Source organism: Oncorhynchus kisutch, linkage group LG15 (genome assembly GCF_002021735.2).
Source record: "Oncorhynchus kisutch isolate 150728-3 linkage group LG15, Okis_V2, whole genome shotgun sequence".
Lineage (NCBI taxonomy): Eukaryota > Metazoa > Chordata > Actinopteri > Salmoniformes > Salmonidae > Oncorhynchus > Oncorhynchus kisutch.
Window position 1 is genome coordinate 95786571 of NC_034188.2, and position 72089 is coordinate 95858659.

General features: G+C 43.6%; 2 protein-coding genes across 4 annotated transcripts; one reads left to right on the top strand and one right to left on the bottom strand.

Annotated features, from left to right (window-relative positions):
• Positions 1 to 3205: 3205 nt before the first annotated feature.
• LOC109880845 (BRD4-interacting chromatin-remodeling complex-associated protein) lies at positions 3206 to 54047 on the bottom strand. 3 transcript variants are annotated; one of them, XM_031791315.1, is made up of 15 exons: positions 53923 to 54047; positions 41586 to 41631; positions 39699 to 39744; positions 37968 to 38033; positions 34557 to 36455; positions 31229 to 31372; positions 22746 to 23297; positions 22539 to 22641; positions 22380 to 22474; positions 22123 to 22212; positions 21955 to 22007; positions 21576 to 21802; positions 19121 to 19215; positions 16835 to 16937; positions 3206 to 6977 (listed from the first exon to the last, which is right to left on the bottom strand). In XM_031791315.1, the coding sequence occupies exons 2-15, from the start codon at positions 41624 to 41626 to the stop codon at positions 4342 to 4344; spliced, it is 6150 nt and encodes a 2049-aa protein (XP_031647175.1). In that variant the 5' UTR covers positions 41627 to 41631; positions 53923 to 54047; the 3' UTR covers positions 3206 to 4341. The 3 variants fall into 3 exon arrangements, with proteins under 3 accessions (XP_031647175.1, XP_031647177.1, XP_031647176.1); XM_031791317.1 differs by having other exon boundaries at positions 3208 to 6977; positions 21654 to 21802; positions 53923 to 54045; XM_031791316.1 differs by lacking the exon at positions 37968 to 38033 and having other exon boundaries at positions 3208 to 6977; positions 53923 to 54046.
• A 6849-nt stretch (positions 54048 to 60896) lies between these two features.
• Positions 60897 to 66761, top strand: LOC109880847 (serine/threonine-protein phosphatase 5-like). The gene is made up of 2 exons (XM_020473031.2): positions 60897 to 61393; positions 66445 to 66761. Exons 1-2 carry the CDS (start codon positions 61288 to 61290, stop codon positions 66759 to 66761), a joined length of 423 nt encoding a protein of 140 aa, XP_020328620.2. The 5' UTR covers positions 60897 to 61287.
• Positions 66762 to 72089: the final 5328 nt, after the last annotated feature.

The following is a 72089-nucleotide window of genomic DNA, read 5'->3' on the forward strand; positions in this document are numbered from 1 at the left end:
TTGTCCTCTGACAAATCAACTGTAAATTTCGGTGTTCCTCAAGGTTCCGTTTTAGGACCACTATTGTTTTCACTATATATTTTACCTCTTGGGGATGTTATTCGAAAACATAATGTAAACTTTCACTGCTATGCGGATGACACACAGCTGTACATTTCAATGAAACATGGTGAAGCCCCAAAATTGCCCTCGCTAGAAGCATGTGTTTCATACATAAGGAAGTGGATGGCTGCAAACTTTCTACTATTAAACTCGGACAAAACAGAGATGCTTGTTCTAGGTCCCAAGAAACAAAGAGATCTTCTGTTGAATCTGACAATTAATCTTAATGGTTGTACAGTTGTCTCAAATAAAACTGTGAAGGACCTCGGCGTTACTGTGGACCCTGATCTCTCTTTTGAAGAACATATCAAGACCATTTCGAGGACATCTTTTTTCCATCTACGTAACATTGCAAAAATCAGAAACTTTCTGTCCAAAAATGATGCAGAAAAATTAATCCATGCTTTTGTCACTTCTAGGTTAGACTACTGCAATGCTCTATTTTCCGGCTACCCGGATAAAGCACTAAATAAACTTCAGTTAGTGCTAAATACGGCTGCTAGAATCCTGACTAGAACCAAAAAATGTGATCATATTACTCCAGTGCTAGCCTCTCTACACTGGCTTCCTGTCAAAGCAAGGGCTGATTTCAAGGTTTTACTGCTAACCTACAAAGCATTACATGGGCTTGCTCCTACCTATCTCTCTGATTTGGTCCTGCCGTACATACCTACACGTACGCTACGGTCACAAGACGCAGGCCTCCTAATTGTCCCTAGAATTTCTAAGCAAACAGCTGGAGGCAGGGCTTTCTCCTATAGAGCTCCATTTTTATGGAACGGTCTGCCTACCCATGTCAGAGACGCAAACTCGGTCTCAACCTTTAAGTCTTTACTGAAGACTCATCTCTTCAGTGGGTCATATGATTGAGTGTAGTCTGGCCCAGGAGTGGGAAGGTGAACGGAAAGGCTCTGGAGCAACGAACCGCCCTTGCTGTCTCTGCCTGGCCGGTTCCCCTCTTTCCACTGGGATTCTCTGCCTCTAACCCTATTACAGGGGCTGAGTCACTGGCTTGCTGGGGCTCTCTCATGCCGTTCCTGGAGGGGGTGCGTCACCTGAGTGGGTTGATTCACTGTTGTGGTCATCCTGTCTGGGTTGGCGCCCCCCCCCTTGGGTTGTGCCGTGGCGGAGATCTTTGTGGGCTATACTCAGCCTTGTCTCAGGATGGTAAGTTGGTGGTTGAAGATATCCCTCTAGTGGTGTGGGGGCTGTGCTTTGGCAAAGTGGGTGGGGTTATATCCTTCCTGTTTGGCCCTGTCCGGGGGTGTCCTCGGATGGGGCCACAGTGTCTCCTGACCCCTCCTGTCTCAGCCTCCAGTATTTATGCTGCAGTAGTTTATGTGTCGGGGGGCTGGGGTCAGTTTGTTATATCTGGAGTACTTCTCCTGTCCTATTCGGTGTCCTGTGTGAATCTAAGTGTGCGTTCTCTAATTCTCTCCTCTCTTTCTCTCTCTCGGAGGACCTGAGCCCTAGGACCATGCCCCAGGACTACCTGACATGATGACTCCTTGCTGTCCCCAGTCCACCTGGCCATGCTGCTGTTCCAGTTTCAACTCACCTGAGCCCTAGGACCATGCCCCAGGACTACCTGACATGATGACTCCTTTCTGTCCCCAGTCCACCTGGCCATGCTGCTGCTCCAGTTTCAACTTCCACCTGACTGTGCTGCTGCTCCAGTTTCAACTGTTCTGCCTTATTATTATTCGACCATGCTGGTCATTTATGAACATTTGAACATCTTGGCCATGTTCTGTTATAATCTCCACCCGGCACAGCCAGAAGAGGACTGGCCACCCCACATAGCCTGGTTCCTCTCTAGGTTTCTTCCTAGGTATTGGCCTTTCTAGGGAATTTTTCCTAGCCACCGTGCTTCTACACCTGCATTGCTTGCTGTTTGGGGTTTTAGGCTGGGTTTCTGTATAGCACTTTGAGATATCAGCTGATGTACGAAGGGCTATATAAATACATTTGATTTGATTTGACCAGAACGCACCTGGCGTAAGCTACCTGAGGCTTTTCTGAGCATGGTTATATGGCAGACATTTAAATGGCTACGGGTAGCGGAAAGCCAATACACATATTGAGTCAATACTGCCATTTATTGGTAAACATAATACTTACCATAAATATACCAGGTTAGACCACAGCCTGTTGTTTCACATGGGAACAAATGAGCCATAGTGGGCAGAACATGCACGAGCTTGTGGAATCCTATTGGTGCGTTCTAGCATCATTTGCATATTTCCATTGGGCAGAGTTAGTCAATTCTGTTCGTAACATATTATAGTTTTGGGAACAGAAAACTATTGTGAATTTTTAAAAATCGCTGATGAATTAGCAGAATATTGGCCAAAATCCATCTGGTCCCATCTTCTCCCACTGTCAGCCACTGGGCCTCCTCTCACGAGAGTGGAAACTCCAACCCGATGCTTCACATTTATACTGTACAGCCGATGAAATATGTCTCACTGTTCCATCGGTTGGTTACCTACCTTCTTTAAGGTTTATTGGCAGACTACACCCATAAGGTGGTTACTGCCGCCACCTACTGTATGGAGAAGTAAAATATCCCCCAAAAACAAATTCACCACTTCTTCTGGTTAGCTACCTGGGGACGTAAACATCATGATGTACGAGTCCCACCTTCCATTTAGCTAGCAAATCAATGGCATTGTAACAAAAAGCAGTGCTATGATTGGTCAATAAGGCTGCCAATGTCAGAGTTTCTAAATACTGTACCTTCTTTAATGTCATTGTAGATTTGTGAGCAGACAGAGGTCATACATCAAGTGCACCATGAGCAGAAAGATGCATGCTCCACACTTCATTTCTTGCTCTCAATTCCACTTTCTGGGCACACCTCTCTCTGAGCTCAGTCATCTCCTCAACATGATCCTCTGCGCTGTTGAGATTGTTATGCACCCCTTTGGCCTTCAAATTGTGAGGGAAATGATGCCATAGACTGCACACGATGTGCAGGGAGATGGAACAGTAAACAGACATTTCAATGTCATAGCCATATAGATACCGGCTGAAACACGGTTTGAACCAATCAGCAGCCAGGATTAGACCCACCTAAAAGGATTATAAGCACCAACTTTCATAAAAGATTTAATTTACAGTTTTATTTTTTAAAGTGTCATTATACACAATAAATACAATACAAAATTAATCTAATACTATACTTCAAATGCTCTTTTTTTGTACATTATTGTTCGTTTGTCCATGTTTCTGCGTTTGAATTGTCCAACAGGCTTTGAAGATAGGGATGGGGGGGGACAGTGACAGAGGGGCAAAGGAGAGAATAAGAGATTTGATAAATGTGGCCATGTTAACTGAAATGCATCCTAGCCTACTGAACGTCAGCCATGGTCAGGACAATCAGAGGACATGTTTTAACATGATTTCATAATTACATGTTTCATTGTCATTACAGTAATTGGGTTCTTAAAGAGAGCACCAGGCTCAACAGTCAACCAGAAAGTCAGCCAACCACCTCAACATTTAACCATACTACAACATGTATTTGAAAGAAACACAACCTAACCATCTAGCTAAGAAGAATTGAACAGCTGGAACCAGAAAGTGTATTTGTGGTGATGATAGAAGTCAGAATATGGAAAAAGAGACATGGATCTGTAGTGATGAAGAGATCGCTAAAACAAGCCTCTCCTCCTCCGTGTGTGGTTTACCTACTGAAGAGAGGCTTTAGAGAGTTCTATGCAGTCTTGCCTTGATTATATTCAGTAGAGCAAACATTTAGTCACAGAAAAACAAATCTCTTATTATTGGACAAGTTCCTGTAGTTTTCTCCTGTTTTATACCTACTGAACATGACCCAGGTCTTATTTGTTATACAGACAGGCAGGCAGCAGCTATAACATGATGACAGGCAGGCAGCAGCTATAACATGATGACAGGCAGGCAGCAGCTATAACATGATGACTAAGGAATGGAATACAGTGGGAATGAAAAAGGAAAACCTTCAATAATACAAAACAACTGGAGACAAATGAATCAAACTGATGATTGAGCATAGTTGAGAGAGCAGAGGGTACTGCCACAGAGTAAAGCATACCTTTTTACAGAGATTCATCACCATCCATCCATCCAGTGACTGTGAGCATTGTGTCATGTTGTAAAGTAAACAACATTCAGATGGACAAACAAGGTCAACTGAGCTTGTCAGAGCAGTGAGTTATTCCTCTCTCCTCTCTTCAGTCCCAACTGTTGTGTGTGTTATCTGCTGTGAGTCTGTGGCACCAGTCCTCTGCCTCCAACCTGAGAGTGATGGGCCAGAGAGGATGAAGATGAAGAGGAGACTGAGGGTCTGTATGTGTGTGAGGAGGGCTGGGGGGCCGTGGGTCGCTGGCTGTGGTGGTGGTGTGGCCTGATGGAGCCCCCTTTGGCTCTGCGCGGTGTGGGCCCCTGGTCCTGGCCCTGCAAGTTGAGGATGGTGTCGATGGCACACTGCAGGTGCTCGTTAAGAGACTCATCGTGTGGCGGGGAACCGGAGGAGAAGGAGGCGTTGTCCATGACAGGAGAGTCTGACTTACAGCGCTTAGCAGGAAGTGATGAGTCTCTGTAACAAGAAGTGTCTGGCGGCGAGGAAGGGGGCCCAGGGGCATGCTGGTCCATTCTGAACGTATCACCCCCACCGCCGCCACCTGACCTCTGGTGGTTTTTACTGCTCACCCTCTTATACCTCCCCATGTCCGCCCCTCTGTCCCAATGATCCCCTTCTCTCCCCCTCTCCTCCTCTCTGTCTGAGAGATGCTGCTGGGTATTTGTGATGCCCTGCACTAGGCCAGGAGAGGAGGGGGAGGATTTCCCCAGCCTCAGGGCATCCCGGCTGAGCTCTGTGTGGGAGCCCCCCTCCCTGGGGCTGCCTCCTCTCTTCTCCAGCTTCATGCTGGTGATCACTGTCCCCTCTGAGGAGGGAGAGGGTGAGGAGGGTGGGGGGGGAGAATTGGGGGGCGAGGGGGAGGGACGGGGGTACGGGACACTGTCTCCTCCTCCTCCCGGTACGCCCGGTCGGACGCGGGGGCTGATGTTCTCCCGGTAAGTCTTCCGTAGAGGCAGGCGGCAGGTGGTCTGAGGGGAAGTGGCCGTGGAGGCGGGGTTACGCTTGACTCCACCCACATTGTGATGTTCTAACGCTCCGTTCATCTGAGCCGTGGAGGAAGATGCGGGCGCTGTGACTCTCTGTGGGCTGGGGGTCGCCTGTGTGGTTGCTATGGAGACCATTGCTGAGGAGGCTGTGTTACAGCTAGGGGGAGGAGTCCTAATGACAGTTATAGAAGGCGGCGTGGCTCGTGCTGCTGTTTGGGCTTTAGGGAGTGCCGGCGCCGGGTGGGGCAGGGTGGTAGGGAGTGCCGGCGCCGGTTGGGGTCGTGTGGTAGGGAGTGCCGGCGCCGGTTGGGGTCGTGTGGTAGGTAGTGCCGGCACCGGTTGGGGTCGTGTGGTAGGGAGTGCCGGCGCCGGTTGGGGTCGTGTGGTAGGGAGTGCCGGCGTTGGTTGGGGTCGTGTGGTAGGGAGTGCCGGCGCCGGTTGGGGTCGTGGGGTAGGGAGTGCCGGTGCCGGTTGGGGCAGGGTGGTAGGGAGTGCCGGCGCCGGTTGGGGTCGTGTGGTAGGGAGTGCCGGCGCCGGGTGGGGCAGGGTGGTAGGGAGTGCCGGCGCCGGGTGGGGCAGGGTGGTAGGGAGTGCCGGCGCCGGTTGGGGTCGTGGGGTAGGGAGTGCCGGCGCCGGTTGGGCTCGTGTGGTAGGGAGTGCCGGCGCCGGGTGGGGCAGGGTGGTAGGGAGTGGCAGCGCCGGGTGGGGCAGGGTGGTAGGGAGTGGCGGCGCCGGGTGGGGCAGGGTGGTAGGGAGTGGCTGTGGCTTAGGGTTGGGTGTGGATGGTGTGTGGACCGGGTCGAGGGCGGTGTTATGCACCACCTTACTAAACCCCGCCTCCTGCTTGATCTTGAGCTTCAAGCCGATGCGTGGGCGGCCGGCGTACGTCTTCATGGGGGGTTTACTGGTCCTCCGGGGGAGAGTATCATCATCCTCAACTGGACGAGAGGAGGAGAAAGGGTGGTGGGGTGAGTGACGGGAGGGAGGTGGAGGAGCGCGGCTGAAGGAGGAGCTGTGACTCTGGGTGTCGGCTGTCTGTCTAACCCCTGACCCCGGCCTGGCCACAGGAGCTGGGGAGCTGGACCAGGAGACAGACGCCCCCGCTCCTCCCTGCTTTATCACCAGCTTGGTGGAGGGGAAGTGGTCCGGGATCGGTGTTGGGGCTGGAGCAGGGGCAACAACACTCCTTACGGGGCTGGGCTCAAACCACTGGGGCTGAGGTTCAGGATGGGGCTGGGACAGGGGCTGAGGATGGGGCTGGGGTTCAGGATGGGGCTGGGTCAGGGGTTCAGGCTGGGGTTCAGGATGGGGCTGGGACAGGGATTCAGGATGGGGCTGGGACAGGGGCTGAGGATGGGGCTGGGACAGGGGCTGAGGATGGGGCTGGGGTTCAGGATGGGGCTGGGAGAGGGGTTCAGGATGGGGCTGGGACAGGGGTTCAGGATGGGGCTGGGACAGGGGTTCAGGATGGGGCTGGGACAGGGGTTCAGGATGGGGCTGGGACAGGGGTTCAGGATGGGGCTGGGACAGGGGCTGAGGATGGGGCTGGGGTTCAGGATGGGGCTGGGACAGGGGCTGAGGATGAGGCTCGGACTGGAGCTGGGGCTCGGAATGGAGCTGAGGATGGGGCTGAGGATGGGACAGGGGCTGAGGATGGGGCTGAGGCTTATGGTGGAGCTGGGACTGTAGCTGAGGCTTGGACTGGGCCATGTTGGCAGCTCCACTCTCAATCTCCATCATCCTTGAGTTGGCCACATACTCGTCTGGAGAGAGAGAGAGATATGGAAGTTATCAGATGAATCAGAGATGACAGACCAGACCAAAGGTAAAGCTATTACACATACGACAGTTCTGTCAAAACTATTCTGGCTATGTGCTTCTCGGCTGTAGACAGGAGGGCCAGTTTGATAATTCAAAAGTTTGTACTATTTTCTACATTGTAGAATAAAAATGAAGACATCAAAACTATGAAATAACACATATGGAATCATGTAGTAACCAAAGTGTTAAAAAAAGTGTAAATAAATGTTATATTGTAGATTCTTCAACAGCCACCCTTTGTCTTGATGACAGCTTGGCACACTCTTGTATGGGTATAGGTATCTACACTTCAGACCCGCTGGGAATGTGATGAGAGAAATAAAAGCTGAAATAAATCACTTTACTATTATTTCACATTCTTCAAATAAAGTGGTGATCCTAACTGACCTAAGCAGGGAATTTTTACTAGGATTAAATATCATAAACTGAGTTTAAAGTAATTTGGCTAAGCTGTAAACTTCAGACTTCCGACTTTATATGTATATATACACAGACATAATATACATCTAATATACATACCCATATCTAATATAAACTCAGCTAAAAAAGGAAACGTCCTCTCACTGTCAACTGTGTTTATTTTCAGCAACTTAACGTGTAAATATTTCTGTGAACACAAGATTCAACAACTGAGACAAAAAATGAACAAGTTCCACAGACATGTGACTAACAGAAATGGAATAATGTGTCCTGAACAAAGGGGGGGACCAAAAGTAACAGTCAGTATCTGGTGTGGCCACCAGCTGCATTAATACTGCAGTGCATCTCCTCCTCATGGACTGCACCAGATTTGACAGTTCTTGCTGTGAGATATTACCACACTCTTCCACCAAGGCACCTGCAAGTTCCCGGACATTTCTGGAGGGAATGGCTCCAGCCCTCACCCTGAGATCCGGGCTCTTTGATGGCCATGGCAGAACACTGACATTCCTGTCTTGCAGGAAATCATGCACAGAACGAGCATTATGGCTGATGGCATTGTCATGCTGGAGGGTCATGTCAGGATGAGCCTGCAGGAAGGGTACCACATGAGGGAGGAGAATGTCTTCCCTGTAACGCACAGCTATGAGACTACCTGCATTGACAACAAGCTCAGTCCGATGATGCTGTGACACACCGCTCCAGACCACCCTCCACCTCGATCCCGCTCCAGAGTACAGGCCTCGGTGTAACGCTCATTCCTTTGACGATAAAAGCAAATCCGACAATCACCTCTGGTGAGACAAAACCGTGACTCGTCAGTGAAGAGCACTTTTTCCCAGTCCTGTCTAGACCAGCGAACATAGGGTTGTGCCCATAGACAATGTTGTTGCCGGTGATGTCTGGTGAGGACCTGCCTTACAACAGACCTACAGGCCCTCAGTCCAGCCTCTTTCAGCCTATTGCGGACAGTCTGAGCACTGATGGAGGGATTGTGCGTTCCTGGTGTAACTCAGGCAGTTGTTGTTGCCATCCTGTACCTGTCCCGCAGGTGTGATGTTCGGATGCACCGATCCTGTGAAGGTGTTGTTACACGTGGTCTGCCACTGCGAGGACGATCAGCTGTCCGTCCTGTCTCCCTGTAGCACTGTCTTAGGTGTCTCACAGTACGGACATTGCCATTTATTGCCCTGGCCACATCTGCAGTCCTCATGCCTCCTTGCAACATGCCAAAGGCACGTTCACGCAGATGAGCAGGGACCCTGGGCATCTTTTTTTTTTTTTTCAGTCAGTAGAAAGGCCTCTTTAGTGTCCAAAGTTTTCATAACTGTGACCTTAATTGCCTACCGTCTGTAAGCTGTTAGTGTCTTAATGACCGTTCCACAGGTGCATGTTCATTAATTGTCTATGGTTCATTGAACAAGCATGGGAAACAGTGTTTAAACCTTTTACAATGAAGATCTGTGAAGTTTAGATTTTTAGGAATTATCTTTGAAAGACAGGGTCCTGAAAAAGGGACGTTTCTTTTTTTGCTGAGTGCGGCAGGGTAGAGCGTTGGACTAGTAACCGAAAGGTTGCAAGTTCAAATCCCTGAGCTGACAAGGTACAAATCTGTCGTTCTGCCCCTGAACAGGCAGTTAACCCACTGTTCCTAGGCCGTCATTGAAAATAAGAATTTGTTCTTAACTGACTTGCCTAGTTAAATAAAGGTAAAAAAAATAAAATAATAATATTAGATATGCTTATGTATATTAGATATAGATAGGTATATTAGATATGTATATTAGATATAGGTATGTATATTAGATATATGTATATTAGATATATGTACATTAGAAATAGGTATGTATATTAGATATAGGTATGCATATTAGATAGGTATGTAAATTAGATAAATATGTATATATATTAGATATATGTACATTAGAAATAGGTATGTATACTAGATATAGGTATGCATATTAGATATATGTAAATGAGATAAATATGTATATTAGATATAGGTATATTAGATATATGTACATTAGAAATAGGTATGTATATTAGATATAGGTATGCATATTAGATATATGTAAATGAGATAAATATGTATATTAGATATAGGTATATTAGATATATGTACATTAGAAATAGGTATGTATATTAGATATAGGTATGCATATTAGATATATGTAAATGAGATAAATATGTATATTAGATATAGGTATATTAGATATATGTACATTAGAAATAGGTATGTATATTAGATATAGGTATGCATATTAGATATATGTAAATGAGATAAATATGTATATTAGATATATGTATATTAGATATATGTACATTAGAAATAGGTATGTATACTAGATATAGGTATGCATATTAGATATATGTAAATGAGATAAATATGTATATTAGATATAGGTATATTAGATATATGTACATTAGAAATAGGTATGTATATTAGATATAGGTATGCATATTAGATATATGTAAATGAGATAAATATGTATATTAGATATAGGTATGTATATTAGATATATGTATATTAGATATATGTACATTAGAAATAGGTATGTATATTAGATATAGGTAGGCATATTAGACAAATATGTATATTAGATACAGGTATGTATATTAGATAAATATGTATATTAGATATAGGTATGTACAGTTGAAGTCGGAAGTTTACATACACCTTAGGCAAATACATTTAAACTCAGTTTCACAATTCCTGACATTTAATCCTAGTACAAATTCCCTGTTTTAGGTCAGTTAGGATCACCACGTTATTTGAAGAATGTGAAATGTCAGAATATTAGTAGAGATAATTATTTATTTCAGTTTTTTTTCTTTCATCACATTCCCAGAAGGTCAGAAGTTTACATACACTCAATAAGTATTTAGTAGCATTGCCTTTAAATAGTTTAACTTGGGTCAAACGTTTTGGGTAGCCTTACACAAGCTTCCCACAATAGGATGGGTGAATTTTGGCCCATTCCTCCTGACAGAGCTGGTGTAACTGAGTCAGGTTTGTAAGCCTCCTTGCTCACACACGCTTTTTCAGTTCTACCCACAAATTTGCTATGGGATTGAGGTCAGGGCCTTTGTGATGGCCACTCCCATACCTCGACTTTGTTGTCCTTAAGCCATTTTTCCACAACTTTGGAAGTATGCTTGGGGTCAATGTCCACTTGGAAGACCCATTTGCGACCAGTTGAGATGTTGCTTCAATATATCCACATATATTTCCTGCCACATGATGCCATCTATTTTGTGAATTGCATCAGACCCTCCTGCAGCAAATCACCCCCACAACATGATGCTGCCACCTTGTTCTTCACAGTTGGGATGGTGTTCTTGGGCTTGCAAGCCTGCCCCTTTTTCCTCCAAACATAACGATGGTCATTATGGCCAAAAAGTTATATTTTGTTTCATCAGACCAGAGGACATTTCTCCAAAAAGTACAATCTTTATCCTCACGTGCAGTTGCAAACCGTAGTAGGGCTTTTTTTTATGGCGGTTTTGGAGCATTGGCTTCTTCCTTGCTGAGCGGCCTTTCAGGTTATGTCGATATAGGACTTGCTTAACTGTAGATATTGATACTTTTGTACCGGTTTCCTCCAGCATCTTCACAAGGTAATTTGCTGTTGTTCTGGGATTGATTTGCACTTTTCGTACCAAAGTACGTTCATCTCTAGGAGACAGAACGCATCTCCTTCCTGAGAGGTACGATGGCTGCGTGGTCCCATGGTGTTTATACTTGCGTACTATTGTTTGTACAGATGAAGGTGGTACCTTCAGGCTTTAGGAAATTGCTAAGATGGATGAAACAGATTTGTGGAGGTCTACAATTTTTTTGGGAGGTCTTGGCTGATTTCTTTTGATTTTCCCATGATGTCAAGCAAAGTTGGAAGGTAGGCCTTGAAATACATCCACAGGTCCACCTCAAATTGACTCAAATGATGTCAATTAGCCTATCAGAAGCTTCTAAAGCCATGAAATCATTTTCTGGAATTTTCCAAGCTGTTTAAAAGCACAGGCAACTTAGTGTATGTAAACTTCTGACCCACTGGAATTGTAATAGTGAATTATAAGTGAAATAATCTGTCTGTAAACAAATGTTGGAAAAATTACTTGTGTCATGCACAAAGTAGGTGTCCTAACCGACTTCCCTTAACTATAGTTTGTTAACAAGAAATGCGTGGAATGGTTGAAAAGCAAGTTAATGACTCCAACCTAAGTGTATGTAAAATTCAGAATGTAGGCATGCATATAAATTTTTTATATATATATATATATATATATAAAATAAATATAGATATATTAAATAAATATAGATATTAGAAATAGGTATGTATATTTAATATATATATTAGATATAGGAATGTATATCATTAGATATATATATTAGACATAGGTATGTAAATTAAATATATAGGCATGTATATTAGATACAGGCAAGTATATTAAATGTATATATTAGAAATAGGTATGTATATTTAATATATATTATATATATATATTAATTAAGATATGGGCATGTATATCATATTAGAGATGTGTGTGTGTGTGTGTGTGTGTGTATATATATATTAGATATAGGCATGTATATTAGAGATGAATATTAGATATAGGCACGTATATTAGATATGAATATTAGACATAGGCATGTATATTAGATATAGGCACGTATATTAGATATAGGCACGTATATTAGATATGTATATTAGATATAGGCATGTATATTAGAGATGAATATTAGATATAGGCATGTATATTAGATATAGGCACGTATATTAGATATAGGCATGTATATTAGATATAGGCATGTATATTAGATATGTATATTAGATATAGGCATGTATATTAGATATGTATATTAGATATAGGCATGTATATTAGATATGTATATTAGATATATTCATGTATATTAGACATAGGCACGTATATTAGATATAGGCACGTATATTAGATATAGGCATGCATATTAGATATAGGCATGTATATTAGATATAGGCATGTATATTAGATATAGGCACGTATATTAGATATAGGCATGTATATTAGATATGTAAATTAGATATAGGCATGTATATTAGATATAGGCATGTATATTAGATATAGGCATGTATATTAGATATAGGCATGTATATTAGATATGTATATTAGATATAGGCATGTATATTAGATATAGGCATGTATATTAGATATAGGCATGTATATTAGATATAGGCATGTATATTAGATATGTATATTAGATATGTATATTAGATATAGGCATGTATATTAGATATAGGCATGTATATTAGATATGTATATTAGATATAGGCATGTATATTAGATATAGGCATGTATATTAGATATAGGCATGTATATTAGATATAGGCATGTATATTAGATATGTATATTAGATATAGGCATGTATATTAGATATGTATATTAGATATAGGCATGTATATTAGATATAGGCATGTATATTAGATATAGGCATGTATATTAGATATGTATATTAGATATAGGCACGTATATTAGATATAGGCACGTATATTAGATATGTATATTAGATATGTATATTAGATATAGGCATGTATATTAGAGATGAATATTAGATATAGGCATGTATATTAGATATAGGCATGTATATTAGATATAGGCACGTATATTAGATATAGGCACGTATATTAGATATAGGCATGTATATTAGATATAGGCATGTATATTAGATATGTATATTAGATATAGGCACGTATATTAGATATAGGCACGTATATTAGATATGTATATTAGATATGTATATTAGATATAGGCATGTATATTAGATATAGGCATGTATATTAGATATGTATATTAGATATAGGCACGTATATTAGATATAGGCATGTATATTAGATATGTATATTAGATATAGGCATGTATATTAGAGATGAATATTAGATATAGGCACGTATATTAGATATAGGCACGTATATTAGATATAGGCATGTATATTAGATATAGGCATGTATATTAGATATGTATATTAGATATAGGCACGTATATTAGATATAGGCATGTATATTAGATATAGGCATGTATATTAGATATAGGCATGTATATTAGATATGTATATTAGATATAGGCACGTATATTAGATATAGGCATGTATATTAGATATAGGCATGTATATTAGATATAGGCATGTATATTAGATATAGGCACCTATATTAGATATAGGCATGTATATTAGATATAGGCATGTATATTAGATATAGGCACGTAAATTAGATATAGGCACGTATATTAGATATGTATATTAGATATAGGCACGTATATTAGATATAGGCATGTATATTAGAGATGAATATTAGATATAGGCATGTATATTAGATATAGGCATGTATATTAGATATAGGCACGTATATTAGATATAGGCACGTATATTAGATATAGGCACGTATATTAGATATAGGCATGTATATTAGATATGTATATTAGATATAGGCACGTATATTAGATATAGGCACGTATATTAGATATGTATATTAGATATAGGCATGTATATTAGATATGTATATTAGATATAGGCATGTAAATTAGATATAGGCATGTATATTAGATATAGGCATGTATATTAGATATGTATATTAGATATAGGCACGTATATTAGATATGTATATTAGATATAGGCACGTATATTAGATATGTATATTAGATATAGGCATGTAAATTAGATATAGGCATGTATATTAGATATCTATATTAGATATAGGCATGTATATTAGATATGTATATTAGATATAGGCATGTAAATTAGATATAGGCATGTATATTAGATATAGGCATGTAAATTAGATATAGGCATGTATATTAGATATGTATATTAGATATAGGCATGTAAATTAGATATGTATATTAGATATAGGCATGTATATTAGATATGTATATTAGATATAGGCATGTATATTAGATATAGGCATGTAAATTAGATATAGGCATGTATATTAGATATAGGCATGTATATTAGATATGTATATTAGATATGTATATTAGATATGTATATTAGATATGTATATTAGATATAGGCATGTATATTAGATATGTATATTAGATATAGGCACGTATATTAGATATGTATATTAGATATAGGCATGTAAATTAGATATGTATATTAGATATAGGCATGTAAATTAGATATGTATATTAGATATAGGCATGTATATTAGATATAGGCATGTATATTAGATATAGGCATGTATATTAGATATAGGCATGTAAATTAGATATAGGCATGTATATTAGATATGTATATTAGATATGTATATTAGATATAGGCATGTATATTAGATATAGGCACGTATATTAGATATAGGCACGTATATTAGATATAGGCACGTATATTAGATATAGGCATGTAAATTAGATATAGGCATGTATATTAGATATGTATATTAGATATGTATATTAGATATAGGCATGTAAATTAGATATAGGCATGTATATTAGATATGTATATTAGATATGTATATTAGATATAGGCATGTAAATTAGATATAGGCACGTATATTAGATATAGGCACGTATATTAGATATAGGCACGTATATTAGATATAGGCACGTATATTAGATATAGGCATGTATATTAGATATAGGCACGTATATTAGATATAGGCACGTATATTAGATATAGGCACGTATATTAGATATAGGCACGTATATTAGATATAGGCACGTATATTAGATATAGGCACGTATATTAGATATAGGCACGTATATTAGATATAGGCACGTATATTAGATATAGGCATGTATATTAGATATGTATATTAGATATAGGCATGTATATTAGATATAGGCATGTATATTAGATATAGGCATGTATATTAGATATAGGCATGTATATTAGATATAGGCATGTATATTAGATATGTATATTAGATATAGGCACGTATATTAGATATGTATATTAGATATAGGCACGTATATTAGATATAGGCATGTATATTAGATATGTATATTAGATATAGGCATGTATATTAGATATAGGCACGTATATTAGATATAGGCATGTATATTAGATATAGGCATGTATATTAGATATGTATATTAGATATAGGCACGTATATTAGATATAGGCACGTATATTAGATATGTATATTAGATATAGGCACGTATATTAGATATAGGCACGTATATTAGATATGTATATTAGATATAGGCACGTATATTAGATATAGGCATGTATATTAGATATGTATATTAGATATAGGCACGTATATTAGATATAGGCATGTATATTAGATATAGGCACGTATATTAGATATGTATATTAGATATAGGCATGTATATTAGATATGTATATTAGATATAGGCATGTATATTAGATATAGGCACGTATATTAGATATAGGCATGTATATTAGATATGTATATTAGATATAGGCATGTATATTAGATATAGGCACGTATATTAGATATAGGCACGTATATTAGATATAGGCATGTATATTAGATATAGGCATGTATATTAGATATAGGCATGTATATTAGATATGTATATTAGATATAGGCACGTATATTAGATATGTATATTAGATATAGGCATGTATATTAGATATAGGCATGTATATTAGATACGTATATTAGATATAGGCATGTATATTAGAGATGAATATTAGATATAGGCATGTAAATTAGATATGTATATTAGATATGTATATTAGATATGTATATTAGATATAGGCATGTATATTAGATATAGGCATGTAAATTAGATATGTAAATTAGATATGTATATTAGATATAGGGATGTATATTAGATATGTATATTAGATATAGGCATGTATATTAGATATCTATATTAGATATAGGCATGTATATTAGATATGTATATTAGATAGTCATCCATATTAGATATAGGCATGTATATTAGATATCTATATTAGATATAGGCATGTATATTAGATATGTATATTAGATATAGGCATGCGTATTAGATATAGGCATAGAACCCGATTGAACATCTTTCGAGACACCTGAACATAGCTGTGCAGAGACGCTCAACGTCTAACCTGACAGAGATTGACAGGATCTGCAGAGAAGAATGAGACAAACTCCCAAATGCCAAGCTTGTAGCATCATACTAAAGAAGAATTGAGGCTGTAATCGCGGCCAGATGTGCTTCAACAAAGTACTGAGGTAAAGGGTCTGAATACTTAGGTAAAGGTGATATTTACATTAGCAAAAATGTCTAAAAAACAGTTTTTGCTTTGTCATTATGGGGTAGTGTGTGTAGATTGATGGGGGAGAAAGGTATTATTCCATTTTAGAATAAGGCTGTAACGTAACAAAATGTGGAAAAAGTCAAGGGGTCTGAAAACTTTCCGAATGCCCTGTATTTATATTAGATAAAGATTTATTACCAGGCCTGTCTCTGGCGAGGATGCGGTCCTGTCCCAGAGAGATCTTCTCTTCCTGAATAAACATCCTGTCCATCATTACCATCTCAGCTGACGGGCCAAGGCGCTGTGAAACCAAACAGCATCACAGCCAGCTAATCAATCAACCATAACACAAAAGTTAGCGAGACAATCCTAGTGAGGGAGAAAGAGTAGACACTGAACAGACGGAACAGGTAAATCCCCTGGAGAAGGAACCCTAGTGAGGGAGGGCTGTAAGCAGGAGACAGAACAGGTAAATCACCCAGAGAAGGAACCCTAGTGAGGGAGGGCTGTAGCAGGAGACAGAACAGGTAAATCACCTGGAGAAGGAACCCTAGTGAGGGAGGGCTGTAGCAGGAGACAGAACAGGTAAATCACCTGGAGAAGGAACCCTAGTGAGGGAGGGCTGTAGCAGGATACAGAACAGGTAAATCACCTGGAGAAGGAACCCTAGTGAGGGAGGGCTGTAGCAGGAGACAGAACAGGTAAATCACCTGGAGAAGGAACCCTAGTGAGGGAGGGCTGTAGCAGGAGACAGAACAGGTAAATCACCCGGAGAAGGAACCCTAGTGAGGGAGGGCTGTAAGCAGGAGAACAGGTAAATCCCCTGGAGAAGGAACCCTAGTGAGGGAGGGCTGTAGCAGGAGACAGAACAGGTAAATCACCTGGAGAAGGAACCCTGGTGAGGGAGGGCTGTAGCAGGAGACAGAACAGGTAAATCACCTGGAGAAGTAAACCTAGTGAGGGAGGGCTGTAATAGCAGGAGATAGAACAGGTAAACCACCTGGAGAGGGAACCCTAGTGAGGGAGGGCTGTAAGCAGGAGACAGAACAGGTAAATCCCCTGGAGAAGGAACCCTGGTGAGGGAGGGCTGTAGCAGGAGACAGAACAGGTAAATCACCTGGAGAAGGAACCCTAGTGAGGGAGGGCTGTAGCAGGAGACAGAACCGGTAAATCACCTGGAGAAGGAACCCTAGTGAGGGAGGGCTGTAGCAGGAGACAGAACAGGTAAATCCCCTGGAGAAGGAACCCTAGTGAAGGAGGGCTGTAATAGCAGGAGACAGAACAGGTAAATCACCTGGAGAAGGAACCCTAGTGAGGGAGGGCTGTAGCAGGAGACAGAACAGGTAAATCACCTGGAGAAGGAACCCTAGTGAGGGAGGGCTGTAAGCAGGATACAGAACAGGTAAATCACCTGGAGAAGGAACCCTAGTGAGGGAGGGCTGTAGCAGGAGACAGAACAGGTAAATCACCCGGAGAAGGAACCCTAGTGAGGGAGGGCTGTAAGCAGGAGAACAGGTAAATCCCCTGGAGAAGGAACCCTAGTGAGGGAGGGCTGTAGCAGGAGACAGAACAGGTAAATCACCTGGAGAAGGAACCCTAGTGAGGGAGGGCTGTAGCAGGAGACAGAACAGGTAAATCACCTGGAGAAGTAAACCTAGTGAGGGAGGGCTGTAATAGCAGGAGATAGAACAGGTAAACCACCTGGAGAGGGAACCCTAGTGAGGGAGGGCTGTAAGCAGGAGACAGAACAGGTAAATCCCCTGGAGAAGGAACCCTGGTGAGGGAGGGCTGTAGCAGGAGACAGAACAGGTAAATCACCTGGAGAAGGAACCCTAGTGAGGGAGGGCTGTAGCAGGAGACAGAACCGGTAAATCACCTGGAGAAGGAACCCTAGTGAGGGAGGGCTGTAGCAGGAGACAGAACAGGTAAATCCCCTGGAGAAGGAACCCTAGTGAAGGAGGGCTGTAATAGCAGGAGACAGAACAGGTAAATCACCTGGAGAAGGAACCCTAGTGAGGGAGGGCTGTAGCAGGAGACAGAACAGGTAAATCAACTGGAGAAGGAACCCTAGTGAGGGAGGGCTGTAAGCAGGATACAGAACAGGTAAATCACCTGGAGAAGGAACCCTAGTGAGGGAGGGCTGTAGCAGGAGACAGAACAGGTAAATCACCTGGAGAAGGAACCCTAGTGAGGGAGGGCTGTAAGCAGGATACAGAACAGGTAAATCACCTGGAGAAGGAACCCTAGTGAGGGAGGGCTGTAGCAGGAGACAGAACAGGTAAATCACCTGGAGAAGGAAACCTAGTGAGGGAGGGCTGTAATAGCAGGAGATAGAACAGGTAAACCACCTGGAGAGGGAACCCTAGTGAGGGAGGGCTGTAGCAGGAGGCAGAACAGGTAAATCACCTGGAGAAGGAACCCTAGTGAGGGAGGGCTGTAGCAGGAGGCAGATAACTTAAATAACAAGGTAATATAATATCTTACCGTTGATTCCTCAAAAAGGAGGTGTCTGTATTTATCCAGCATAGCCTGCGTTCTCTTCAGGAGCTGGCTGGAAACCCTCTCAAACTCATCATCCACTGAAGGGGAGATAATATGGAACAGGGAGGTGGAGATCAGACAGTGGGAACCAATGGTACATAATTAGGGCTTGGAGTTTCATACGTTTAGGGCTGGGAAATGCCAGGGACATGGCGATAGGATGGAATCATTCTTAGGTGCCGATACGACATGTATTGCAATTCTCACGATTCTACATGTATTGCGATTCTCTTCTTAGTCTGCGCGTCTGCTCCGCACAGACCGGACAAGTTTAAGCAGAGCGCGAAATGGATTATGGTCATTGTAGTTAATTACCACGTTTTCTGCGCTAAACTATGCTGAATATTGGGCTGTTGGAAACTACAATTCCCTGCTACATCGTACAGTTCAGGCTACATCTGATTTATCTCTACAGAAACAGCACATCAAACTCACAGAAAGAAACAAAATGGAATTCAAATATTTCACTGATGTCGGTCAATTAGTTGTTTAAAAACCCCCAAAATAACAGACATTTCCCGTTAACTTGTTTGGGATAGGGGGCAGCATTTTCACTTTTGGATGAATAGCGTGCCTAAAGTGAACTGCCTCCTACTCAGTCCCAGATGCTAATATATGCATATTATTATTAGTATTGGATAGAAAACACTGAAGTTTCTAAACTGTTTGAATGATGTCTGTGAGAATAACATAACTCATATGGCAGGCAAAAACCTGAGAAGAAATCCAGAAAGGAAGTGGGAAATCTGAGGTTTGTAGTTTTTGAACTCACCCCTATCGAATACACAGTGGGATATGGGTTATTTTGCACTTCCTAAGGCTTCCACTAGATGTCAATTGTCTTTAGAATGTTGTTTCAGGCTGCTCATGTGAAGGGGGACCGGATGGGAGTTGTTGGACTAAGAGGTCTGCCTACAGCCTCGTTCTCAGTCACGCACTTTCTCTTGAGAGGTAGCTCTCGTTCCCTTACTTTTCTACAGACAATGGAATTCTCCAGTTGGAACATTATTGAACTTTTATGATAAAAACATCCTAAAGATTGATTTGACAAGTTTCTTCGACCAGTAATAACTTTTTGAACGTTTCGTCCGAATGGACCAGATCTCGCTTTTGGATTTGTTTACCAAACGCCCTAACAAAAGAAGCTATTGGACATAAATGGACATAAATGATGGACATTATCCAACACAACAAGCATTTATTGTGGAACTGCGATTCCTGGGAGTGCATTCTGATGAAGATCAGAGGTAAGTGAATATTTATAATGCTATTTATGAATAATGTTGACTATCCAACAATGCGGATATTTCTCTGGCTGGTTTGGGCTCTGAGCGCCGTTCTCATATTATTGCATGGTTTGCTTTTTCCGTAAAGTTTTTAAAAAATCTGACACAGCGTTTGCATTAAGGAGAAGTGTAAAGTTCCATGCATAACACTTGAATTTTCATCAACATTTATTATGAGTATTTCTGTGAATTGATGTGGCTCTCTGCAATATCACTGCATGTTTTGGAACTTCTGAACGTAACACGCCAATGTAAAATAGGATTTTTGGATATAAATATGCACTTTACCGAACAAAACATACATGTATTGTGTAACGTGAAGTCCTATGAGTGTCATCTGATGAAGATCATCAAAGGTTAGTGATTAATTTGATCTCTATTTGTGCTTTTTGTGACTGCTCTCTTTGGCTGGAAAAATGGCTGGGTTTTTCTGTGAGTTGGTGGTGACCTAACATAATCGTTTGTGGAGCTTTTGCTGTAAAGCATTTTTTTTTTTTTAACCAGACACTGTGGCTGGATTAACAAGAATTGTATCTTTAAAATGGTGCCTAATACTTGTATGTTTGAGAAATTAGATTTATGAGATTTCTGTCGGTTTGTATTTGGCGCCCTGCAATTTCATTGGCTGTTGGCGAGGGGTTCCGCTAGCGGAACGGGGTTCCGCCAGTCCTAGACAGGTTGATCGCTCAGCACTATTCACTATTTTAAAAGAAAATGGAGAGCTATAGGATGAAAACACAGGAGTTTTGGCACAGGTACAGCAAACTAGCGCTAGCTGACGCTACCTACCTTGTATTACAAATCGATACTTGGAGTCAAAGTATATGGCCAATATACCACGGCTAATGACTTCTTGGGCACGACGCAACGCGGCCCATAGCCGTGGTATATTGGCCATGTACCACAAATGCTGAAGAGCCTTATTGCTATTGTAAACTGGTTACCAACATAATTACAACAGTAAAAATAAGTTGTCATACCCGTGGTATACGGTCAATATATATCACTGCTGTCAGCCAATCAGCATTCAGGGTTCAAACCACCCAGTTTATAATACTGTATCAATCCCCACCAAATCAAAAATACACATGTTAACAGCAGTGTGTGTGTACCTCTGAGGTAGTCGTGTGGTGCGGTGGCGGTGCCCTGGTAGAGGTGGTAAGGCACCAGGCGGGTCAGGGTGTGTGTACCTCTGTCGTAGTCGTGTGGTGGGGTGGCAGTGCCCTGGTAGAGGTGGTAAGGCACCAGGCCGGTCAGGGTGTCTTCAAAGCACTGGAAGGAAGATCTGTAGTCTGGGTGGAGGACTGAGCCCTGCTGCTTCCTCAGCTGCTCCAACATCCTGCACACACCACACAGGGTCGAGGAAGATTGGCAATTCAGTCTTGTGACCTTACTTTTAACAAGCGGTAGGACAACACTCATGCTCACAAACAAACACCACATAAAAAAGAGATCAGAAATACATTCCAGGAGAATGATACAGGAGCATACCTGGCTTCCTTGCTGGGTTTAGCCATACTGAAAGGCAACTTCATAGCAGCAGTCTGTCAGGTGAACAAGACACAGCATCCATCACAGCATCAGAACCAGATTGATTAGACAGGTGATTAAATAGAGTCAGAAATGGAAGCCAGCAGGATTGGTTGAGGGTCTCCTGACCTGTGTTTGTAGAGAGGCCAGACAAGGGCTGAAAGTCTGCTGTGTAGAGGTCATCTGACTCAGACCTGACACGGACTCCACCCCCCCCACCTGGCAGAGGAAAGAGGGATAGTAAAAGAATACTATTGAACCTTTATTTATCCAGTCAGTTAAGAACAAATTCATATTTATTTCTATTTGATGGCCAATAAAGCTTTTTGAATTTAAAGGAGTCAAACGGTTGAGATGAGGGTTGAGCATCAGTAGGTGTTACCTACCTTCACAGCCTGGTGTAGTGACTGTTGACCAGGCTGGTTAGCTGGAGCCACGCCCCCCTGGGTCACCTGAGCTCCTGACAACAGGTCATTGAATGCTGAAAAGAGATGGGAGTCAGATCAGGAACACATTTCATAGTAGTGATGTTGTTTCTTTCTGACCTGTGGCAGGAGCAGGCACGTCTTGTTGTTGACCACCATGCTGTTGGGGTTGGGGCTGGCTTTGCTGCTGCCTTTTGGCCTGTAGTAGAATGTTCTGTTGCACCTGAGCATGAATAAAGAGAGAAAGTTGATTATTTGAATACTTTGATAAACACTCAGGTAGCAGCAAGTCAAAACATCTGAGCAGTGAAGTGTGTTCCTTCACACCTGGTGTTTCTGTTGTGGAGAGGGCTGAGCACCAACCAGCTGCAGGCGGTGCTGCCGCTCTGCTGTTAAGACCTGGGTCTTCAAAACCCCACCCCCGGGGTCCCCCACCTGGCTAGCAGTGAACTGGAGGCCTGCCAGAGGGGCCTGGAGGATCTGGGGGGGTTTGGGGGAGCGAGAGGGAGGGGGGACATCCGGTTCGTAGAGAGCAGGCTGGGATGGGGGCCGGGGCTGGAGATGTATCTGTTGTTGTTGTGGGGCAGGCTGGGAGGGGGGCCGGGGCTGGAGGTGTATCTGTTGTTGTTGTTGTAGTGCAGGCTGGGAGTGGCCTGGTATCTGGTTCTGGATAATGAACATTGGGGGAAGAGAGGAGGGGGTGCAGGATCGGGCGGGGGTCTGGGGTTGAGAAGGGGGCCAGGACTGGGGGGAATGCATGTGGAGGGGGGAGGGCTGGGGGCTGTCCGACAGAGGAAGGGCAGTGTGAGAGGCCAGGGGCTGGGAGGGGGACAGGCTCTGGAGCTTCAGTTGCTGCTGCTGGCCACCCGCCTGGGGCATCTGGGGTTAGAGGTCGAAACAAACAGGAAACACGTCAGAAACTAACACAGAGGAAACAAACATGATATTTAGGTTCCAAACAACACAAGTTATGCTAGAACATGTGGAACTGCATTTTAAACAGGTCAGGTAGCTATAGGACATCAAGCAAAAAAAAGGTATTAATAGTAATATTTAAAGTAGTAGTAGTAGTAGTAGTAGTAGTAGTAGAAGATGGTAATATTTAAAGTAGTAGTAGTAGTAGATAGTAATATTTAAAGTAGTAATATTTAAAGTAGTAAAAATAGTAATATTTAAAATAGTAGAGGTAGTTGTACTATTTGTAGTAGTAGTAGTGGTAGTAAATAGTCATAATTGCAGCAGTAGTAGTAGTAGTAAATAGTAATATTTAAAGTAGTAGAAGTAATAGTAATATTTAAAGTAGTAGTAGTGGTAAATAGTCATATTTAAAGTAGTAGTAATAGTCAATAGTAATATTTAAAGAAGTAGTAGTAATAGTAATATTTAAAGTAGTAGTAAATAGTCATATTTAAAGTAGTAGAAGTAATAGTAATATTTAAAGTAGTAGTAAATAGTAATATTTAAAGTAGTAGAAGTAATAGTAATATTTAAAGTAGTAGTAGTGGTAAATAGTCATATTTAAAGTAGTAGTAATAGTCAATAGTAATATTTAAAGAAGTAGTAGTAATAGTAATATTTAAAGTAGTAGTAAATAGTAATATTTAAAGTAGTAGCAGTAATAGTAATATTTAAAGTAGTAGTAAATAGTAATATTTAAAGTAGTAGAAGTAATAGTAATATTTAAAGTAGTAGTAGTGGTAAATAGTCATATTTACAGTAGTAGTAATAGTCAATAGTAATATTTAAAGTAGTAGTAGTGATACATAGTCATATTTAAAGTAGTGGTAAATAGTAATAGTTATAGTAGAAAATGGTAAATAGTAATATTTAAAGTAGTAGTAGTAAATAGTCATATTTAAAGAAGTAGTAAATAGTCATATTTAAAGAAGTAGTAGTAGTAGTAGTAGTAGTAGTAGTAAATAGTAATATTTAAAGTAGTAGTAGTAGTAAGTAGTAATATTTAAAGTAGTAGTGGTGGTAAATAGTAGTAGTAGTAAATAGTCATATTTAAAGTAGTAAATAGTAATATTTAAAGTAGTAGTGATAAATAGTAATATTTAAAGTAGTAGTAGTAGTAGTAAATGGTAATATTTAAAGTAGTAGTAGTAGTAGTAAATTGTAATATTTAAAGTAGTAGTAGTAAATTGTAATATTTAAAGTAGTAGTAGTAGTAGTAAATTGTAATCTTTAAAGTAGTAGTAGTAAATAGTAATATTTAAAGTAGTAGTGGTAAATAGTAATATTTAAAGTAGTAGTAGTAAATAGTCATATTTAAAGTAGTAGTAGTAAATAGTAATATTTAAATAAGTAGTAGTAATAGTAATTGAAGTAGTAGTAGTAGTAGTAGTAGTAGTAGTATATAGTAATATTTAAAGTAGTAGTAAATAGTAATATTTAAAGTAGTAGTAAATAGTAATATTTAAAGTAGTAGTAAATAGTAATATTTAAATAAGTAGTAGTAATAGTAATATTTAAAGTAGTAGTAGTAAATGGTCATATTTAAAGTAGTAGGAGTAATAGTAATATTTAAAGTAGTAGGAGTAATAGTAATATTTAAAGTAGTAGGAGTAATAGTAATATTTAAAGTAGTAGTAGTAAATGGTCATATTTAAAGTAGTAGTAGTAGTAAATAGTAATACTTAAAGTAGTAGTAAATAGTCCTATTTAAAGTAGTAGTAGTAGTAAATAGTAATATTTAAAGTAGTAGTTAATAGTCATATTTAAAGTAGTTGTGATAAAGTAATATTTAAAGTAGTAGTAAATAGTCATATTTAAAGCAGTAGTAAATAGTAATATTTAAAATGGTAGTAGTAGTAAATAGTCAAATTTAAAGTAGTAGTAGTAAATAGTAATATTTAAAGTAGTAATAGATAGTAATATTTAAAGTAGTAGTAAATAGTAATATTTACAGTAGTAGTAGTCAATGGTAATATTTACAGTAGTAGTAGTAAATTGTAATATTTAAAGTAGTAGTAAATAGTAATATTTAAAGTAGTAGTAAATAGTAATATTTAAAGTATTGGTAGTAGTAGTAGTAAATAGTAATATTTAAAGTAGTAGAAGTAGTAAATAAAGTAGTAGTAGTAAATAAAGTAGTAGTAGTAGTAAATAGTCATATTTAAAGTAGTAGTAGTAGATAGTAATATTTAAAGTAGTAGTAGTAGATAGTAATATTTAAAGTAGTAGTAGTAGATAGTAATATTTAAAGTAGTAGTAGTAGTAAATAGTAATTTTTAAGGTAATAGTAAATAGTAATATTTAAGGTAATAGTAAATAGTAATATTTAAAGTAGTAGTAGTCAATAGTAATATTTAAAGTAGTAGTCAATAGTAATATTTAAAGTAGTAGTAGTAGTAGTAGTCAATAGTAATATTTAAAGTAGTAGTAGTACATAGTAATATTTAAAGTATTAGTAGTAGTAGTAGTAGTAGTAGTAAATGGTCATATTTAAAGTAGTAGAGGTAGTATATAAAGTAGTAGTAGTAGTAAATAGTCATATTTAAAGTAGTAGTAGTCAATAGTAATATTTAAAGTAGTAGTCAATAGTAATATTTAAAGTAGTAGTAGTAGTAGTCAATAGTAATATTTAAAGTAGTAGTAGTACATAGTAATATTTAAAGTAGTAGTAGTAGTAGTAGTAGTAGTAAATGGTCATATTTAAAGTAGTAGAGGTAGTATATAAAGTAGTAGTAGTAGTAGTAAATAGTCATATTTAAAGTAGTAGTAGTAGTAAATAGTAACATTTAAAGTAGTAGGAATAGTAAATAGTAATATTTAAAGTAGGAGTAATAGTAATATTTAAAGTAGTAGTAGTGATAAATAGTAATATTTAAAGTAGTAGTAGTAAATAGTAATATTTAAAATAGTAGTAAATAGTAATATTTAAAGTAGTAATAGTAATATTTATAGTAGTAGTAAATGGTAATATTTAAAGTAGTAGTAGTAAATAGTCATATTTAAAGTAGTAGTAAATAGTCATATTTAAAAAAGTAGTAGTAAATACTAATGTTTAAAGTAGTAATAAATAGTCATATTTATAGTAGTAGTAGTTGTAAATGGTCATTTTTAAAGTAGTAATAGTAATATTTGCAGTAGTAGTAGTAATATTTAAAGTAGTACTAGTGGTAAATAGTAATATTTAAAGTAGTAGTAGTAAATAGTAATATTTAAAGTAGTAGTAAATAGTAATAAATAGGAATATTTATAGTAGTAGTAGTAAATAGTAATATTTAAAGTAGTAGTAGTAATTAGTCATATTTAAACCAGAGAGGACAGTGTGTCACCAACAGCGTTGGTGGTGAAAATGCATAAAATATTTGAATAGGGTAGGTAGTGTGTACTAGCCAACTACTTAGTGTGTACTAGCCAACTACCTAGTGTGAACTAGCTTGCGTGTACTAGCTAGCTGCACAAGTACCAGTGGTTGACATTACGTCCTGGACCAGTATGTGCGTAGCACCCTGACGCACTGTACCAGAGCTACTGGGCCGACTGGTATGTGCATAGCACCCTGACGCACTGTGCCAGGGCTACTGGGCCGACTGGTATGTGCGTAGCACCCTGACGCACTGGACCAGAGCTACTGGGCCGACTGGTATGTGCGTAGCACCATGACGCACTGGACCAGAGCTACTGGGACGACTGGTATGTGCGTAGCACCATGACGCACTGGACCAGAGCTACTGGGCCGACTGGTATGTGCGTAGCACCATGACGCACTGGACCAGAGCTACTGGGACGACTGGTATGTGCGTAGCACCCTGACGCACTGGACCAGAGCTACTGGGACGACTGGTACAGTGCCTTGCGAAAGTATTCGGCCCCCTTGAACTTTGCGACCTTTTTGCCACATTTCAGGCTTCAAACATAAAGATATAAAACTATTTTTTTGTGAAGAATCAACAACAAGTGGGACACAATCATGAAGTGGAACGACATTTATTGGATATTTCAAACTTTTTTAACAAATCAAAAACTGAAAAATTGGGCGTGCAAAATTATTCAGCCCCTTTACTTTCAGTGCAGCAAACTCTCTCCAGAAGTTCAGTGAGGATCTCTGAATGATCCAATGTTGACCTAAATGACTAATGATGATAAATACAATCCACCTGTGTGTAATCAAGTCTCCGTATAAATGCACCTGCACTGTGATAGTCTCAGAGGTCCGTTAAAAGCGCAGAGAGCATCATGAAGAACAAGGAACACACCAGGCAGGTCCGAGATACTGTTGTGAAGAAGTTTAAAGCCGGATTTGGATACAAAAAGATTTCCCAAGCTTTAAACATCCCAAGGAGCACTGTGCAAGTGATAATATTGAAATGGAAGGAGTATCAGACCACTGCAAATCTACCAAGACCTGGCCGTCCCTCTAAACTTTCAGCTCATACAAGGAGAAGACTGATCAGAGATGCAGCCAAGAGGCCCATGATCACTCTGGATGAACTGCAGAGATCTACAGCTGAGGTGGGAGACTCTGTCCATAAGACAACAATCAGTCGTATATTGCACAAATCTGGCCTTTATGGAAGAGTGGCAAGAAGAAAGCCATTTCTTAAAGATATCCATAAAAAGTGTCGTTTAAAGTTTGCCACAAGCCACCTGGGAGACACACCAAACATGTGGAAGAAGGTGCTCTGGTCAGATGAAACAAAATTGAACTTTTTGGCAACAATGCAAAGCGTTATGTTTGGCGTAAAAGCAACACAGCTCATCACCCTGAACACACCATCCCCACTGTCAAACATGGTGGTGGTAGCATCATGGTTTGGGCCTGCTTTTCTTCAGCAGGTACAGGGAAGATGGTTCAAAATGATGGGAAGATGGATGGAGCCAAATACAGGACCATTCTAGAAGAAAACCTGATGGAGTCTGCAAAAGACCTGAGACTGGGACGGAGATTTGTCTTCCAAAACATAAAGCAAAATCTACAATGGAATGGTTCAAAAATAAACATATCCAGGTGTTAGAATGGCCAAGTCAAAGTCCAGACCTGAATCCAATCGAGAATCTGTGGAAAGAACTGAAAACTGCTGTTCACAAATGCTCTCCATCCAACCTCACTGAGCTCGAGCTGTTTTGCAAGGAGGAATGGGAAAAAAATTCAGTCTCTCGATGTGCAAAACTGATAGAGACATACCCCAAGCGACTTACAGCTGTAATCGCAGCAAAAGGTGGCGCTACAAAGTATTAACTTTAGGGGGCTGAATCATTTAGCACGCCCAATTTTTCAGTTTTTGATTTGTTAAAAAAGTTTGAAATATCCAATAAATGTCATTCCACTTCATGATTGTGTCCCACTTGTTGTTGATTCTTCACAAAAAAAATACAGTTTTATATCTTTATGTTTGAAGCCTGAAATGTGGCAAAAGGTCGCAAAGTTCAAGGGGGCCGAATACTTTCGCAAGGCACTGTATGTGCGTAGCACTACTTTAAAGTCAGAAATCACTGGCCATGAACGGTGTGTTTACAAAACCGCGTTGGTAATAAAGCATAATTTGTTTGACTGAAGCTTCTGGGGAAGCTAGCTTTAGCTTGGTACCTAGCTAGCACCAATACAACCAGCCTGAAAACAATGACCAGTAGAAATTGCAGTCGTTTTCACTATTCTTAGCAATTATTTAGGAATCCTTGTACGTGTTAACTAGGTAGCCACTTGTTGTTCGTCTATTGAAATTTAACTTCAGCTCATGAAAATAAATAGCTAGCCAGCTACTTAACGTTAGCCTTTGGCAACAGGGTTATTAGCAGCCGGCTAGCTTCATCTGGCTAGTGAGGCTCGACCGGACCGGGTTGTGAAGCTAGCCACAATAATATTTACATACACCTTAGGCAAATACATTTAAACTCAGTATCACAACTCCTGACATTTAATCCTAGTAAGAATTCCCTGTTTTAGGTCAGTTAAAATCACAACCTATTGAAGAACGTGAAATGTCAGAATAATAGTAGAGAGAATGATTTATTTCAGCTTTTATTTCTTTCATCACATTCCCAGTAGTAGTTGGTAGCATTGCCTTTAAATTGTAAAACTTGTGTCAAACGTTTCAGGTAGCCTTCCACAAGCTTCCCACAATAAGTTGGGTGAATTTCAGCCCATTCCTCCTGACAAAGTTGGTGTAACTGAGTCAGGTTTGTAGGCCTCTTTGCTCACACACGCTTTTTCAGTTCTACACAGATTTTCTATGTGATCATGCTTTGTGATGGCCATTCCAATACCTTGATTTTGATGTCCTTAAGCCTTTTTGCCACAACTTTGGAAGTATGTTTGGGGTCATTGTCCATTTGGAAGACCCATTTGCGACCAAGCTTTAACTGATGTCTTGAGATGTTGCTTCAATATATTCACAATTTTCCAACCTCATTTTTTTATTTATTTTTATTTCACCTTTATTTAACCAGGTAGGCTAGTTGAGAACAAGTTCTCATTTGCAACTGCGACCTGGCCAAGATAAAGCATAGCAGTGTGAGCATACAACAAAGAGTTACACATGGAGTAAACAATTAACAAGTCAATAACACAGTAGAAAACGAAGGGGGGGTCTATATACAATGTGTGCAAAAGGCATGAGGAGGTAGGCAAATAATTACAATGTTGCAGATTAACACTGGAGTGATAAAAGATCAGATGGTCATGTACAGGTAGAGATATTGGTGTGCAGAAGAGCAGAAAAGTAAATAAATAAAAACAGTATGGGGATGAGGTAGGTTAAAAGGGTGGGCTATTTACCAATAGACTATGTACAGCTGCAGCGATCGGTTAGCTGCTCAGATAGCTGATGTTTGAAGTTGGTGAGGGAGATAAAAGTCTCCAACTTCAGCGATTTTTGCAATTCGTTCCAGTCACAGGCAGCAGAGTACTGGAACGAAAGTGAGCTGAGATAAGGCGGAGCTTTACCTAGCATAGACTTGTAGAGTCCATCTATTTTGTGAAGTGCATCAGTCCCTCCTGCAGCAAAGCACACCCACAACATGATGCTGCCACCCCCGTGCTTCACGGTTGGGATGGTGTTCTTCGGCTTGCAAGCCTACCCCTTTTTCCTCCAAACATAACGACGGTCATTATGGCCAAACGGTTTTATTTTTATTTCATCGGACATTTCTACATTTCTAGTACTATCTTTGTCCCTATGTGCAGTTGCAAACTGTAATCTGGCTTTTTTATGGCGGTTTTGGAGCAGTGGATTCTTCCTTGCTGAGCAGCCTTTCAGGTTATGTCGATATAGGACTCGTTTTACTGTGGATATAGATACTTTGTACCTGTTTCCTCCAGCATCTTCACAAGGTCCTTTGCTGTTGTTCTGGGATTGATTTGCACTTTTCGCACCAAAGTACGTTCATCTCTAAGAGACAGAACGCGTCTCCTTCCTGAGCGTTATGACGGCTGCGTGGTCCCATGGTGTTTATACTTGTGTACTATTGTTTGTACAGATGAACATGGTACCTTCATTGTAACAAAATGTGGAAATAAAGGTTTGTGAATACTTCCTAACCCTACTTTAATCACCCACACACAAGATGAACAGAGATGGATTGGAATGGTGATTTAGAGAGGAGACAGATGGATTGGAATGGTGATTTAGAGAGGAGACAGATGGATTGGAATGGTGATTTAGAGAGGAAACAACCACCAGGTCTATGGTCAGGATGAACTGAGATGGAAGGTACAGATGAGAAACACACAGAGAGAGATCTAGCTGGCGAACGAGAGCAAGACAGAGAGAGAAGCCTGCAGTTAAACACAACGTCCTAACGCAGAGTGGCAGTAGCAGCAACAGGGGGTGGGGCTTAGCATAAAGGGGCTTGTTGTCTACCTGGTTTACCACTGCTGTCTCAGCTAATTGGCTGTCATGGCCCGAGGAGGCTTGGCCAAAGCTGCTGTTGCTGCTGACGATAACGGACGCTGGCACGCCCACTGACACAGTGGGGACGGGATCATTCTCTGTCTGTCGCTGGTCCTGACACGAGCACATTACCAAGTCAGGGAGGGAGAAAGGAGAGTAAAAAAAAAGATTGGACAGTTCAGACCAGGGGACCAAGGCATCAGTCTAATCTAGTTGGTGATTGTTAACTGCTCACTTCAGATCAACAACACAATGTCAGCAAAGATAGGGGACAGAGAGAGGCAGGGGGCAGAGAGAGCGAGAGGCAGGGGGCAGAGAGAGAGAGAGCGAGAGAGAGAGAGAGAGAGAGCGCGAGAGAGAGGCAGGGGGCAGAGAGAGAGAGCGCGAGAGAGAGGCAGGGGGCAGAGAGAGAGGCAGGGGGCAGAGAGAGAGGCAGGGGGCAGAGAGAGAGAGGCAGGGGGCAGAGAGAGAGAGCGCGAGAGAGGCAGGGGGCAGAAAGAGCGCGAGAGAGAGGCAGGGGGCAGAGAGAGAGCGCGAGAGAGAGGCAGGGGGCAGAGAGAGAGCGCGCGAGAGAGAGGCAGGGGGCAGAGAGAGAGAGCGCGAGAGAGAGGCAGGGGGCAGAGAGAGAGAGCGCGAGAGAGGCAGGGGGCAGAGAGAGAGCGCGAGAGAGAGGCAGGGGGCAGAGAGAGAGCGCGAGAGAGAGGCAGGGGGCAGAGAGAGAGCGCGCGAGAGAGAGGCAGGGGGCAGAGAGAGAGAGCCGCGAGAGAGAGGCAGGGGGCAGAGAGAGAGAGCGCGAGAGAGAGGCAGGGGGCAGAGAGAGAGAGCGCGAGAGAGAGGCAGGGGGCAGAGAGAGAGAGAGCGCGAGAGAGAGGCAGGGGGCAGAGAGAGAGAGAGCGCAAGAGAGAGAGGCAGGGGGGCAGAGAGAGAGAGAGCGCGAGAGAGAGGCAGGGGGCAGAGAGAGAGAGAGAGCGCGAGAGAGAGGCAGGGGGCAGAGAGAGAGAGAGAGCGCGAGAGAGAGGCAGGGGGGCAGAGAGAGAGAGAGCGCGAGAGAGAGGCAGGGGGCAGAGAGAGAGAGAGCGCGAGAGAGAGGCAGGGGGCAGAGAGAGCGAGCGCGAGAGAGAGGCAGGGGGCAGAGAGAGCGAGCGCGAGAGAGAGGCAGGGGGCAGAGAGAGCGAGCACGAGAGAGAGGCAGGGGGCAGAGAGAGGGGCAGAGAGCAAGGGGTAAAAGGAGCGTGCGTTGGTAAAGGTAGAGAAGTGAGCAGAGTTGAAGAGGAGACGCAAGGTGGAGAGGAGACGTAGAGGTAAAGAGGTAGAGACGTAGAGGTAGAGGGGAAGAGAAGTAGAGGTAGAGACGTAGAGGTAAAGAGGTAGAGACGTAGAGTTAAAGAGGAAGAGACAGAGGTAGAGAGGAAGAGAGGAAGAGACGTAGAGGTAGAGAGGTAGAGACGTAGAGGTAGAGGGGAAGAGAAGTAGAGGTAAAGAGGTAGAGACGTAGAGGTAAAGACGTAGAGGTAAAGAGGAAGAGACAGAGGTAGAGGGGAAGAGACGTAGAGGTAGAGGGGAAGAGATGTAGAGGTAAAGAGGTAGAGACGTAGAGGTAAAGAGGAAGAGACGTAGAGGTAAAGAGGAAGAGACGTAGAGGTAAAGAGGAAGAGACGTAGAGGTAAAGAGGAAGAGACGTAGAGGTAAAGACGTAGAGGTAAAGAGGTAGAGGTAGAGCCGTAGAGGTAAAGAGGTAGAGCCGTAGAGGTAAAGAGGTAGAGCCGTAGAGCGTAGAGGTAAAGAGGTAGAGCCGTAGAGGTAAAGAGGTAGAGCCGTAGAGGTAGAGCGTAGTAAGGTAGAGGTAGAGACGTAGAGGTAAAGAGGTAGAGACGTAGAGGTAGAGACGTAGAGGTAAAGAGGAAGAGAAGTAGATGTAAAGGTAGAGACGTAGAGGTAAAGAGGTAGAGACGTAGAGGTAGAGGGGAAGAGAAGTAGAGGTAAAGAGGTAGAGGTAAAGAGGAAGAGACAGAGGTAGAGAGGAAGAGAGGAAGAGACGTAGAGACGTAGAGGTAGAGAGGAAGAGACGTAGAGGTAGAGACGTAGAAGTAGAGGGAAGAGAAGTAGAGGTAAAGACGTAGAGGTAAAGAGGAAGAGAAGTAGATGTAAAGGTAGAGACGTAGAGGTAAAGAGGTAGAGACGTAGAGGTAGAGGGGAAGAGAAGTAGAGGTAAAGAGGTAGAGGTAAAGAGGAAGAGACAGAGGTAGAGAGGAAGAGAGGAAGAGACGTAGAGACGTAGAGACGTAGAGGTAGAGAGGAAGAGACGTAGAGGTAGAGACGTAGAAGTAGAGACATAGCGGTAGAGAGGTAGTGGTAGAGAGGTAGCGGTCTAGAGAGGAAGAGAAGTAGAGAGGAAGAGACGTAGAAGTAGAGAGGTAAAGAGGAAGAGACAGAGGTAGAGGGGAAGAGACGTAGAGGTAGAGGGGTAGAGACGTAGAGGTAAAGGGGTAGAGACGTAGAGGTAAAGGGGTAGAGACGTAGAGGTAAAGGGGTAGAGACGTAGAGGTAAAGGGGTAGAGACGTAGAGGTAGAGACGTAGAGGTAAAGGGGTAGAGACGTAGAGGTAGAGACGTAGAGGTAAAGGGGTAGAGACGTAGAGGTAGAGACGTAGAGGTAAAGGGGTAGAGACGTAGAGGTAGAGACGTAGAGGTAGAGACGTAGAGGTAAAGGGGAAGAGACGTAGAGGTAAAGGGGTAGAGACGTAGAGGTAGACGTAGAGGTAGAGGTAGAGACGTAGAGGTAGAGACGTAGAGGTAGAGAGGAAGAGAAGTAGATGTAGCGGTAGAGACGTAGAGGTAGAGACGTAGAGGTAGAGACAGAGGTAAAGGTAGAGACGTAGCGGTAGAGAGGTAGCGGTAGAGACGTAGATGTAAAGGTAGAGACGTAGAGGTAGAGAAGTAGAGGTAAAGACGTAGAGGTAAAGAGGTAAAGACGTAGAGGTAAAGAGGTAAAGAGGTGTAGAGGTAGAGGGGAAGAGACGTAGAGGTAAAGACGTAGAGGTAAAGAGGTAGCGGTAGAGAGGTAGCGGTAGAGACGTAGCGGTAGAGAGGTAGCGGTAGAGAGGTAGCGGTAGAGACGTAGCGGTAGAGACGTAGCGGTAGAGACGTAGCGGTAGAGAGGTAGCGGTAGAGAGGTAGCGGTAGAGACGTAGATGTAAAGGTAGAGACGTAAAGGTAGCGACGTAGAGGTAGCGACGTAGAGGCGTAGAGGCAGAGAGAGAGCGGGGAGAGGCAGAGAGAGAGCGGGGAGGAATACTGACCTGCTGGAGGAACATCTGGAGGTGTTCCTGGCTGAGGATCATGCTGGAGCCCTGGTGGCCCGTGAAGAGCACCCTGCTCCCGGGGCTATGCTGCTGGGCTAGGTGGGGGACCAGTGTGGTGGACACAGATAAGGACGGAGAGGAGGAGGGGACAGACATGGCCATGGAGACAGAGGGCCCAGCCTGCATAGAGAGGATGGAGGGCTGAGGGGCTTGTCCAGGGTGGGCTGCCTGGTCTGTAGAACTCCCCCGCATCGGCACACTCCCCCCAGGCTGGCCCTGTGCAATGGCAGCAGCCCCACCCACCCCGCTGCTGGGAACGCCCCCTGGCTGTGGCTGCAGAGCGGGCTGCAGGCTGACAGCAGGACTCAACCCTTCTACCTGGCTCAGCATGGCCAGGGAGTTGTGCAAGGGCATGCCCTGAATCACTGTGTGGGCCTGGTGGCCCGTGACTGGGTGGCTCTGGCTCTGGGAGAGGGTGACAGGCATCTGGAAGAGCTGATGTCCCAACCCCATCTGGCCCGGCTGCAGCTGGATGTGGCCCTGGAGCAGAGGGTGGCCCTGAGAAGTCAGCACTTGGCCCAGGTTGATGTTCTGGTGCTGAGCCAGGATCTGGTTGGCTATCAGCTGGCCCCCAGGCCCCCGGGAGGTGATGATGTGGCCCCCAGGGTGCTGCGTGAGGATTTGACCCCCAGCTAGCTGCTGTGGCAGGAGGAACTGGTGGTTCTGCCCCCCCAGCATGATGCTGCCAGGCTGGTTGAGCAAGTGGACACTGAGTGCTTTCCCAGAGGGGTGGTGGGCTGTCTGCTGTTTGAACAGAGCCTGTTGGGGAAGCCCTGCCTGGGAGGCCAGGACCACGTTGGCGCCAGGCTTGCCTGTCAGGAAGGCTACATTCTGGGCAGCGGAGACCGGGACCTGAGCCCCAAGAGCCTTGTTGGCATCATTCTGGAGGGTGTGGGGCTGAGCCTGCTGCTGCTTGAACAGTTTGGGCTGGATGGCTGAGCCCCCCTGGGGGGGTTTGGGCTGGATGGGGGTCGGGGTTCGCTGGATGATCAGGTTCTGCCCCTGTTGACCCAAGCTTCCAGCAGCAGTTATGGTGCTATCGTTACTGTTAGTGCCCAACGCCGGGCCGTTTAAAACTGGAGATCCCAGAGTAGCTTTGCCCCCATGGATCAGAAGTCCCCCTCCCAGTCCGCCCTGCCCACCTGCCCCCTGTGCCTCGGGGCCAGGCTGGTGCAGCTGGTATCCTCCCATACTCTTGGCCAGGATGGGCTGTCCTGATTGGTTCATAGTCATCACAGTGGGCTGGCCCATCACCTGTATCTGTCCCAGTCCCAGGTGTCCTGACTGACAGCCGTTAGGTAGAGCCTGGAGGGAGGCGATTGGCTGAAGGGTGACGTTACCCAGGCCTGCCACCTGCTGAATGAAAGGCTGCATACTGATGGTCTGGGCCTTGTTCATGACCTGGGGCCCAAACTCCAGGCCCTGTTGGGCCAGCACCGAGCCCAGCATGTCAGCTGTGGCCTGGGGAGGGGTGGCGGAGGAGCCTGGAGCTTCAGGGAAGATGGGGAGCCCCACCCCCACAGCGGTCTCTCCAGACCCAGTCAGGATGTCTGTACAGGGCAGGGTCTGGACCACCTGAGTCAGACCTGGCATGGTGAGGTCGAAGGAGCCCAGGTCCAGCTCTGCCTCGGCCTCCTGCAGGCTCTGCTCTGTAATGTTAGCCTCCGCCAGGCTCTGCTGCAGGATGTCACATGGCTCCATGGTGTTGCTACCGCTCGGCGACTTGCCCAGGATGACATCATCTTCCAGGAAGTCCAGGTCCACACTGACCCGGGGCAAGACTGGCTGCTCATTGGACAGCAGCTGGACTGGGGGCAGGACCTCTGGAATGTGGCACTATGAAAGAAGAGGGAGAAAAGGTCTGACGGAGGACGAGAAGGGAGAAAAGGTCTGACGGAGGACGAGAAGGGAGAAAAGGTCTGACGGAGGACGAGAAGGGAGAAAAGGTCTGACGGAGGACGAGAAGGGAGAAAAGGTCTGACGGAGGACGAGAAGGGAGAAAAGGTCTGACGGAGGACGAGAAGGGAGAAAAGGTCTGACGGAGGACGAGAAGGGAGAAAAGGTCTGACGGAGGACGAGAAGGGAGAAAAGGTCTGACGGAGGACGAGAAGGGAGAAAAGGTCTGACGGAGGACGAAAAGGGAGAAAAGGTCTGACGGAGGACGAAAAGGGAGAAAAGGTCTGACGGAGGACGAGAAGGGAGAAAAGGTCTGACGGAGGACGAGAAGGGAGAAAAGGTCTGACGGAGGACGAGAAGGGAGAAAAGGTCTGACGGAGGACGAGAAGGGAGAAAAGGTCTGACGGAGGACGAGAAGGGAGAAAAGGTCTGACGGAGGACGAGAAGGGAGAAAAGGTCTGACCGAGGACGAGAAGGGAGAAAAGGTCTGACCGAGGACGAGAAGGGAGAAAAGGTCTGACCGAGGACGAGAAGGGAGAAAAGGTCTGACCGAGGACGAGAAGGGAGAAAAGGTCTGACCGAGGACGAGAAGGGAGAAAAGGTCTGACCGAGGACGAGAAGGGAGAAAAGGTCTGACCGAGGACGAGAAGGGAGAAAGGGTCTGACGGAGGACGAGAAGGGAGAAAAGGTCTGACGGAGGACGAGAAGGGAGAAAAGGTCTGACGGAGGACGAGAAGGGAGAAAAGGTCTGACGGAGGACGAGAAGGGAGAAAAGGTCTGACGGAGGACGAGAAGGGAGAAAAGGTCTGACGGAGGACGAGAAGGGAGAAAAGGTCTGACGGAGGACGAGGAGAAGAGAGAAGATCTGTGAGGACGAGAAGAAGAGAGAAGGTCTGGTGGAGAACGAGAAGAGAGAAGGTCTAAAGAGGACGAGGAGAATGGAGAAGTTCTGCAATGAGGACGGGGAGAAGAGAGAAGGTCTTAATGAGGACAGGGAGAAGGTCTGTAATGAGGACGAGAAGAAGAGGTCTGATGGAGGACAAGAAGTGAGAAGGTCTGATGAGGACGAGGAGAAGAGAGAAGGTCTGTGAAGGAGGACGAGAAGAAGGGAAAAGGTCTGTGAAGGAGGATGAGAACAAGAGGGAGAAGGTCTGATGGAGGATGAAGAGAAGAGAGAAGATCTGATGAGGACGATGAGAAGAGGGAGGGTGTCTGATGGAGCTCAAGAAGCAAAGGGATGAGGAGGAGAATTGAGTAGAGTAGAGAAGAGGTTGACACAGGCTTCAAATCGTGGAGATGTTGACCAGACAGGCCCTCCTAGACCACTATAGTGTTAGGCCTCCCAGCCAGTGGGGGGGAAGTGTGATATGACATGATGGGAGAGAGATGCATGCTACATGAACATGTATGAATGGAGACAGGAAGGTCAGAGGTTAAAGGGTCTTCACTCACCCCAGCGCCCGAGAAGAAAGAGCTGGAGGGATCGCTCGAGCCATCCAATAGGTCGTCAGTGTCCAGCTAGACAGACAGAACGACAGACAAAGCCAGGACAGAGGGGAAACAGAACGACAGACAAACAGGACAGAGAGCGAGCGAGGCGGGCAGACAGAGAGCGAGCGAGCAGACAGAGAGCGAGCGAGCGAGCGAGGCGGGCAGACAGACAGCGAGCGAGGCGGGCAGACAGCGAGCGAGCGAGGCGGGCAGACAGCGAGCGAGCGAGGCGGGCAGACAGCGAGCGAGCGAGGCGGGCAGACAGCGAGCGAGCGAGGCGGGCAGACAGCGAGCGAGCGAGGCGGGCAGACAGCGAGCGAGCGAGGCGGGCAGACAGCGAGCGAGCGAGCGAGGCGGGCAGACAGCGAGCGAGCGAGCGAGGCGGGCAGACAGCGAGCGAGCGAGCGAGGCGGGCAGACAGCGAGCGAGCGAGCGAGGCGGGCAGACAGCGAGCGAGCGAGCGAGGCGGGCAGACAGAGAGCGAGCGAGGCGGACAGACAGAGAGCGAGCGAGGCGGGCAGACAGAGAGCGAGGCGGACAGACAGAGAGCGAGGCGGACAGACAGAGAGCGAGCGAGGCGGACAGACAGCGAGCGAGGCGGGCAGACAGACAGCGAGCGAGCGAGGCGGGCAGACAGACAGCGAGCGAGCGAGGCGGGCAGACAGACAGCGAGCGAGCGAGGCGGGCAGACAGACAGCGAGCGAGCGAGGCGGGCAGACAGACAGCGAGCGAGCGAGGCGGGCAGACAGCGAGCGAGTGAGGCGGGCAGACAGCGAGCGAGCGAGGCGGGCAGACAGAGAGCGAGCGAGCGGGCAGACAGCGAGCGAGCGAGCGGGCAGACAGAGAGCGAGCGAGCGGGCAGACCCACCAGTGACCCAAGATTGAGGAGGGGCAGCAAAGTGGTTTAGAGGGGAGAGGGACAGAAAGCAAGGAACAAACAGAATCAGAAGAGGGCTTGTGTTAACTTAGTAGTGGTCATTGTGGATTAATAAAGTGAAAAGGCACAGATCCCTCACGTATAGATCCCTCACGTATAGATCCCTCACAAAGCAAGAAACCACAAGCAGCAGCAAAGCCCATTGAAACAGAAACACACACACATCCCTTTGGAAAAGTGCACGAGGTGTGTGCAGTAGCCAGTGAACCTGACGCACCGTCCTCGGTCAACCGCGTCCGTCCTCGGTGCGCCAGGTCAACCGCGTCCGTCCTCGGTGCGCCAGGTCAACCGCGTCCGTCCTCGGTGCGCCAGGTCAACCGCGTCCGTCCTCGGTGCGCCAGGTCAACCGCGTCCGTCCTCGGTGCGCCAGGTCAACCGCGTCCGTCCTCGGTGCGCCAGGTCAACCGCGTCCGTCCTCGGTGCGTCAGGTCAAGCGCGTCCGTCCTCGGTGCGTCAGGTCAAGCGCGTCCGTCCTCGGTGCGTCAGGTCAAGCGCGTCCGTCCTCGGTGCGTCAGGTCAAGCGCGTCCGTCCTCGGTGCGTCAGGTCAAGCGCGTCCGTCCTCGGTGCGTCAGGTCAAGCGCGTCCGTCCTCGGTGCGTCAGGTCAACCGCGTCCGTCCTCGGTGCGTCAGGTTAACCGCGTCCGTCCTCGGTGCGTCAAGTCAATTGCTATGAAATAATCCAGGTAACTCCTCAGCTTGGCAAGTACAATAGAGGCATCATAACCATCCTTGCAGTTAAATAGTAGCCACTTACATGGGTGTCTAATCCATGAAGAAAATCGTTTAGTGCTTCTGGGTCACTGTGAAGAGAGGAATATTGGTCAGACAATGAGGTCACATCCACATTGCCTTCAGAAAGTATTCATTCCACTTAACTTATTCCACATGTTGTTGTGTTACAAGCTGATTTACATAAGTATTCACACCCCTGAGTCAATACATGTAGAATCATCTTTGATTACAGCTGGGAGTCGTTCTGAGTACGTCTCTAAGAGTTTACCACACCTGGACTGTACAATACTTACATTCACATTTGACATTTCAGTCAATTAACAGACGCTCTTCACCAGAGCAACTTACGGGAGCAATTAGGGTGAAATGCCTTGCTCGAGGGCAAATTGACTCTTTTTTCACCTAGTCTGCACAGGGATTCAACCAGCGACCTTAAGTTTACTGGCCCAATCCTCTTATCTGGGTGGCTAGACTACCTGCCGCACAGATATTCCCATTATTATTTTCAAGTTTCCTCAAGCTGTCAAATTGGTTGCTGATCATTGCTAGAAAACCATTTAAGTATTGGCATAGATTTTCAAGCCGAATTCAGTCCAAACTAACTCGGCCACTCAGGAACATTCACTGTCTTCTTGGTAAGAAACTCCAGTGTAGATTTGGCCTTGTGTTTTAGGTTATTTTACTGCTGAAAGGTGAATTCATCTCCCAGTGTCTGGGGGAAAGCAGACAACCAGGTTTTCCTCTAGGATTTTGCCTGTGCTTAGCTACATTCCTTTTCTTTACAATCATAACGATAACATGCTTGAAACTATGGTCGTCACAATTTGTATTCGGGACAAAAAGTGAATTGCTTTGCCACATATTTTGCAGTATTGCTTTAGTGCCTTGTTGCAAAAAGGATGCATGTTTTGGAATATTTTATTTTCTGTACAGGCTTCCTTCTTTTCACTCTTGTCGATTAAGTTGTGTTGTGGAGTAACTACAATGTTGTTGATCCAGCCAGTTTTCTATCACAGCCGTTAAACTCTAACTCCCTAACAATTGGCCTCATGGTTAAATCCCTGAGTGGTTTCCTTACTCATGGTTAAATCCCTGAGTGGTTTCCTTACTCTCTGGCAACTGAGTTAAGAAGAACGCCTGTACCTTTGTAGTGACTGGGTGTTTTGATACACCATCCGAAGTGTTATTAATAACTTCACCATACTCAAAGGGATATTCAATGTCTGCTATTTTTTAGGTGCCCTTCTTTGTGAGGCATTGGAAAACCTCCCTAGACTTTGTGGTTGAATATGTGTTTGAAATTCCTTGCTCGACTGAGGGAACTTACAGATAATTCTGTGTGGAGTACAGAGATGAGGTAGTCATTCAAAAATATTGTTAAACAATATTATTTCCCACCGAGTGAGTCGATGCAACGTATTATGTGAAGTAAGCAAATGTTTACTCCTGATCTTATTTAGGCCGTAACAAAGGGGTTGAATACTTATTGACTGATTTGTAAATAAAAACAATTCCACTTTGACAAGATGGGGTAGTGTGTGGGGTAGTGTGTGTAGTCCAATGACACAACATATCAATTTAATCCATTGTCAAATTTAGGGTCTAACAACAAAATGTGGAAAAAGTCAAGGGGTGTGAATACTGTCTGAAGTCAGTGTATTACCCTGTCCCAGTATCCACACTTGCATGCATATGCAAGTCAGTTAAGAACAAATTCTTATTTACAATGACAGCCTACTGGGGAATGGTGGGTTAACTGCCTCGTTCAGGGACAGAAGGGCAGATTTTTACCTTGTCCGCTCGGGGATTCGAGACAACAACCTTTCGGTGTGAACCAATGTCTTGGCCAGGTATACTAGATGGTGTGTATTAGAACATAATCAGTACTTTGAAGAGGATATGAACTCACCAAATGACATCTAGCAGGCACCTGCCATCTTCATCGTCCATGTCAACTGAAAACACATTAACATCCCCAACAATATTTAGATCATTACATCAATCATTATGGTGTATATGGGACACAAAGATTCTATCAACTATAAACACACACTATTTAAGCACCAGCTGTCAGAGCAGCTCACAGATCACTGCACCTGTACATAGCCCATCTGTAAACAGCCCATCCAACTACCTCATCCCCATACTGTATTTATTTATTTATTTATCTTGCTCCTTTGCACCCCAGTATCTCTACTTGCAAATTTATCTTCTGCACATCAATCACTCCAACATTTAATTGGTATATTGTAATTACGTCGCCACCATGGCCTATTTACTGCCTTACCTCCCTTATCTTACCTCAATTGCAAACATTGTATATAGACTTTTTGTACTGTGTGTTTGTTTTACTCCATGTATATGTAACTCTGTGTTGTTGTGTGTGTCGAAATGCTTCGCTTTATTCTTGGCCAGGTCACAGTTGTAAATGAGAACTTGTTCTCAACTAGCCTACCTGGTTAAATAAAATTGAAATAAAAAAATTGAAAATAAAAATGTCTATATATAATTATCAACCATACATACACACTATCAACTATACAGTTGAAGTCGGAAGTTTACATACACATTAGCGAAATACGTTTAAACTTTCACAATTTCTGACATTTAATCCCAGTAACAATTCCCTGTCTTAGGTCAGTTAGGATCACCACTTTATTTTAAGAATGTGAAATGTACGAATAATAGTAGAGAGAGTGAGTTATTTCATATTTTCTTTATTTCTTCACATTCCTAGTGGGTCATAAGATTTCATACACTCAATTAGTATTTGGTAACATTGCCTTTAAATTGTTTAACTTGGGTCAAACGGTTCAGGTAGCCTTCCACAAGGTTCCCACAATAAATTGGGTGAATTATGGTCCATTCCTCCTGACAAAGCTGGTGTAAACGAGTCAGGTTTGTAGGCCTCCTTGCTCGCACATGCTTTTTCATTTCCACCCACACATTTTCTATAGGATTGAGGTCAGGGCTTTGTGATGGCCTTTCCAATACCTTGACTTTGTTGTCCTTAAGCCATAACTTTGGAAGTATGCTTGGGGTCATTGTCCATTTGGAAGACCCATTTGCAACCAAGCTTCAACTTCCTGACTGATGTCTTGAGATGTTGCTTCAATATATCCACATACTTTTCCTATCTCATGATGCCATCTATTTTGTGAAGTGCACTAGTCCCTCCTGCAGCAAAGCACCCCCACAACATTATGTTGCCACCCCCGTGCTTCACATTTGGGTGGTGTTCTTCGGTTTGCAAGCCTGCCCCTTTTTCCTCCAAACATAACGATGGTCATTATGGCCAAACAGTTCTATTTTTGTTTCAGCAGACCAGAGGACATTTCTCCAAAAAGTACAATCTTTGTCCCCATGTGCAGTTGCAAACCGTAGTAGGGCTTTCTTTTTTTTCTCTACTATTATTCTGACGTTTCACATTCTTAAAATAAAGTAGTGATCCTAACTGACCTGAGAGAGGGAATTTTGACTTGGATGAAATGTCAGAAATAGTTTAAAACTGGGGTGTATGTAAACTTCCAACTTCAACTGTACATACATGTATGTATACACACACACACACACAACTATACACACTACTGATCAAAAGTTTTGGGTCACTTAGAAATGTCCTTGTTTGTGAAAGAAAAAGGTCATTTTCTGTCCTTTAAAATGACATCAAATTGATCAGAAATACAGTTTAGACATTGTTAATGTTGTAAATTACTATTGTAGCTGGAAACAGCTGATTTTTAATGGAATATCTACATACCCGTACATAGGCCCATTATCAGCAACCATCACTCCTGTGTTCCAATGGCACGTTGTGTTAGCTAATCCAAGTTAATAATTTTAATAGGCTAATTGATCATTAGAAAACCATGTGGAAGTAAACTTGGAGTCACGCGATGACATGGTGTGTGGTCCTCCTACTACGACACGGGAAACCATGCAGTTTATTAAGCCACACATGAAATAAGTTATGATGAACTTCACAGGGTGGTGAAAATGCACTGGGATCTCTGTTACAATAAATATTGAGGGTCTTATTCTGCTGAAATCTCTCTCTTAACCACAATCTGTAGACTTGCCTTTTGAGCACTATAGACATTATCCAACATGTTACTGGGCCCACCCATAAAACAGCCATACTCTGGACCGGGTTATTACCAAGGGGCTTTCTACTGGACCCACCCATAAAACAGCCATACTCCGGACCTGGTTATTACCAAGGGGCTTTCTCCTGGGCAGACCTGGTTATTACCAAGGGGCTTTCTCCTGGGCAGACCTGGTTATTACCAAGGGGCTTTCTCCTGGGCAGACCTGGTTATTACCAAGGGGCTTTCTCCTGGGCAGACCTGGTTATTACCAAGGGGCTTTCTACTGGGCAGACCTGGTTATTACCCAGGGGCTTTCTCCTGGGCAGACCTGGTTATTACCAAGGGGCTTTCTCCTGGGCAGACCTGGTTATTACCAAGGGGCTTTCTCCTGGGCAGACCTGGTTATATATATTTTTTTTTTTTTTTTTTTTTTTACCTTTATTTAACTAGGCAAGTCAGTTAAGAACAAATTCTTATTTTCAATGACGGCCTAGGAACAGTGGGTTAACTGCCTGTTCAGGGGCAGAACGACAGATTTGTACCTTGTCAGTTCGGGTTTTGAACTTGCAACCTTCCGGTTACTAGGCCAACACTCTAACCACTAGGCTACCAAGGGGCTTTCTCCTGGGCAGACCTGGTTATTACCAAGGGGCTTTCTACTGGGCAGACCTGGTTATTACCAAGGGGCTTTCTACTGGGCAGACCTGGTTATTACCCAGGGGCTTTCTACTGGGCAGACCTGGTTATTACCAAGGGGCTTTCTACTGGGCAGACCTGGTTATTATCCAGGGGATTTCTACTGGGCAGACCTGGTTATTACCCAGGGGCTTTCTACTGGGCAGACCTGGTTATTACCCAGGGGCTTTCTACTGGGCAGACCTGGTTATTACCCAGGGGCTTTCTACTGACATATCCTCTATTGTTGATGTTGCTTTCTACTACCTTGTTGCCCACAGCGCAGGGTAATAAAGAACGCATTATTAAGAAACACTATCAGACCTCTGAAGTTGCTACAAATTTTATGAAGTGTATGAACAATACTCCACCACCTATTCTGCCTTCCTCTTTTGATGATTTAGTTGATAACTTTAATAGTAAATTAAGGGCAACCATTGATGCCATAACTCCAGTCAAATTGACAAAGGACCCATCCAAATGGAGAGTCCCTGGGATGACTGAGGAAACTAACCAATTAAAGAGAAAATGCAGAAAGGCAGAGCAGAAGTGGAGAAAGTCCATTATGATAATTTTGAGAGCAACTTAGCATACAGTACCAGTCAAAAGTTTGGACACCTACTCATTCAAGGGTTTTTCTTTATTTTTACTATTTTCTACATTGTAGAATAATAGTGAAGACATCAAAATAAAATATATTTTAGATTCTTCAAAGTAGCCTTCTATGCCTGGACGACAGCTTTGCACACTCAACATTCTCTCAACCAGTTTCATGATGAATGCTTTTCCAACCGTCTTGAAGGAGTTCCCACACATGCTGAGCACTTGTTGGCTGCTTCTCCTTCACTCTGCGGTCTGACTCATCCCGAACCATCTCAATTTGGTTGAGGTCAGGGGATTATGGAGGCCAGGTCATCTGATACAGCACTCCATCATGAGTGTCCTCATGAGAGCCAGTGTCATCATAGCGCTTGATGGTGTTTGCGACTGCACATGAGGAAACTTTCCATATTGACTGACAATGTCTTAAAGTAATGACGGACTGTCGTTTCTCTTTGCTTATTTGAGCTGTTCTTGCCGTTATACAGAGTGTCTTTTACCAAATAGGGCTATTGTGTGCATACAGACGACAGGGTGCATACAGACGACAGGGTGCATACAGACCTCTATCTAAGAGGAACGCTGCATGCTCTTACTTAATTACAAAGCAATCTGACAGAAACTCCCTCTATATGTAACATCATTAATTAAGATGAAAATCCTAAATTACCAAACCCGTTTACAAGAATGGATAACACTAGAGATCCCTCCAGTCTCCACAGATTTGGGAAAATCTGCAGGGGGGTTTTGCTCCTAATTTGTGGAACAATCTGCAAGTTCAAGGCAGTTAGATGGGCTGGTGTCACTCAGGCAGTTAACATTATTGATTGTTACTGTGTTATTGACTTGTTAATTGTTTACTCCATGTGTAACTCTGTGTTGTCTGTTCACACTGCTATGCTTTATCTTGGCCAGGTCGCAGTTGGAAATGAGAACTTGTTCTCAACTAGCCTACCTGGTTAAATAAAGGTGAAATAAAATAAAAAATTATTGATTGAGGACCTCTTTGTAGTTGAATGGGATTGCTTTTATTTACAGTGCCTTGCGAAAGTATTCGGCCCCCTTGAACTTTGCGACCTTTTGCCACATTTCAGGCTTCAAACATAAAGATATAAAACTGTATTTTTTTGTGAAGAATCAACAACAAGTGGGACACAATCATGAAGTGGAACGACATTTATTGGATATTTCAAACTTTTTCAACAAATCAAAAACGGAAAAATTGGGCGTGCAAAATTATTCAGCCCCCTTAAGTTAATACTTTGTAGCGCCACCTTTTGCTGCGATTACAGCTGTAAGTCGCTTGGGGTATGTCTCTATCAGTTTTGCACATCGAGAGACTGAATTTTTTTCCCATTCCTCCTTGCAAAACAGCTCGAGCTCAGTGAGGTTGGATGGAGAGCATTTGTGAACAGCAGTTTTCAGTTCTTTCCACAGATTCTCGATTGGATTCAGGTCTGGACTTTGACTTGGCCATTCTAACACCTGGATATGTTTATTTTTGAACCATTCCATTGTAGATTTTGCTTTATGTTTGGATCATTGTCTTGTTGGACAAATCTCCGTCCCAGTCTCAGGTCTTTTGCAGACTCCATCAGGTTTTCTTCCAGAATGGTCCTGTATTTGGCTCCATCCATCTTCCCATCAATTTTAACCATCTTCCCTGTCCCTGCTGAAGAAAAGCAGGCCCAAACCATGATGCTGCCACCACCATGTTTGACAGTGGGGATAGGGTGTTCAGGGTGATGAGCTGTGTTGCTTTTACGCCAAACATAACATTTTGCATTGTTGCCAAAACGTTCAATTTTGGTTTCATCTGACCAGAGCACCTTCTTCCACATGTTTGGTGTGTCTCCCAGGTGGCTTGTCGCCAAATGACACTTTTTATGGATTTCTTTAAGAAATGGCTTTCTTCTTGCCACTCTTCCATAAAGGCCAGATTTGTGCAATATACGACTGATTGTTGTCCTATGGAGAGTCTCCCACCTCAGCTGTAGATCTCTGCAGTTCATCCAGAGTGATCATGAGCCCCTTGGCTGCATCTCTGATCAGTCTTCTCCTTGTATGAGCTGAAAGTTTAGAGGGACGGCCAGGTCTTGGTAGATTTGCAGTGGTCTGATACTCCTTCCATTTCAATATTATCGCTTGCACAGTGCTCCTTGGGATGTTTAAAGCTTGGGAAATCTTTTTGTATCCAAATCCGGCTTTAAACTTCTTCACAACAGTATCTCGGACCTGCCTGGTGTGTTCCTTGTTCTTCATGATGCTCCCTGCGCTTTTAACGGACCTCTGAGACTATCACAGTGCAGGTGCATTTATACGGAGACTTGATTACACACAGGTGGATTGTATTTATCATCATTAGTCATTTAGGTCAACATTGGATAATTCAGAGATCCTCACTGAACTTCTGAAGAGAGTTTGCTGCACTGAAAGTAAAGGGGCTGAATCATTTTGCACGCCCAATTTTTCAGTTTTTGATTTGTTAAAAAAGTTTGAAATATCCAATAAATGTCGTTCCACTTCATGATTGTGTCCCACTTGTTGTTGATTCTTCACAAAAAATACAGTTTTATATCTTTATGTTTGAAGCCTGAAATGTGGCAAAAGGTCGCAAAGTTCAAGGGGGCCGAATACTTTCGCAAGGCACTGTAATAGATACAGTTCTAAATAATTCTCAATGTGACTGTTTAAATAAAATACACACTATCAAGAGGCGTATCATGCTCACAGTTTCACTGGATCAATATCAAAGGTATATCTTTCTCAAGGTGGAAATTAGTTCATAGAATCCAACCAGCTAGGCAGTGACTAGTTCTGGAAAAACCTTCGCTGTAGGGTAGGCTTTTAGCGGGTTAGCTTCACCCATGGTTGGCTGCGTGTTTACTATAATTCCAATTATGTTTTTTAACGTTAAGAAATGTCAATAATCGCTTGTGAAATGGTTTTTGAAACATGTGTCCCTTATCTTTCATATCAGCAAGAAAGAATCTTTCAAATAAAACCACGTACTGAAGCAGTTTAGCACAGATCCACAAGCTCCAGCTGAGCAACATCACTTCCTCCCCAGTCAGCGTACACACGGCAACATCACTTCCCCCCCAGTCAGCTTACACACGGCAACATCACTTCCTCCCCAGTCAGCTTACACACAGCAACATCACTTCCTCCCCAGTCAGCTAACACACGGCAACATCACTTCCTCCCCAGTCAGCTAACACACGGCAACATCACTTCCTCCCCAGTTAGCTAACACACGGCAACATCACTTCCTCCCCAGTTAACTAGATAGATAATTAGCACAGGTATCCGCCTAGTTCTTCCATAAACAAGCGCTGTAACACAAAAGTATGGCCGTGTGAGAACACTAACCTAACCTTATAAAGTAGTAATGTTACTGTTTTGCTGATATGAAAGACACGGAAGGTAACACAGGCCATGCGTTTTAACTTTCGGAATGAGTGTCGGGGCTCGCAACAATACTCCCCCGGCCATATCGTCAATATGCACTAAAGGTAGTCAGCATCTAGGAATGGGTTAGCCGGTGACATGCTTTGGAGACGGCTTTCCGTCACACTCTAGGAAAACTGAAACCTGTCCCTCCAGACAACCCAACTGGCTGCACTGAAAGTGTGATTATCGTTTAGGGGGAAGTTGTGGTTTTTCTCTCCATTCTCTGTTCTGGCTGAAAGAACAGACTTCCACCAAGGTCATAGGCTACATGTCCCTCATTGCATCCTGAACCTAATCACAGCATCGCGATACCACTAAACTTGATTTTCCATGCCAAAACAGAAAACATGAAGTAGACTAAACATCAAGTAAAATGGGCCTTTAATATCATGATGTTAAGTATCTCAAATATGCTTAGGGAAAAAATACATTTGAATCCGGGTGACAACAGGAAGCAGGCTGTGTTTGCAACATTAGAACGTATTTTTCTCCTCTAGAAATTAATCTGTAACCATACAATCGAATCAAAATTGCCCACGGACTTGGGCAGAACATTAGGGAAACAAGGCTAGTAGGCAAAGCTTGACTAAAATCACCTGGAAAGGGAAATAAAATATTAATAATAAAATATATATTTTTTAAATTGGTTGAAAAATTGACAGGACATATTCAAAACTTTCCAGATTGACGTGACTTAAGGTTTTACTGCTAACCTAGAAAGCATTACATGGGCTCCTACCCATCTCTCCGATTTGGTCCTGCCGTAAATACCTACACGTACGCTACGGTCACAAGAAGCAGGCCTCCTTACTGTCCCTACAATTTCTAAGCAAACAGCTGGAGGCAGGGCTTTCTCCTATAGAGCTACATTTTTATGGAATGGTCTACCAACCCATGTGAGAGACGCAGACTCGGTCTCAACCTTTAAGTCTTTATTGAAGACTCATCTCTTCAGTGGGTCATATGATTGAGTGTAGTCTGGCCCAGGAGTGTGAAGATGAACAAAAAGGCACTGGATCAACGAACTGCCATTGCTGTCTCTGCCTGGCCGGTTCCCCTCTCTCCACTGGGATTCTCTGCCTCTAACCCTATTACAGGGGCTGAGTCACTGGCTTACTGGTGCTCTTCCATGCCGTCCCTAGGAGGGGTGAGTCACTTGAGTGGGTTGAGTCACAGACGTGATCTTCCTGTCCGGGTTGGCGCCCCCCCTTGGGTTGTGCCGTGGGGGAGATCTTTGTGGGCTATACTCAGCATTGTCTCAGGATGGAATGTTGGTGGTTGAAGATATCCCTCTAGTGTTGTGGGGGCTGTGCTTTGGCAAAGTGGGTGGAGTTATATCCTGCCTGTTTGGCCCTGTCCAGGGGTATCATCGGATGGGGCCACAGTGTCTCCTGACCCCTCCTGTCTCAGCCTCCAGTATTTATGCTGCAGCAGTTTGTGTCGGGGGCTAGGGTCAGTTTGTTATATCTTGGGAATTTCTCCTGTCTTATCCGGTGTCCTGTGTGAATTTAAGCATGCTCTCTAATTCTCTCTTTCTTTCTCTCTCTGAGGACCTGAGCCCTAGGATCATGCCTCAGGATTACCTGGCCTGATAACTCCGTGCTGACCTGTTGCACCTTCGACAACTACTGTGATTATTATTATTTGACCCTGCTGGTCATCTATGAACATTTGAACATCTTGGCCATGTTTCTGCTATATTCTCCACCCGGCACAGCCAGAAGAGGACTGGCCACCCCTCATAGCCTGGTTCCTCTCTAGGTTTCTTCCTAGGGAGTTTTTCCTAGCCACCGTGCTTCTACGTCTGCATTGCTTGCCGTCTGTGGTTTTAGGCTGGGTTTCTGGAACAGCACTTTGTGGCATCAGCTGATGTAAGAAGGGCTTCATAAATAAATTTGATTGATTAACTTTACTCACACAGACCATCAGGGCAAATGACATATATAGCCTTCTGCTTCCTTTTAACCAACAGGAAGTACCAGTGATGCGCACACTATATAAGTGATGTGGGGCTACAATAGTGTTTTGCTAGTAAAGACTGGGACACATCCTATAACATTGAGGAGTTTACCACAACAGTCACAGGATTCATCAATAAGTACATAGACGAGGTAAATCCCACATTGACTCTAAGAACTAGCCTACAGTTAGTCTTACTGGGGTCCGACAACAAAAAATACATTACAGACTAAATACTTTACAATGTACATACAGTACCAGTCAAAAGTTTGGACACACCTACTCATTCAAGAGTGTTGCCTTCATTTTTAATATTTTGTACATTGTAGAATAATAATGAAAACGATGAAATAATACTTATGGAATCATGCAGTAACCCAAAAGTGTAAAACAAATGAAAACATATGAGATTCTTCAAAGTAGCCACCCTTTGCCTTGATGACCACTTTGCACACTCTTGGAATTCTCTCTCAACCAGCTTCACCTGGAATGCTTTTCCAACTGTCTTGAAGGAGTTCCCACATATGCTGAGCACTTGTTGGCTGCTTTTCCTTCACTCTGTGGTCCAAACTCATCCCAAACCATCTCAATTTGTTTGAGGTCTGGTGATTGTAGAGGCCAGGTCATCTGATAAAGCACTCCATCACCCTCCTTCTTGGTCAAATAGCCCTTACACAGTGTGGAGGTGTGTTGGGTCATTGTCTTGTTTAAAAACAAATGACAGTTCCAGTAAGCCCAAACCAGATGAGTGTACGTATCGCTGTAGAATGCTGTGGTAGCCATGCTGGTTAAGAGAGCCTTGAATTTAAAAAAACGTTTTTTTAAATTAAATCACTGAGTGTCACCACAAAGCGCCCCCACACTATCACACCTCCATGCTTCATGGTGGGAACCACACATGCAGAGATCATGGTTCTCCAACTCTGCGTCTCACAAACACACGGCGGTTGGAACAGAAAATATCAAATTTGGATTCATCAGACCAAAGGACAGATTTCAACTGGTCTAATGTCCATTGCTCATGTTTCTTGGCACAAGCAAGTCTCTTCTTATTATTCGACCACAAACGCCTGATTCACACATCTGATGTTGAGATGTGTCTGCTACTGAAGCATTCATTTGTGCTGCAATCTCTGAGGCTGGTAACTAATGAACGTATCCTCTGCAGCAGAGGTAATTCTGGGTCTTCCTTTCCTGTGGCAGTCCTCATGAGAGCCAGTTTCATCATAGCACTTGATGGTTTTTGTGACTGCACATGAAGAAACTTTAAAAGTTCTTGAAATGTTCCTTATTGACTGATCTTCATGTCTTAAAGTGATGATGGACTGTCGTTTCTCTTTGCTTATTTGAGCTGTTCTTGCCATAATATGGACTTGGTCTTGTACCAAATAGGGCTATCTTCCGTATACCACCCCTACCTTGACACAACACAACTGATTGGCTCAAACACATTAAGGAGGAAAGAAATTGCACAAATTAACTTTTAACAAGGCACACCTGTTAATTGAATTGCATTCCAGGTGACTAACTCATGAATCTGGTTGACAGAATGCGCAAAGTTGTCATCAAGGCAAACGGTGGCTTCTTTGAAGAATATAAAATATATTTTGATTTGTTCAACACCTTTTTGGTTACTACATGATTCCATGTGTTCTTTAAAAGCTTTGATGTCTTCACCATTATTCTACAATGTAGAAAATAGTTTTTTTTTAAATAAAGAAACCCTGAAATGAGTAGGTGTCCCCAAACTTTTGACTGGTACTGTACATTTAAAAACAACAAGGGAACATGTGGTGTGAATCTATCAGTTACACAACAAGTAGGTCACGTTGTGCCGTGAGGTGTTGCTGTACTTGTTTTTTGAAACCAGGTTTGCTGTTCACTTGTGCTATATAAAATGGGAGTTCCATGCAATCATGGCTCTGTATAATACTGTACGTTTCCTTGAATTTGTTCTGGACCTGGGGACTGTGAAAAGACCTCTGGTGGCATGTCTGGTGGGGTAAGTGTGTGTTTCAGTGCTCTGTGTAAGTTGACTATGCAAAAACAATAAGTGACGCAGTCAGTCTTTCCTCTACTCTTAGCCAAGAGAGACTGGCATGCATAGTATTAAAATTAGCCCTCTGATTATAATAAAGAGCAAGACATGTCACTCTGTTCTGGGCCAGCTGCAGTTTAACTAGGTCTTTCTTTGCAGCATTTTACCATATGACTGGACAACAATCAAGATAAAACTAGAGCCTGCAGGACTTGCTTTGTTGAGTGTGGTGTCAAAAAAAGATCTTTACTATGGACAGACCTCTCCTGAGCTTTACAACCATTGGAAACTCATGATCAAAACATATAGATTCAATCTAAGGTAAAAACCAATTTAGTAATCTCAACTTGTTCAACAGCCACACAATATTACCAGATTCTAGAAATGTATAATATAGGGAATGATTTGTACCAAATACAATATGGCAGACGTTGAAAAGCCATAACAAATAGGTTCTCAACAACAGATTATAGATTAACGTCAAATACACTCGAGGTAAAAATGTGCGGTTCACACTCACTCCATAATCATTCCTTTTATAGATTTATTTTAATACAAGCAAAGAATAGAAGCTCAATTCAGAGTTGCCAAATATTGATGCTGTACAAAGATGTTGCTCAAAGCAGCTATGTTTTAAATATCTCTACTATGATCGTATCGAGTATTGACAGAAACAAGTTGAGTAGTAGCAAGCTAACGGGAGATCAGATGGTGAGTTTAGGTAGGCGGACACTAGAGCAGCGGATTGACGCCGATAACACCAGTGTCCTATATAAAAGGGAGAAAAGTCCATTTGCTACTCTCCAGAATGTTGGTTTGAAGCTGAAGCGCTCGAGCCATTGCAGCCAGCAGAGCGGTGCATATGAAAGGAGGGACCACTGCGAGACACTAACTAGTGTTGAATGCATCTAATGTATTTACATGATAGTCGTTTTTCCCTGTAACTACAGTGTCCTCTAAAATAATTCGCATGTTCGTTTGATGCATGTAGCTAATTGTCTGAATTTACTAACTATTGGAAGCTTTTGGTGCAGTTTCCCTTTCGTTAGCATTAGCTGCTAGGTTAGCTAACTGACTATCAACATTCGTGTTAACACATTCCGACGTAGTATACATTTGACATTTAAAACATCACAAGCGGGTTTAGTATCAACACGTTTATAATGCAAGGCAGCGTTGCACTTCAGCTTGCATGACGCATTATTTTGTTTGCCTTAAATGCAATTGCGTAGCTAGCTCCTTGCAAGCAAAATATGAGTTAATGTTGGAATACTCTTGGACAAGGGGGTGTGCTTGGGAATTTGTTGGAAAATGAAACGCCTTGTCATGCAAGGACTACGGAATTTTGATCGAGGTTTGCAGTCTGCAAATGTTGTAGCTTTATTCTAGTTATTCAGATTAATAGAGAAATTGCTACATTGTCACAAACTCACCCAAGACGAGAGGTGCAGGCAGCGCGGGGTCTCCGGGACAGCCTCGCACGGGCTTCCATACAGGACCCAGCTACAGGCAGGAAACAGACGCCTGCTGACTTCGCCTGTTCAAATGTATTGTTGCGTGTGCTTTCTATCGAAAATCCCTCAACCTTCCATGAACCTTGAGCGCCAGTTTATCCGTCATAGTACCTCGTTTATCCCCGTGCAACAGGCAATGATCCAGTTTATACCATAGACATAAAAAGGAATGCTCTGTCATACAGATAAGTATATAGCTGCAAACAAAGTATATTGAAACATTGTGCAGTTTTGTAATGCATTTTTGTTGTTATAGCTTTATAAGCTTATATACACTGTTAGAAACTAATGGAAACATTATCACTTAATTTAACTGGGTTGAGGTTATGCTATTTGCATGTTATGTGTGAGATTGTGTTAATAACCAGGGTATTGGGGTAACCATAATTTAAATACCCCCTACACTGACGTTACAGGCAAATACACGGCAATCCTCCTTTGCCTCAGTCAGAGCTGCTTTCGTGATAAAGCTATTTTATTTGTGATTAAATATAGCTTGTTATGTGATTGGCCGAAAGCTAAATATCTAGCAAATAAAAAGTCAGGGACTAGTCATTTAACTCATGACTAAGGTAAATTACCTCCAGCATACAGGGAAAGTTTAGGACCTTTAAATATATTCTTCCCTGGGGGCGTGGTTTTTTGTGTTGTTTACACTCAGTGATTGGTTGAATTTGAATGGGGACTGGAAATAATTGGCCAAGTTGTGTGTAGTTACAGAAGGTTCTAGTTCATTTTGACGCTAGACTCAAATCATATAGTATATAAAAATAATATTCCTATGGAGTTGAATGAAGCATGCATTTAGAGGAAATGTAAAATATCTGACCAGTGGCAAACTCGGACAAAGGTCACCTCGCTCAGCATGCTATGACGAGCAAAGGTATTTTGCGAGATATTTCCTTGATATCTATGCATGTTCAATCATGCATTTAGAGACTTTCGGTAATGCATAAAACATGGACAATGATGTACTCAGCTCTTCTGCGACTCTATTTTACAAACATTCTCCACTAGAGGGCGCAGACTGATCGATTTCAGCACCAAGTACATGTTTTGATTTATTTCCGTACAGGATTTACACCAATGTTTTATCCAAAACTAAAAGACTCAGACTTTTCTGTTTCAGTTTACGCTGGCCAACATTCATGTCTCACTGGGCCATGGCTCCAGCAGACCTGCTCTCACTTAGGACCAAAGCCAGGCCACTGGTATTTTCAGCCAGCATTTACATAACAATAGCCCAAAGGCCGGCAGATGGAGGTAGCATAACAATGGCTAACTGAACATTAACACCTTCTCACAAAGCAACTGTTTGGTTGTTGATTCTGCTATTCACAAGTCCTCCGTGTCAGTCCTAGTCAATTGGCCCAGCTCTGTCCGGGTTAGGGGTAGGCCGTCATTGTAAAATAAGAATTTGCTCTTAATAAAGGTTAAATAAAAATAAATAAAAGGGTGTATAGACTAGCGAAACACTGGGGCGGCAGGTAGCCTAGTGGTTAGAGTGTTGGACTTGTAACCAAATGGTTGCAAGATAAAATCCCTGAGCTGACAAGATAAAAATCTGTCATTCTGCCCTGAACAAGGCAGTTAACACACTGTTCCTAGGCTGTCATTGAAAATAAGAATTTGTTCTTAACTGACTTGCCTAGTTAAATAAAGGTTTAAAAAAATACAGTTGAAAAGCTGCAGCAAAGTAGCTGTGCTACAGTATCCAGACCAGAGCCTTCCTGCTGTAACTCTATCAGTATGGTTACATGCACATAACTAGATACTGATTATGGCATTAGCCACGTGAACGCCTTACTCTACTTATCTTCGTAGGCGTAAGGTCATAATCGAGGTAAGCGTACACTGATCAAAGCACCAGCTTTTCTTTCAAATTATTAGGACCTAATCAGAGTAATAGCGGTGTATTTGATCTGCGCATGTGCTGGCACAAGCAGCGATAGCGTCCTTTTGCGCGAGTGAGTTCGGAAAAACTGAAAGTATGCATTGTAGAAATATCTTTATTAACATGCAAACTTTATATGTCCGAACTCAGAATCAAATATGATTATTAAAGATAACATGGTACTGTAGCTGTGGTAGAGCGCTTCTTTTGATTGATTACCGACCATTTTGAATCTCACCATACCTACTCTGCTATGCAATCTGGTTTCAGAGCTGGTCATGGGTGCACCTCAGCCACGCTCAAGGTCCTAAACGATATCTTAACCGCCATCGATAAGAAACATTACTGTGCAGCCGTATTCATTGATCTGGCCAAGGCTTTCGACTCTGTCAATCACCACATCCTCATCGGCAGACTCGACAGCCTTCGTTTCTCAAATGATTGCCTCGCCTGGTTCACCAACTACTTCTCTGATAGAGTTCAGTGTGTCAAATCGGAGGGTCTGCTGTCCGGACCTCTGGCAGTCTCTATGGGGGTGCCACAGGGTTCAATTCTTGGACCGACTCTCTTCTCTGTATACATCAATGAGGTCGCTCTTGCTGCTGGTGAGTCTCTGATCCACCTCTACGCAGATGACACCATTCTGTATACTTCCGGCCCTTCTTTGGACACTGTGTTAACAACCCTCCAGGCAAGCTTCAATGCCATACAACTCTCCTTCCGTGGCCTCCAATTGCTCTTAAATACAAGTAAAACTAAATGCATGCTCTTCAACCGATCGCTACCTGCACCTACCCGCCTGTCCAACATCACTACTCTGGACGGCTCTGACTTAGAATACGTGGACAACTACAAATACTTAGGTGTCTGGTTAGACTGTAAACTCTCCTTCCAGACCCATATCAAACATCTCCAATCCAAAGTTAAATCTAGAATTGGCTTCCTATTTCGCAACAAAGCATCCTTCACTCATGCTGCCAAACATACCCTTGTAAAACTGACCATCCTACCAATCCTCGACTTTGGCGATGTCATTTACAAAATAGCCTCCAATACCCTACTCAACAAATTGGATGCAGTCTATCACAGTGCAATCCGTTTAGTCACCAAAGCCCCATATACTACCCACCATTGCGACCTGTACGCTCTCGTTGGCTGGCCCTCGCTTCATACTCGTCGCCAAACCCACTGGCTCCATGTCATCTACAAGACCCTGCTAGGTAAAGTCCCCCCTTATCTCAGCTCGCTGGTCACCATAGCATCTCCCACCTGTAGCACACGCTCCAGCAGGTATATCTCTCTAGTCACCCCCAAAACCAATTCTTTCTTTGGCCGCCTCTCCTTCCAGTTCTCTGCTGCCAATGACTGGAACGAACTACAAAAATCTCTGAAACTGGAAACACTTATCTCCCTCACTAGCTTTAAGCACCAACTGTCAGAGCAGCTCACAGATAACTGCACCTGTACATAGCCCACCTATAATTTAGCCCAAACAACTACCTCTTTCCCAACTGTATTTAATTAGTATTTATTTATTTATTTAGCTCCTTTGCACCCCATTATTTTTATTTCTACTTTGCACATTCTTCCATTGCAAAAGTACCATTCCAGTGTTTTACTTGCTATATTGTACTTACTTTGCCACCATGGCCTTTTTTGCCTTTACCTCCCTTCTCACCTCATTTGCTCACATTGTATATAGACTTGTTTATACTGTATTATTGACTGTATGTTTGTTTTACTCCATGTGTAACTCTGTGTCGTTGTATCTGTCGAACTGCTTTGCTTTATCTTGGCCAGGTCGCAATTGTAAATGAGAACTTGTTCTCAACTTGTCTACCTGGTTAAATAAAGGTAAAATAATTTATTTAAAAAAAATTGGTTCCATGTCTTGTGTTGTACCGATGAGTGTCTGAACTGTGAAGAGACCTCTGGTTGCATGTCTTGTGTTGTACCGATGAGTGTCTGAACTGTGAAGAGACCTCTGGTTGCATGTCTTGTGTTGTACCGATGAGTGTCTGAACTGTGAAGAGACCTCTGGTTGCATGTCTTGTGTTGTACCGATGAGTGTCTGAACTGTGAAGAGACCTCTGGTTGCATGTCTTGTGTTGTACCGATGAGTGCCTGAACTGTGAAGAGACCTCTGGTTGCATGTCTTGTGTTGTACCGATGAGTGTCTGAACTGTGAAGAGACCTCTGGTTGCATGTCTTGTGTTGTACCGATGAGTGTCGGAACTGTGAAGAGACCTCTGGTTGCATGTCTTGTGTTGTACCGATGAGTGTCTGAACTGTGAAGAGACCTCTGGTTCCATGTCTTGTGTTGTACCGATGAGTGTCTGAACTGTGTGCCAACTGCTTGAACAGGCAGTTCCTTCAACACGTCAATACCTGTCACAAAGACCAATAGTTATGCAGTCAATCTCTCCTCAACTTTAAAGCCAGCAGAGATTGACATGCATGTTACTGACACTTTCCCTCCATGTACACTACCGGTCAAAAGTTTGGGGTCACTTAGAAATGTCCTTGTTTGTGAAAGAAAAGCACTTTTTTTTTGTCCATTAAAATAACATAACATTTATCAGAAATACAGTGTAGACATTGTTAATGTTGTAAGTGACTATTGTAGCTAGAAACGGCATATTTTTGATGGAATATCTACATAGGCGTACAGAGGCCCATTATCAGCAACCATCACTCCTGTGTTCCAATGGCACGTTGTGTTAGCTAATCCAAGTTTATAATTTGAAAAGGCTAATTGATCGTTAGAAAACCCTTTTGTAACAGAACATGGCCAAGATTTTCAAATGTTCATAAATGACCAGCATGGTCAAATAATAATAATCACAGGCAGAACAGTTGAAACTGGAGCAGCAGCACGGCCAGGTGGACTGGGGACAGCAAGGAGTCATCATGTTAGGTAGTCCTGAGGCATGGTCCTAGGGCTCAGGTCCTCCGAGAGAGAGAGAAAGAAAGAAAGAGAATTAGAGAGAGCATACTTAAATTAACACAGGACACTGGATAAGACAGGATAAATATTCCAGATATAACAAACTGACCCTAGCCCCCCGACACATGAACTACTGCAACATAAATACTGGAGGCTGAGACAGGAGGGGTCAGGAGACACTGTGGCCCTATCCGATGATACCCCTGGACAGGGCCAAACAGGCAGGATATAACCCTACCCACTTTGCCAAAGCACAGCCCCCACACCACTAAAGGGATATTGTCAGATGTCAGGTGACTCAGGGTTTGGAGAGAGACCCCTGTGTAGTTCTGTTCCCGTCCTCTCGCAGCATCATGGTCCACATGCTGAGTCCAGCTGGCAGGAAACACACAACATCCTCATACCTCAGTCAGCACAGAGTCACTAGACACGAAGGGCAGAGGGGTCAGGTTATGGGGCACGGGGTAGAGGGGGGTAAGGGACAGGGGGTAGGGAGTGTATACCACACACTACAATCTGGTAAGGGACATGGGGCAGGGGTAGAGGGGGGTAAGGGGCTAGAAGAGGATAAGTGGTAGGACATGGGGTAAGGGGCAGGAGGTAGAGGGGTCATGGATGGGGCAGGGGGGTAAGGGGTAGGACATGGGGCAGGGGGTTGAGGGGGTAGAAGGGGGTAAGTGGCAGGACATGGGTCAGGGGGTAGAGGGGGTAAGGGCCAGGACAGGGGGTAGAGGGGGGTAAGGGACATAGGGTAGAGGGGTAATGGATGGGGCAAGGGGTAGAGTGATCACGCCATGGGGCAGGGGGTGGAGGGGGTAAGGCGTAGGACATGGGGTAAGGGGCATACACACACAGTACAATCTGGTCAGGTTTATCTCCTTTACCTGTTCCACCCTCTCTAAACCTATAGATAACCCACACGTTACAATCTTTCCAGGTTTATCTTCTGCAGATCTCTGCCCCCTGGAGGTTGATTCACACTGTTTCCCCCAGTTACTTGCAGCCCCTGTGATAATTCTGTATGGCCTAATAATGAGCCAGCATAGGTAATATTTCCAAAACAGTAAAGGCTGTTGATTTATTCTGAATTATCATGAAATGACAAGCAGCTACAGTGGGTGTAACATTTGGCAAATTACAATCTATTACGTCATTGTAGACTACACATTCTTTCAGTTTCACTTCTTTAAAAAATAACATCCCCAAAATTCTGCTTATTTCTGGGAAAACTTAGTCTCAATAATTGAGATAATTATTGTTATTTTCTTTTTTAAATTAGGACAACTCTGGTACCCCAGTCAGTTCACACTTTAGGGAAGCAATTGAAAACTGACCCCGGATCTGTCATTGGAAAAGTATAGCAAAAAAAGACAGTACGGTATGAAGAGAAGCATTAAACTGCTTCTCCAATAGAATCCCCTGATCACACTTGTAGGTGAATTTATGAATTTATTTCCTCGGATGGGGCCACAGTGTCTCCTGACCCCTCCTGTCTCAGCCTCCAGTATTTATGCTGCAGTAGTTTATGTGTCGGGGGGCTGGGGTCAGTTTGTTATATCTGGAGTACTTCTCCTGTCCTATTCGGTGTCCTGTGTGAATCTAAGTGTGCGTTCTCTAATTCTCTCCTTCTCTCTTTCTTTCTCTCTCTCGGAGGACCTGAGCCCTAGGACCATGCCCCAGGACTACCTGACATGACATCCTTGCTGTCCCCAGTCCACCTGGCCATGCTGCTGCTCCAGTTTCAACTTCCACCTGACTGTGCTGCTGCTCTAGTTTCAACTGTTCTGCCTTATTATTATTCGACCATGCTGGTCATTTATGAACATTTGAACATCTTGGCCATGTTCTGTTATAATCTCCACCCGGCACAGCCAGAAGAGGACTGGCCACCCCACATAGCCTGGTTCCTCTCTAGGTTTCTTCCTAGGTATTGGCCTTTCTAGGGAGTTTTTCCTAGCCACCGTGCTTCTACACCTGCATTGCTTGCTGTTTGGGGTTTTAGGCTGGGTTTCTGTACAGCACTTTGAGATATCAGCTGATGTACGAAGGGCTATATAAATAAATTTGATTTGATTTGATGGTGACGTTGGCTTACTAAATTCATGCGTAGATACCTCGCCAGGTATAACGGTCGTCTCGCATCGATAGTTGTTTTTGACGAAAATGAAAACGTGTCAGTTTGTCACTCACGATGATGTAATAATAACATGTTCAACTACTTGGCTACATTGACTCGAATCGAGGTTGTGCCTTAAGATTTTGAGAAAATTAACAACCAATGAATCATTTGTACATTTGTACCAAACTCCGGTCTGGTCTGTTAGGTCTGTTTCGTTAGCGTTCCCGGAAGTCTCGTGATGTAGCACCTCTGGGTTTAGAAACTCTGTAAGTCCAGTTTGAGACCATAGGACTGCAGCGGACGCCCTTTGCGACTATACTGTCGATGGCGAACGATACGGCAACGTCGGCTAGCGGGAGCAAGGAGAAGATGGCGGAGGAAGATACAAATGCAGAGAAATTCAAGGAGAAGGCGAATAATTACTTTAAAGGTAGGATTTCAACCATATGAAGTTGTCTATCACCGTTATCTTTCAATATGGACAACGTCTGTAAATGATCAAAATCCAGCGCCCTTCATATGGACAACAGTGGATTTGTTTCTAGCACACATGAGACGGTTGCTATGCTAACGCTAGGTAGTTAACGAGCGGAACGGCGCATTGCTTTTAATGGACAGTTGCGGTATATGTTATGCTAACCAACACTATGCTAAGCTAACCAAAAAGTACCTGAGGTGTGTGGTGGCGTTTTGTCGTCAACTCGGGTCTTGTTTTAAAAAAACAAAAACACGATCCATTCATATTCCATGTAATATTTATAATTGTGTGAAATTATATGATCATCGAGTATGTCGTAGTTTCTCAAAGACACCAACCAGAATGTATCTAAGGTTGTGGCAGAAACTTTTATCACACTGACGCGTGTACACACAACAAGTCATTCATTCCTGACGTTGGCTACTCTAGCTAGCGCTGTTTTGGTTTTCATTTTGACACCCGTCAAAATGTCTTTGGTCGTTTGGAAACAAAACCTGTCTCACCCGAGATATCATTAACTTAAGACAGAATAGCCCAAATAACAACAAATGGTTACTAGTAGTAGTTTGGCACGTCGCCGATCATTATGCTTGGGAGATAAGCTAACGTTGGCTAGCTCGCTGCCTTTACTTCTGTAGCTAACAGGGGGATAAACTCTGGTATTTATCTAGCAAATTAAGTAATACAAGTAACGCTGTTCACTTGCAATGTTTTTAGAGTTACTCGGGATACCACGTCAATAGGTTGAAGTTATTGGCCAGATTATGGTTTATGTTCATGGCAAATCAGAATGTCCAAAACATGAAAGTGCACTGATTGAAATGGCTACATGGCCATAACTTGATGTGCAAGTATCTGCACATTGTCATATCAACCATCAAAGTATATTGGTAAATAGATGAGAAAATATGTCAAATTAGACAAGCTGGTCCACTACAGTTCCCTGTTATGGTGCCCTGCAACACTACATTACCCCCCTACACTACATTGCCCTGCAACACTACATTACCCCCCCACACTACATTGCACTGGTGCACTACACTGGTACACTACAGTGCCCTGCTATACTACACAGGTACACTACATTACCCTCCTACGCTTCATTACCCTGTTACACTACAGTACCCTGTTACAGTACCCTGCTACACTACACTGGTGCACTACACTACCCTGTTACACTACAGTACCTTGCTATACTACAGTACCCTGCTATACTACAGTACCCTGTTATACTACAGTATCCTGTTCAGTACCCTGCTATACTACAGTACCCTGTTACAGTACCCTGCTATACTACACTGGTACGCTACAGTACCCTGTTACAGTACCCTGATACACTACAGTACCCTGTTACAGTACCCTGCTATACTACAGTACCGTGTTACAGTACCCTGATACACTACTGTACCCTGCTATACTACAGTGCCCTGCTATACTACACTGGTGCACTACACTACCCTGTTACAATACCCTGCTATACTACAGTACCCTGCTATACTACAGTACCCTGTTACACTACAGTACCCTGGCCATAGTCTTCTAATTGAGCTTCCTGCTGCTCAGCTTTACACTACTATACACCACCTCTGAAAACTGTCAGGGTGATGAAGAGAGACAGATGGGAGGGGATGCATGATGTCAGAGAGATACAAGGGAGAGTTTCTATGGGGTAGCTGGGTACTGTAGTTACCCTAGCAGGGTTTACATTAGGAAAATGTGGCACTAGACATTTGAATAGCAACATTTGCCAGATCCATATGCATTGGGTCCAAAAGCTGATTAGGGCGTCCACCCACGTTGCTCAGAATGACAGAAATCACATTTAGATGATGGTAATTCATATTAACAGAACATGCAAGTCAAGGATGCAATGATGTGAGGTCCTTCTTAACAAATTTGATGTGCACTTTGAAGATATTAGAATAACTGTCCACATTTACTTACAGCCAACAAGATGATCAGTAACAAACAAATGTCAATCTACTATACCCCATAGTAGACAAGTTTACCTGTTCTTTTGGTCAGCGTGTTGAGAAATATCCTTTTCCAAACAGACTACGGGACATTTGTTTGACGATAGATCCCAAATTCATACAACCACTAGGCCAAGGCTACATTAAAGAAATGTTAAAAAGCAATGAGTCTGATGCAACAGATCAGAACGTTTAGCTTAAAATGTTGATAAACTATTATTTCTTCACATTATAACCGCAGTTATGCGCACAAAGCATTAGGCTATGCGCGAATGTTCGTTCCATAATGCACTTAGTGGAAAACACTGTCAAAAAGGCACTGCACCTGCGAGCGGTTTCATGACAGAGATTAAAATGTCCGTTAGAAATGTAGAAAGAGGAGATCTAATAGGTTACTTTGTTTCAAGGTAAGACATGCCTCATATGTATTTAATTGTTCAGGTTTCAAACAATTTAAGTATATGTTTTCAAAATGTATAGCCTACTGCCTCCAGCTCTTTGCAAAGTGATGTGTGACTCGCTGTTGAAGCCTGCCTTCTGTTGCTGGTTGAAATGCTGCAGCAACAGCTCCCACTCTGTATGACAGATTTTCCACTCAATGGCTCTGTATCTGTATGTACGGGTGTGATAAATAAGATGCGTAACGAATATACTGTAGCCTACACACATGCCAATTTAATTCCACGAAAATATGCAAATTAACCTATAGACAGATGAGCGTGAACAGTCAAATGTATTTACATTGAGTATTTCCATCAGTGAAGATGCTAAAAAGCGTTCTTTTACAATGGGATTTTTTACTTCTCCCGGACAATTGACCTGCGTCAATTTTATTTACCGAGGTTCGGTAGCCAAAGTCTACGCCCCTTCGTCGGTGGTTGGTCACCCATAGGGTTTCTTCAATTAAGTGTTTGTTATTTCATGCAAATGTTTTCACTTGAGAAATACTGCACCAAACATCTTAGATGTAAAATTGCTTGACTTGGTAAAAATGAATTACAAATCTTGTATTTTTTTTTATTTAAAGAAATGTATAGATTTGTTTCTATTTGTGACCGACCGGCTCAATTCGGGCTTTAAAAAAACTATACTGATATATTCTAGTACAGTTAAATAGTTAACACACACATGGACACAGCAGTCTAAGGCACTGCATCTCAGTGCAAGAGGCATCACTACAGTCCCTGGTTCAAATCCAGGCTGGATCACATCCGGCGGTGATTGGGAGTCCCAAAGGGTAGCGCACAATTGGCCCGCATTGTCTCGGCCTTCAAAGTTAAGAACAAATTCTTATTTACAGACTTGCCAGAATTTCAACCAGAATTTCTATGAAATGCTGTTTGGGTCTTGCGTGTCAGAAAGATACACGTCAATGACCCATCTATGTGAAGCTAGCCACAATAAGGATTAGCCACAATTGTTAAATTTGCGGTTAGCCTTCAGAATAAAAGTATGGCATAATTCTACTATTTGTATTCATTTGCATCACTGTCAATGACACTTTTATTTTGAAGGCAAAACGCAAATTCCACTATTGTGCCTAATCCTTATTGTGGCGAGCTTCAAAACACAAACCAGTCCAGTCGAGCCTCACTAGCCAGGTGAAGCTAGCTGGCTGCTAATAACGTTAGCCTTTGGCAACAGGGTTAAGTAGCTGGCTAGCTATTTATTTTCATGAGCTGAAGTTCAATTTCAATAGGTGAACAACTAGTGGCTACCTAGTTAATACTTACAAGGATTCCTAAATCATTGCTAAGAATAGTGAAAACGACTGCAATTTCTACTGGTCATTGTTTTCAGGCTGGTTGTATTGGTGCTAGCTAGGTACCCCAGAAGTTGCGGTCAACCAAATAATTCTAATTCGGAACACACATCATTCTATAATTCAACTGTGTTATTTGCCTGCAATGACAACAAGCTCATTCCGATGATGCTGTGACACACCGCCCCAGACCATGACAGACCCTCCACCTCCAAATCGATCCCGCTCCAGAGTACAGGCCTCGGTGTAACGCTCATTCCTTCGACGATAAATGCGAATCCGACCATCACCCCTGGTGAGACAAAACCGCTACTCATCAGTGAAGAGCACTTTTTGACAGTCCTGTCTGGTCCAGCGACGGCAGTTTTGTGCCCATAGGCGACGCTGTTGCCGGTGATGTCTGGTGAGGACCTGCCTTACAACAGGCCTACAAGCCCTCAGTCCAGCCTCTTTCAGCCTATGGCGTACAGTCTGAGCACTGATGGAGGGATTGTGCGTTCCTGGTGTAACTCGGGCAGTTTTTGTTGCCATCCTATACCTGACCCGCAGGTGTGATGTTCGGATGTACCGATCCTGTGCAGGTGTTGTTACACATGGTCTGCCACTGCGAGGACGATCAGCTGTACGTCCTGTCTCCCTTTAGCGCTGTCTTAGGCGTCTCACCGTACGGACATTGCAATTTATTGCCCTGGCCACATCTGTAGTCCTCATTCCTCCTTGCAGCATGCCTAAGGCACATTCAGGGACCCTGGGTATCTTTCTTTTGATGTTTTTCAGATTCGTAGGAAGGCCTCTTTAGTGTTCTAAGTATTCGTAACCGTGACCTCAATTGCCTACCGTCTGTAAGCTGTTAGTCTTGAAGACCGTTCCACAGGTGCATGTTCATTAATTGTTTATGGTTCATTGAACAAGCATGGGAAACAGTGTTTAAACCCTTTACAATGAAGATCTGTGAAGTTATTTAGATTTTTACAAATTATCTTTGAAAGACAGGGTCCTGAAAAAGTGCCATTTCATTTTTTTTGCTGAGTTTAGGTATGCATGTCAGCTTTGACATTGGTTTTTCACATCGGCGTTAAACTAGACATCGGGCCGATACCGATGTTGGCATTTTTAGCTAATATCGGCCGATTCCGATATGTTCACTGATTTATATCATGCATCCCTACTTTCTACTGTGTGTATGTCTTACAGTGGTATACATTACAATGCAACCTTTGAACCATTTTCTAGAGAAAGAGTATGAGAATAAATGTGATGTTTTCTAGAGCGAGACTATGAGAATGCGATCAAATACTACACGGAGGCGTTGGAGCTCAAACCGTGCAGCGCCATCTACTTCTCCAACCGCAGCCTGGCATACCTGCGGACAGAGTGCTATGGCTACGCCCTGGCCGATGCCACCAAGTGTCTGGAGATAGACCAGAACTACATCAAGGGTTACTACCGCCGAGCCACGTCCAACATGGCCCTGGGCAAGTTCAAGGCTGCACTCAAAGACTACGAGACGGTAAGACATGACAAGGTTAGTCGAGACAGGAAAGTTAAAGTTAGACTCAGCAAGATGACAGGAGACGAGGCTTAAAGGTAAATTCAGCAGGATGACATTATTGAGTATGTTTACCTGCACACTAATCATGAGATATTAAACTGAATTATTAGGACATGTAAACACATTAATCAGAGTTATAGCGGTGTTTGGATCTGTGCATGTGCTAGGACAAGCAGTGTACTGATATAGTATTTGAGACTTAATGTAATACTGTCATAGTGTTTATTTGAGACGTACCTTTATGCAATACTGTCTGTATGAGACTGACTTATGTAAAACTATATCAAATTTATCAAATTGATTTATATAGCCCTTCATACATCAGCTGATATATCAATGTGCTGTACAGAAACCCAACCTAAAACCCCAAACAGCAAGCAATGCAGGTGTAGAAGCACTGTGGCTAGGAAAAACTCCAGAGAAATGCCAAAACCTAGGAAAAAACCTAGAGAGGAACCAGGCTATGAGGGGTGGCCAGTTCTGGCTGTGCCGGGTGGAGATTATAACAGAACATGGCCAAGATGTTCAAATGTTCATAAATGACCAGCATGGTCAAATAATAGTAATCACCGTAGTTGTCGAGGGTGCAGCAAGTCAGCACCTCAGGAGTAAATGTCAGTTGGCTTTTCATAGCCGTTCATTGAGAGTATCTCTACCGCTCCTGCTGTCTCTAGAGAGTTGAAAACAGCAGGTCTGGGGACAGGTAGTACGTCCGGTGAACAGGTCAGGGTTCCATAGCTGCAGGCAGAACAGTTGAAACTGGAGCAGCAGCACGGCCAGGTGGATTGGGGACAACAAGGAGTCATCATGCCAGGTAGTCCTGAGGCATGGTCCTAGGGCTCAGGTCCAGAGAGAGAGAGAGAATACTTACTTAAATTCACACCGGATAAGACAGAAGAAATACTCCAGATACCGATGATACCCCCGGACAGGGCCAAACAGGCAGGATATAACACCACCCACCCCCATATCATTTTTGGACAAAGTTTCTGATTTTTGTAATGTTAGGTAGATGGAAAAAAGCTGTCCTTGAAACAGGGTCCAGAGTAACACCGAGGTCCTTCACAGTTTTATTTGAGACGACTGTACAATCATCAAGATTAATTGTCAGATTCAACAGAAGATCTTTGTTTCTTGGGACCTAGAACAAGCATATCTGTTTTGTCCGCGTTTAAAAGTCGAAAGTTTGCAGCCATCCACTTCCTTATGTCTGAAACACAGGCTTCTAGCGAGGGCAATTTTGGGGCTTCAAATCAAATCAAATTTATTTATATACTCCGTCGTACATCAGCTGATATCTCAAAGTGCTGTACAGAAACCCAGCCTAAAACCCCAAACAGCAAGCAATGCAGGTGTAGAAGCAGAGATCAACATCCGACGAGCTTCTCCTTCACGTCTCTATGGATTGAAATGAAATTGAAACATGGCTTCACCATGTTTCATTGAAATGTACAGCTTTGTGTCATCCGCATAGCAGTGAAAGTTAACATTATGTTTTCGAATGACATCCCCAAGAGGTAAAATATATAGTGAAAATAATAGTAGTCCTAAAACGGAACCTTGAGGAACGGGTTAGGGTTAGGGTTAGGGGTTAGGGTTAGGGTTAGGGGTTAGGGTTAGGGTTAGGGTTAGGGTTAGGGTTAGGGTTAGGGTTAGGGTTAGGGTTAGAGTTAGAGTTAGGGTTAGGGTTAGGGTTAGGGGTTAGGGTTAGGGTTAGGGTTAGGGTTAGGGGGGGGTTAGGGTTAGGGTTAGGGTTAGGGGTTAGGGTTAGGGGTTAGGGGTTAGGGTTAGGGTTAGGGTTAGGGTTAGGTTTCTAGTTTTGAGGGTTAGGGTTAGGGTTAGGGTTAGGGTTAGGGTTAGGGTTAGAGGGTTAGGGTTAGGGTTAGGGTTAGGGTTAGGGTTAGGGTTAGGGTTAGGGTTAGGGGGTTAGGGTTAGGGTTAGGGGTTAGGGTTAGGGTTAGGGGGTTAGGGTTAGGGTTAGGGTTAGAGGGTTAGGGTTAGGGGTTAGGGTTAGGGTTAGGGTTAGGGTTAGGGGTTAGGGTTAGGGTTAGGGTTAGAGGGTTAGGGCTAGGGTTAGGGTTAGGGGGTTAGGGTTAGGGTTAGGGGGGGGTTAGAGGGTTAGGGTTAGGGTTAGGGTTAGGTTTCTAGTTTTGAGTCGGTTGATCCACTTCCATCTCTGACACGTGGAAACCGGAGGGGGGAAGGGAGGGGTTGCACTCCACATCATATACGCGCAGGTCGGAGGGTACGGGCGCGGCCGGCCAAAGTTGTAGGCCCCATGGTCGCCCACTTGTAGATTAACCCGTTGGTTGGGTTGAAGGACTGTCTGTCTGTAGGGTTAGGGTTAGGTATGGTTTTAGAATGGTTAAGGTTAGGGTTTAGGGTTAGGGTAAGATATGGTTTTTTAAGAAGGGTTAAGGTTAGGGTTAAGTTTAGGTATGGGTTTCGGGATGGTTAAGGTTAGGGTTAGGGTTAGGGTAAGGTATAGAAAGGGTTAAGTTTAGGTAGGTCTGTCAACTCAACTTAGGATCAGGCAAAGCCCTTGAGTTGCGTACCTTATGCAGGTCCGGTCCTCGGTTGGTTGCCATGTGTCCATGTCGAGTGGTATGGTCATGATGTCCAGGTCCGCTATGTCAACGGAAGTGGAAAGCATAGTGCAACCTGGGAGTTTACTCTCTTTCGGATCCTTCTTTTTTAGCTCCATGTTGTCTATGTATTCACTTCAGTGTTCGTCAGTCTTTGGTCCTGGATGTTTTCAATCATGTGTATGATTGGGAGTTATTCCCTTCCAGGATCCTATTTCCAAATCAACCCATGTCTAGTCGAATCCAGCTGGTCTGTAGGGTATACTTGGCGTAGGATCAGGCAAAACCATCGAGTTGCGTACCTTGTGCAGGTCCGGGCCTCAGTCGGTTGCCATGTGTCCCTGTCAAGTGGTCAGTCTATAACAGCCAGTGGTTTGAGCAGACAAAAACCCAGAAGGTGAGCCCTCTATACGGTTGTCATGCATCCGCCCCTGGAGTCACGTCCTGTGTTTCGGTCAGTGTATGGAGGGTTTAGAAACCGGCAAACCTTCTCTGGCTTACGTATGAAACGTCCGGCAGTAGTAGAAGTTAATTGGGTGTTTCCATCCCCACCATCTCAGTCGTGGGTAATTCAGAGGTTTTGGGTAATAGTGACCAGTGGAATTACTCCCTTCCAGGATCGTAACGTTTCCAGAGGTATATCATCCCTAGACAGTGAATTGGTTCGTAGTCCAAGTAAAAAATGGTTCGGTTGTCCAGGCTAAGTGCGGCGGGGTAAGGGGTCCCCCAGCGGGAAATTCCTCTGCGGGGTCCGATACCTCGCCAGACATTATCTGGGCACCCCAGGGGTTGTTCGGCAGACGCGATCCTCCAGCCGCAGCGCATAACCCAAAAGCCCCTCTTTTGGGTATCCCAACCCGCTAGGAGGAAACGCGCGCTACTGAACCTACTGCCAATCCAGATCTAATCTGGGGTAGATAGTGGTCCAGCGCGTTACGTGAGTCTCCCGTGTGTAGGGGGGCTGGGAGGGTTGAGCCGATAGGTCTGCCAACAGGCCCCAGAGGGGTCCCGAAGGAGTCCGGTCTACCATTTCCTCCCTTCTTCTTGCTTGGTGTATGGTTGGGCCTGATTGCTTAGGGTCCGCTCGCTGCAGGGGAGTCGAATAGCCGGGCCCCCAGAGTAGTTGGAGAAAAAAGGTTCTCGTCCGTTGGGGGTGCTGGTGGGTATCTTCAGTGAGGTAGATTTGGAAGGATGGTGAGATGGTGAGGGTTCTGGGTAAATAATATTAGATAATTAGGTTCTATTTAGTAGTTTCTTTTCATCAAAAGGTCCATGGTCATGGTAACCCCGAGTTCAAGAAGCTTGAAAAATAAAAGTGATATACTTATATATAAATATATAGTTATATCCCTTTTTATTTTATTTTTTATTTTGTAAATTTATTTAATAAAAAGGAAAGTATTTCTTGAGAGTCCATGGGCATGGTAACTCTATGGTACTATTTGAAGATCTGTTTTTTGTGGTCTTAATGACCCCCTATCTATTGTATGGGATGTGGGGTGTGTAAGGTGCAGGTGCAGTGTCTGTCCAGTCGTTCCTCCGCTGTACTGAAAGTCTCTGTAATGGTTCAGCCGTGGTGGTGGTATAGGGCCTGGAGGTTCCCGGGGGTTGTGATTCGTCCCTCTGGTTTATGATGTAAGGTGGCTGCTGACCAGGGAGTCCTTGAGATGTTTGGGGGTGCTGTGGGGGGGTGGTGTTCCGTAGGAGGGGGGAGTAGGAGTCCCAGAAGGGAGGGTGGGGATCTGGGTAGAGGGTCTGAGGTGGTTCTTCTGGAGGTCCTGGAGTGGGGTGGTATGAGGTAGGATGTAGAGTGGAATGGTCTGGTGGGGAGGGCATCAGGAGATGTGTCTTTGTGCCCCTGATGTGATGGTGTAGGGGTGTAGTCCTCTGGTGGTTTGGTCCTATGGGGACCGTGGAGGGGTGCTGTCTGGTGGGGGAGAAGGTCCATTGGTGTGGGATGTTTCCCCCGCTGTGTAGAGGCTTTGGAGAAATGTTCATTATGTGGCGTTTCCATAATGAGCCCAGGCTGCCGCTAGGAGCTTTTTTCGTCCGGTCCCTTGGTGTGTATCTTACGGATTTGTTCCGAGAGTCCGTGTAGGTCATTAAGCCCCATCGAGGTTGTGGGGCTAGTCTGGATGTAGAGTGGGGGGTCTGAATAGTCCTGGCCGTCCCCAGGGTCTGCATAGTCCCGTAGATCAGCCATGTGTGGTGTGTGTACCTATGTGAAAACTGAAAGTAAGGAGAGAGAAAAAAGTACAAAGAAAAATAGGTAGCCAAAAGGAGTAACCCCCGAAGTCTGTGTGGGACCTGTCCTCTTTACAGCTTCACGACAGATCTAGGGGAAACCCAGCCACGACGCGTTTCTGCCTTGCTCGGCTTCATCAGGTGGCAGAGAGGGAAAAAAATGCAAAAAGGAGCACTGGGTCGTAATGCGGGTAAAAAAGCCGTATTATGGACCAGAAAAAATAGGGTGTGTGTGGGTGTGTGTGAGAGTGGTAGAGTCTCGGTGGTCTAGAAGATCTATGAAGGTCTGTGGGAGTATCAGCTGGTGTTTGGGTCCCGATGAGGTATATTTTGGGGGGGAGGGCAAGTCGTAGGAGTCCGGTCGTTCAGGTAAGATGCTTGTGGGGAGTGTAGAATATCAGCTGGTGTCTGGGTCCCGGTGAGGTGTCTCTTTAGGGGTTGGTATATAGTTGGGGTCCGGTAGATCCTTGAGGGGAGAGGTGGTCTGGGTAGAGTGCAGGCTGGGTCTTAACCCAGTATATCTGTGGGGGAG

Bases quoted from the DNA above. Each gene is read 5' to 3' on its own strand.
- LOC109880845 (XM_031791315.1), bottom strand. From the start codon at position 41,626: ATGGACGATGAAGATGGCAGGTGCCTGCTAGATGTCATTTG. The intron at 22,475-22,538 runs GTCAGAAAGAAA...ATCTCTTTTCAG, and splicing joins CGTGCCTGCTCCTGCCACAG to CATTCAATGACCTGTTGTCA. The intron at 19,216-21,575 runs GTACACACACAC...TCTCCCCTTCAG, and splicing joins ACCACACGACTACCTCAGAG to TGGATGATGAGTTTGAGAGG.
- LOC109880847 (XM_020473031.2), top strand. From the start codon at position 61,288: ATGGCGAACGATACGGCAACGTCGGCTAGCGGGAGCAAGGAGAAGATG. The intron at 61,394-66,444 runs GTAGGATTTCAA...GATGTTTTCTAG, and splicing joins GGCGAATAATTACTTTAAAG to AGCGAGACTATGAGAATGCG.